This window comes from Dendronephthya gigantea, unplaced genomic scaffold (assembly GCF_004324835.1).
Source record: "Dendronephthya gigantea isolate DGI-Jeju-01 unplaced genomic scaffold, DenGig_1.0 000428F, whole genome shotgun sequence".
In the NCBI taxonomy this organism is placed as follows: Eukaryota; Metazoa; Cnidaria; class Anthozoa; order Malacalcyonacea; family Nephtheidae; genus Dendronephthya; species Dendronephthya gigantea.
The window spans coordinates 1-65,696 of NW_021163438.1; the positions used below are offsets into that span (position 1 = coordinate 1).

Here is a 65,696-nt window from a genome sequence, read left to right on the forward strand (position 1 = left end):
TCTGCTGGTCAATGTTAAAGAAACAAGATAATTTTCTGGGGTCGACTATGCTAACGGCTTATATTAGTTATGCTTGAACAAGATAATATTTCTTTACCTGGACAGGGTTCAGCCAAACAGGATCTGTATTCAACTGACTCTCCGATTTCACTGCAATATTTTCCGCCAAACTTTGGCTTAGGTTTGTCACAATCTCGTTGCCATGTTTCAAAACCTTCGCCGCAACTCACATTACACTTATCTTTTAATGACCAATTCCCATAATTACCGTCAACTAAACAACGTAATAAATGTACTGGTGCTGAATACGAACAGTTTTTGCCCTATATGAAATAAACTTAATAAAATCCATTGTTGGTTGCACTTTTCACCCCTCCCCCTTTTCTCAGTAATTCAAGCCGAAGCTGTAGTTTGAAATCGGCACCGCACGGTAGGCAAGCAGCCCTTCCTCCCGCCCACTAATTACTTTTCTAATATAACATTTATATATAGTGCGCACGTACTGATTGGTCGAGAAGCGTACTGTGTGCTTCTATTTAACAATTTGTCGACGAAGGGGAGGTGTTTACAAGCCTATATTCACTAGCCGAAGGTGAAGTGAATGAGTATTTTAACGTGCTTGTAAAAAGAATAAATAAAGCTTAATGCATATTAGGGCATGTGTGTAACAAAGTTATGAATACTAATTAAGATTGGTTGTATCAAAGTTAATATATTAATTAACAATTCATGAGACCTTTATGGAGAATTACAAATTATTAAACGACTTTTTCTTGGAACAAATGAATAGATCTCCTACCAGAGGCGAAAACATTCTCGATCTTGTTATTACCACTGATCCCGACCGTGTGAAGATAATCGAAGTCTTGAAACCAAGTGATTCAGACATTTCCACCGACCACAATGCTATCATTTTCGATCTCTTCCTCTCATACAATCCTTTCCCTAAGTTAAAACGAACGGTGTTTGATTACCGACGCAGTGACTTCGATGGTCTTCGAAGGCATCTTCAAACCCTCGATCTCAGTCATCACATATCAGAGAATGGCGATATCAACCAGGATTGGATGGCGTGGAAAAATGCGTTTTTGGAAGCGGTATCGAAATTTGTGCCAACAAAAACACTCCGAGATCGAAACCATCTCCCTTGGATGAACAGCACGATACTTCATTACATCAAAAGAAAAACTCCATTAGAAAAGGATTAAAAGATCCTGCCATCCAAGTGATCACCTCAAGAAAAGCTTTCGAGAGCTCCGCACGACAATCAAAAGAATGTTGCGTGATGGTCGCTTGGACTATATCAACTCCATATGTTCTTCTCGAGAGTACAATCCAAAACGTTTCTGGTCGTTTTTCAAGATTAAGTCGAAAGTTTCCAATATTCCATTAAAAGTCTCGGTCAAAACTAGCGAAAATCAAAGAATGTATTTCGATAATAACGCTGAGATTGCAAACACTTTTAACGAATACTTCGCATCGATCTTCACTAGCGACACCGCCAACGACTTCAATCCAGAACAGCATCCGGAACCGGACATTATTCTCGAAGACATTACTCTGACTAACGACGAGGTGTCAACGGTGTTAACTAAGTTGAATAACAATAAAGCTCAAGGTCCGGACGGAATCCGAGCACGATTGTTGACGGAAACCTCATTCCAAATCACTGCTTCACTATGCGCACTCTTCAACAAATCCCTACGTTGTGGTGTCCTTCCTGACGAGTGGAAGTTAGCAAATGTCGTGCCTGTATTTAAACGCGATGAAAAATCGTACTTAGAAAACTACCGTCCAATTTCGTTGCTTCCTCTTGTCTCCAAAGTCCTCGAACGTTGCGTGTTCCACAACATCGAACATCACGTTTTTCAACAAATCAACCCTTGTCAACACGGTTTTGTCCGACGAAAGTCATGCGTGACCCAACTAATTGAAGTATTCGAAGAGATAGGCCGTAAATTAGACCATGGTAAGCAAATAGACGTAATCTACTTGGACATGTCGAAGGCATTCGATAAAGTAAGTCACGATCAGCTCTTGCACCGATTGCGCGAGTTCGGGTTTCGAGGTAACATTCTAAACTGGTTTTCATCTTATCTCAACAATCGTTATCAACAGACAGCAATTGGTGGAGCAATATCAAGACCATTACCGGTGACATCTGGAGTCCCACAAGGCTCGATTCTCGGTCCACTACTGTTTCTCTTGTACGAAAACCACCTGTCGGAAAGCGTGGACAAATCTAGCATTGCAACCTTTGCAGACGACACAAAGATTTTCAGAACAGTCGACAATATGTGTGATGCATCCTCGCTTCAAGACGATCTAACAAATTTTAAAGAACTTTCTAGTAACGTTAACCTGATATTAACGCTAAAAAATGTAAAGTTTTGCGAATAACCCGAAAACATCAGAAAATAGAATATCCCTACAAACTACATGATACCGTCCTAGAAAGCACCGATCAAGAGCGTGATTTAGGAGTATGGACTTCTTCCAATTTGACTTGGTCCAAACATGTTGAATACCAATGTGCTCAATCAACGAGAATGCTCGGATACGTTAGGAGGTCTACACTGGATATAAAATCTATCTTGGTTCGTCGTACTCTATATTTGTCTCTTGTACGTTCAAAGCTATGCTATGCATCTCAAGTCTGGGCGCCACAAACTGTGGAACTGATTAAACGGACGGAGAGAATTCAGAGGCGCGCGAGCAAGTATATCTTGGATCTACCATTTATCTGCGACATTACCTACAGTAGGCGACTCGAAATGTTAGACCTTATTCCACTCTGCTATTGGCACGAATTTTTGGATCTAGTGTTCTACTTTAAATGCATCAATGGATGATAAAAGTTAAAGATAGTGTTCTACCATCAATTCAGAACCGGGAGAGATCAACACGATCAGCCAACCCCGCGTGCTTGACGTTCATCACACCAAAGTGCAAGACTGTAACATTCCAGAAGTCATTCTTTTCTAGGTGCGCAAGAGTATGGAATGTTCTCCAAAAGGGCTGACAACGAAGAACATAAGCCTTTGTCGATTCAAAAACGATCTTTATAACTATTACCATTCGGCCTTGAATATATATGACGCCGAAAATCCTAGAACTTGGAAGTCTGTTTGTTTGTCTTGTAACGCGTCCCGTAATTTGTCTAATTCTAACTCATGCTGCTATTAATTCAAATGTGTGTCCTTGTGTTCGTTATGTCCAGCATTGTTACACGTAAATTTCCTTAAAGGTGGATCTTCCTGTGGGATGTGAGCAGTCATTTTACTCTCGGAGTACAATTCTATACTGCTCCTATCACGAGGAAGATTTTCCTAAGTGTGAACTATATATTGTGTGGAGATTGTATGATGTCTGTTTTATTTGTTTTGAAAGGGCTGCTGTAATTGGCGTGAGCTGTAGCAATACCCTGCCTCGATTATTGTGAATATTCATGCATTTGTATTGATTTTGTGCTGTTCGTGTTTGTAATATTGTATGTTGTATTCAAATGGCAAAGCATAATAAATAAATAAATAAATAAATAAATAAATGTATACATGTGACCAAAATGCTGCGCAATGATTGCAAGATAGACTCATTAATTATTCATGAATTTCACAAGGCGACTAATTGTTTTAGTATAAATTTCCAGGTGTTTACAAATAACAACAACACAATTTCATAAAAAAATTATGATTATTTCAAATTGCTTATTTGAAAAACAACGAGTAGCCGACCAGTGACTATCATTTCAGAGACAGTGAATCTTAGTCAATCAGAACGGATGAAAATGAATAGTCACCTCGAAATTTATACTAAAGCTGTACAGAAACAAGGGACGTAGAAAAATTTTTTTGCGTTATAAAAGAAAGAAAGATTTTTTCTATATTTATACACAATTATAGAAACACTTGTAGAGTTTTGGAGAGCTCGACATAACGTAGAAAAACTCGCCCTACGGGCTGCCTCGTTTTCCCACTGATTATTATGTTTTCGTTTTCTTACGTGGCTTATAAGGCAACGCCCAAAATTACAAAGAATGTCTGTACCGAAAGTGCATAGAAAACGAAAAAGAAGTTCTTCAAACATCTGAAATAAACCTGCATCACCTGGTGTACATTTAGGAATCTCACAGTACTCCCATCTTTTGTTCCTATCTGTAGTAAAACACCAAGGCCGTTGTCCTGAGTTCTTGGGATTACGACAGTATTCTTGGCGTTATTTAATTCTGGATATGTGGTGTTCATGGTATGACGATGTGGACATTGTTCTGTCCATGATTGGCATGGAATACCCGAAGATGTCACTGATATGTTACCATTGTAGCTGCTTGTGACAATCTGTGTGGAAAAGCGATATAGCAGCTGTAGACAATAAACTTAAGTAACCGTGTTTACTGTGTGTCATTTTTTCCTCTTTAGAACGAAACGATATTCTTAAAACTATAGTCACTGAGGAGAACTGACACTAGCATACTGATCTATCATGTCATCATTAGCGCTATATTAAGCTAAGAAGATTTCAGTAACTATGCTATTTGGCATTTCCTATTTTTAGAAAATGCCGCATAATATAACAGGCATGGATGTTGTGTGGCTTCAGAGTACAAAAAGATTCATTTGTGAATGTTTCTAAATCCTATTTGCATCCAGTATATAATAAGATTGATAATTGAAATTAAAAATACATTCACGCAGAGTTTGTTACTTGATTGATTCGTGTAGCAGCTTGAACATAAATCAACACTTACCTATATTTGCACTTGTTCCTACTATTGTGAGTCTATCTGGAATATTACATTGAGAAAATGCTAGTAACTGCCTCACAGTACTGACAAAACATGTAATCACGCCGCACAAAAAGATATAGGTTCTGGGAGTGAAATTATCGTTAGGTTGCCCAAGCAATAAACGTCACAATGCGTCAAAAATCTTGAATTTTCTTAAAATGCACCTCAGTGGGTAATTTTTTTCAGGGGATAAAGCATTTTTGAGTCAGCTCATAGGACTTGCTTTCTATCATGCAGCATAGAATTAATTTAAACATAAGAAAATGATTTACAGATGTGTCAATTCTACCTGTTGTGTTTCTGAATTCAGTGTACCAGCATTCTGGCGAGTCACCCGCATTTCGGACTGGTTGTAGATCTCCAAGTATGAATTTTTTTCTTTCTGGTGTCGCACCCGACCACCGAATTGAAAAATACTTTTTAAAAGTCTCCCTGATGCTTACATAGTCACATAAGTGGTACACGTTAACGCGTGTTTCACGACAAGCTGCCTTCTCTTTATAAACACTTTGCGTTCTGTCACAACTCGGAAAAAATAAATGACAAAGGTATATATTTAGGATTGGAATGCATATTCGCACTTTGGTAACGCTAATCTTCGAATAAAGACTTATTTTTAACTCCCCAAGCCTCTCGAGAGTGTCTTGGACTCGGTTTAGTTCGTTGTTTTTCGTATTTTGTCGAGAAGGAGTTCGAAAAACGTAGTTTGATAAAATGATTCCGTGATTTTTACAAAAAGGCCGAGTGAAATTCACCAAAGGAAAACAGGAACTTGAGTTGAGTGTTGGCTCAGCTTCGGCAGGAATACAAGTTCTATAACAAAAGAGCAATAGCTGACAGCATCACATATTTCCCCTGTCGTCTGGCGAAATAAAATATTTCTTGATTGCCAGTCGTATTTTAAGACTACGCGAAATCTGCAATTCAATAAGACTTTGATATAAGAGAAGTTTGATAGAATTGATTTAATGAATTTACTCATGCTTGAAAAGTGTGTGTAAAAATAAGAATACGGCACTTCTGTTTCGTGATACGGCACTTCTGTTTCGGCGCATACTATAGAAGCTTCCTGTGCCATTCTTGAAACTCGGAAGTGGCAATTTACTTAACATTTGGGAATGAATCCCTCAAAATGAAAGAGCGTATCTGCAACTTTGCCCCCCCCCCTCATTGCCTGACCCCAGTTCCAGTTGATATTTCACCCGTTTCGTCTCTTTCCATACGGCTATTAGCCAGTAAAAAACACCCCAAACGGACGGGCTGTTTGCCGTGTAACGTACGTACGTTTGTACGCTGAGTTCTGCCAATAATTATAGTTTCTACAGAAATTCTTTACCTAAATCTGAAGTTAAACGAAAAATTAAGTTTATAACTTTAAAGAATGAAGAAGTAAGATACTGAACTTTAGAAGTACATGAGATTCTGCTGGAAAATGCGAATATTTTTATTTGTTATGAATTTAATTCTGGAATAAACGACGCCATCTTTTGCAACTACAAGATTCTAATAATGTTTCTTTGGGCTATGAGTCAGTCAATTGGAAAAAGTTTACTCTTATAACAGTTTTAACAGTTTTATTGTGGTATTTTTCTTTAATTTTTCAAAGGAAGGCAATTTTGTTAGGCATCTGGCTTGATGATATAACTAGTATGGGGTACATATTTATTTTGGTTTCTTTATATCAATGGTTTATATGAATTATGCAACTTTGCAATGATTTCTAGGTAAGGACTGCAGAAACTGTAGGTCATAATATTATGTCAAATATGTACCATTAATAGTAATATTTGCTGATATGTGTAAAAAAGTTGCCTTCTGTTCCTGTAGTCATTCATCATCATGATGGTCTCACAGAAATGGAGAAGGTTGCCCAGCCTACAAGGTTTTTACAAGAAGGTAATGATGATGAGATACATGAGCAAATTATATCTTGTGAAATAGAAGATGAAGGATTAGATGAGAGGATCAGTGAAGTTGATGGCACAACTCCTTATCAAAAAGCCCAGAGAAAACAAAAAGGCTTAGGATGATATGAGAACAGAAATGTTCACTATAGAACTGACCACGGAAGTAGAGACATTTGTAGCATACATACTTCGTCATGCAAGAACCATGCATATGCAAAATAAAAGGTATGGTACTTGCATGTATATATAAGTTCTTGACATATATATGTCAATAAATGTTGAGAAGTAATTTAATGATTTTGATTTTTATCCACAGGCATTCTTAGTGATTGTAGTGTAGAGTGTGCAGTCGTGCAATCTTCCTCAGATTGTTCAGCTATTGCAGTTTGAAGATACAAGCAAAGAGGAATTTTCAAATAATGTCATATTTCTTTAATCCTATCCTTTCTGTTATGAAAAATATACGTAATAAATAAACCATTGGGTGTGTAGTGGTGGTGTATTGTTGTCGATATTGTTCTTGACAAAGCCTTTATTGCAACCATAACACAAAACCATTAATATTATAACTATAACATTTAAAACACTGCATGAAGCTCTATAAGACTATAACATATACCTATATTGTATAGTACATGGTGTATGAATGCTGATAGACAGTTTGCACCATGAAATCATATTCACGGCTGGCAGCCATATAACGTACGTCCGCTGTATGGTATATAGTGTAAGAATGTTGATATTAAAGAGTTTGCAAAATGAAATCATATTCACGGCTGGTAGCCTTATAACGTACGTCCGCTGTATGATATATAGTTGTTGAATGGTGATATTAGAAAGTCTGCACCATGAAATCATATTCACAGCTGGCAGCCATATAACGTACGTCCGTTGTATGATACTGAATGATGTATGAATATTGATTTTAGAAAATTTGCACCATGAAATCATATTCACGGCTGGTAGCCGTATAACGTACGTCCTCTCTATGGTATATGGAGTATGAATGGTGATATTAGAGAGTTTGCACCATGAAATCATATTCACGGCTGGCAGCCGAATAACGTACGTCCGCTGTATAGTATATGGTGGTGGAATGATGATATTAGAGAGTTTGCACCATGAAATCATATTCACGGCCGGTGGCCTTATAACGTATGTCCATTGTATGGTATATGGAGTATGAATCGTGATATTAGAGAGTTTACACCATGAAATCATATTCACGGCTGGTAGCCTTATAACGTACGCCCGCTGTATGGTATATGGTGGTTGAATGATGATATTAGAGAGTTTGCACCGTGAAATCATATTCACGGCTGGTGGCCTCATAACGTACGTCCGTTGTATAGTAGTATATGGAGTATGAATGGTGATATTAGAGAGTTTGCACCATGAAATCATATTCACGGCTGGTAGCCGAATAACGTACGTCCGCTGTATGGTATATGGTGGTTGAATGGTGATATTAGAGAGTTTGCACCATGAAATCATATTAACGGCTGGTAGCCGTATGTGCTATATAGTGGTTGAATGGTGATATTAGAAAGTTTGCACCAGGAAATCATATTCACGGCTAGTCTTATAACGTACGCCCGCTGTATGGTATATGGTGGTTGAATGATGATATTAGAGAGTTTGCACCATGAAATCATATTAATGGCTAATGGCCTCATAACGTACGTCCGTTGTATGGTACATATTGTATGAATGCTGATAGACAGTTTGCATCATGAAATCATATTCACGGCTGGCAGCCATATAACGTACGTCCGCTGTATGGTATATAGTGTATGAATGTTGATATTAAAGAGTTTGCAAAATGAAATCATATTCACGGCTGGTAGCCGAATAACGTACGTCCGTTGTATGATAAATGATGTATGAATATTGATTTTAGAAAGTTTGCACCATGAAATCATATTCACGGCTGGTAGCCGTATAACGTACGTCCTCTCTATGGTATATGGAGTATGAATGGTGATATTAGAGAGTTTGCACCATGAAATCATATTCACAGCTGGTAGCCGTATAACGTACGTCCCCTCTATGGTATATGGAGTATGAATGGTGATATTAGAGAGTTTGCACCATGAAATCATATTCACGGCTGGCAGCCGAATAACGTACGTCTGCTGTAGTATATGGTGGTGGAATGATGATATTAGAGAGTTTGCACCATGAAATCATATTCACGGCCGGTGGCCTTATAACGTATGTCCATTGTATGGTATATGGAGTATGAATCGTGATATTAGAGTTTGCACCATGAAATCATATTCACGGCTGGTAGCCTTATAACGTGCGCCCGCTGTATGGTATAAGGTGGTTGAATGATGATATTAGAGAGTTTGCACCATGAAATCATATTCACGGCTGGTGGCCTCATAACGTACGTCCGTTGTATAGTAGTATATGGAGTATGAATGGTGATATTAGGGAGTTTGCACCATGAAATCATATTCACGGCTGGTAGCAGAATAACGTACGTCCGCTGTATGGTATATGGTTGTTGAATGGTGATATTAGAGAGTTTGCACCATGAAATCATATTAACGGCTGGTAGCCGTATGACGTACGTCCGCTGTATGGTATATAGTGGTTGAATGGTGATATTAGAAAGTTTGCACCAGGAAATCATATTTACGGCTGGTAGCCTTATAACGTACGCCCGCTGTATGGTATATGGTGGTTGATGATGATATTATAGAGTTTGCACCATGAAATCATATTCACGGCTGGTAGCTGTATGACGTACGTCCGCTGTATGGTATATGGTGGTTGAATGGTGATATTAGAGAGTTTGCACCATGAAATCATATTAACGGCTGGTAGCCGTATGACGTACGTCCGCTGTATGGTATATGGAGTATGAATGGTGATATTAGAGAGTTTGCACCATGAAATCATATTCACGGCTGGTAGCCGAATAACGTACGTCCGCTGTATGGTATATAGTGGTTGCATTTTGATATTAGAAAGTTTGCACCATGAAATCATATTAACGGCTGGTAGCCGTATGACGTACGTCCGCTTTATGGTATATGGTGGTTGAATGGTGATATTAGAAAGTTTGCACCATGAAATCATATTCACGGCTGGTAGCCTTATAACGTACGCCCGCTGTATGGTATATGGTGGTTGAATGATGATATTAGAGAGTTAGCACCATGAAATCATATTCACGGTTGGTGGCCTCATAATGTACGTCCGTTGTATAGTAGTATATGCAGTATGGAGTATGAATGGTGATATTAGAGAGTTTGCACCATGAAATCATATTCACGGCTGGTAGCCGAATAACGTACGTCCGCTGTATGGTATATGGTGGTTGAATTTTGATATTAGAGAGTTTGCACCATGAAATCATATTAACGGCTGGCAGCCGTATAACGTAAGTCTGGTGTATGGTATATGGAGTATGAATGGTGATATTAGAGAGTTTGCACCATGAAATGATATTCACGGCTGGTAGCTGTATAACCTACGTCCGCTGTGTGGTATATGGTATATGAATGGTGATATTAGAGAGTTTTCACCATGAAATCATATTAACGGCTGGTAGCCGTATAACGTGCGTACGCTGCATGGTATATGGAATATGAATGGTAAAATTTTTTCCCATCCACACCATGAGTGTTTACCACCATCACCTTTGGTTTAAATAAAATGAGGCACTATATACCATACAGCGGAGATACGTTGGTGCAAACTCTCTAATATCACCATTCATACTCCATATACCATACAGAGGACGTACGTTATACGGCTACCGGCCTTGAATATGATTTCATGTGAAAACTCTCTATCATCGACATTCAACCACCATATACGGTACAACGGACGTACGTTATAAGGCTACCAGCTGTGAATGTGATTTTCATGGTGCAAACTGTCTAATATTACCCTTCATATTACATATACCATACAGAGGACGTACGTTATACGACTACCGGCCTTGAATATGATTTCATGTTCAAACTCTCTAATATCAACATTCAACCACCATATACCATACAGCGGACGTACCTTATTCGACTGCCAGCCGTGAATATGATTTCAGGCTGCAAACTGTCTAATATTACCATTCATACTCCATATACCATAGAGAGGACGTATGTTATACGGCTAGCAGCTGTAAATATGATTTCATGGTGGAAACTCTCTAATATCACCATTCATACTCCATAGACACCGCGGAAATTGGTATAGGCTTAGCCGCAATTCTCGATACTTAGACTTTAAACTTGGTGAGAAAAAGATTTATAAATATTCAAGAAAATATGTCTTGCACAAAAGATTTGAAGCTTGCTCACGGTAAAAACGAATCGTCTGAATTAATAACCTTGTGTATACTTTAAGCCTCAAAATGGCCATTTCACAGCGGTCAGATGTGTATGATGAGCTGTCAAAAGATTGCAGAATGCGTATTCAGAAGAAAAATTGAACTTTTTTAAGATATTCAAAAGGTTTCTCTTTGATAGGGCGATACAGAAATGCACAATTGTGAACCAGCGATTAGATTTTCGGGTTGAAACGTCTTAAACACCAATTTCTGCGGTGTCTACTCCATATACTATAGAGAGGACGTACGTTATACGGCTACCAGCCGTGAAAATGATTTCATGGTGCAAACTCTCTAATATCACCATTCAACCACCATATACCATACAGCGGACGTACGTTATACGGCTGCCAGCCATGAATACGATTTCATAGTCCAAACTCTCTAATATCAACATTCAACCACCATATACCACACAGGGGACGTACGTTATACGGCTACCAGCCGTGAATATGGTTTTATGTGCAAACGCTCTAATATCACCATTCATACACCATATTAAACCATACAGTGGACGTATGTTATACGGCTACCAGCCGTGAATATGATTTCATGGTGCAAACTCTCTATCTTTCCAAAATAAATGCGATATCTGAGTTTTTCACCGGACGATTGTGCTATGTTGAGTGAAGCTCGTTGATACTTTGTCCCTTTGTCCCTGGTGGTAAAAGGCTGCACGCAAAACAGGGTCTATTCTATACATGGGCGTAGGAGGTATCCAGAGTTTGGGGGGCCATGGGGGGACCAGCTTCCGGGGGCCGTTTTGGTTAATAAAAGGGCCTTTAGGGATGGATTGCCTGCCAAAGCTGTAAGGACACCACTAGCTAGTGTGGTTTATATTTGTTCTCTATATTCTTATATTTTTGGGGGGAGAGGGGGATGTCTCCATCCGGTTCCTAGGTACATCTTTATAGCACGCGTATCATGTGAACAGTCTCAGTATCTCGGGGAAAAGCCCGCATATTTTCGTATGTTGTGGCGCAATGTTATTTCAATAACAAAATGTATTTATCGATTTTTAGATGCAAATATTTCGCAAATGAGCTCTTTTTCTGCAAAAAAATTCCCTCCAGATATTTCACCTGGATATCAGTGAAAATTTCCTTACAGCAAGCCAGACAACAGAGGCCAGACAAGGAGAAATGCCGGAGACAACAGCGCACAATTACAGATCAATTTATTATTATTGATAGCTAGTTTACTGTAGCTAGGGAAGGTGCGTCATTTCCGATATCCCCAGATCTTGCAGCCTATTCCCAGGCCTTGTAAACGCGCGCTGCAGATCTTGAGCACATCATGAAGTCTGGGGCGACCGTACAAGCGTACGTACGTTTTACGGCTGCCAGCCCGTACGTATTAGCCTTACGGCTATCAGCCGTATGGCTTAGATGAACCGGATGGATATTTATATGGGGACTTAAGGTCTGTTCTCACGAATCACGATCCGTAATATACGCTAGATTATGTTGGTTTGTTGCCCATAGGCTTTCAAGTCAATCCATCATGAGTGAATTGGATCAAACAAAATTGGTTCGTATAAATAGACCTTTATAGTTTATACAATTCTGGCCTTGAACGCTCGAATTGACCTTTAAGCAACTTTGGCCTTGAACGCTCAGTGGGAGGGGTGTATATTCACACGTTTATGATTGCATATCGTAGGAACAAACACTTTGAAAAGAAATCAGTCGGCCATAAGACGAATTACGAATATATACATCCCTAAATTAGCTATGGCCTTGTTTAAACTTTCATATATCATCGAATTTCCAGTAGAAATTCTGGTAACGTTTACAGAGTTCAGGATAATATTCGCATCTTTCAAACCCCGCGTGGTATACACGTGCGTGCGGTTGGGAAAGACAGCTGGTTCATTTGACGTAATCAGGATATCGATGTTACTGCAGAACGACTAACAACATTATATCAAAATAATTTTACCTGTTTTTTCTTCGATGCTGGTAATCAGCTGTAAGAAAAAAGTGGAAAATAGCTTATGACTTAATCTACAGCGATGTGAAATGTTATAGAATTTCAAAAGACTTTACCAGCAATACTTGAACAACAACAAATCATTAGTAGAATCAAACCATGTCCAACAGTGTTGATAATTTCGCCAACATTCATAGTTGATGCGGCGTGGAATATTTCCTACATAGTGTGGATATGGATCCAAAGCCCGACTGAAAACGTCGCCAGAACTTATTTCTGTAGTCGTGGTTTGGTAGTTTGTGAAGGTAGAACCACTGGGTAGAACTAAATAACTATTTATGCAAAGGCAATGCTTACTGCCTAGCTTTTATCTTGTAATTCTTACGTTTCAATAGCTGATTGGCTCAACTGATTACAACCTACAATTATGCTAAGACTTTCGAACTTACAATGCCAAAAATATGGCATGCATGTATGCTATCGCGCTCAGCATGAATATTCGTAGTTATAAGTCATAATGCTTATACACAAAATTTCAACAAAATTTATTAATAGAAAATAAGATATTAGGTAGTGTCTGTTGTGGCTCCTTTGCACTGCAATCGTGCTATTAATTGGTGATTATTAATTAACGGATTATAGCATATCGGCGCGTTGACGTCGATTTCTCAATATTCCCGTGCGTTTTTCTTTTCCAAAATACTGTGCAGCAGCGTATAAAACGAGAATTTCACAGAACCGGGAAGAGATGGCGCAGGCAAAACATTGACACATGAATGATATTATGAGAAATACATACAGTGGCTTTCCACAAGTTTAATACAATTTCGCTCTTTTAAAAAAACAAGAATGTTATATGCATGCATGGTCATATGCATGTCTGATGTTTTTTATGCTCCCTATTTCGGACGCTCCTTGCTCGAAATGTACTAGAATAGTTGTTGTAGACTATTGGGAGGATGTAAATCTCTGTATACGCATTTGAACCATGTGAGAGTTTATAATTTGCTATATGACAAAACAAAATATCTTAATGACATATGGGAGCTAGTGTATTTAACGTTTTGGAAGCCACAGTACATAGATAAAAGGGGCATAATCTTAATTGATGTTTGTTGTTAAACAAATGGATCCAGGCACGTCATCCCGCTCGGTTTTCGAAGCTCGACTATACCTATGCTGTATTGCTGTTGAAAACATTGCCATTCATGCATGAAAACTATAAATTGGCAAGGATTTAGAGCAAAATGATTCCGAGATTTTACTACAACTGAAACATACGAATTTTTATATAATTATATTCAGGCTAATTAAAAGACGAGATCTCTTGCCTATTGTTCTCGTCAAAATGAGAGATGTGCTGCGATAAGGTAAATAATCCACTGTTTATGTTTATGTAAAGCTTCATATCTCAGCAAAACATTGACGCTGACTTTTAGTAGCACATATTTGCGTTTCCCATATCCGTTTGGTGAAAAAGTATTTTTGAGCCGTTTATGATGTTTATAGTACATAATTACTGTCACTGGGCCGTAGCCAAACCGCTTCATTTGGGGGGGGAGGGGGCGTTATTCAAATACTCATGTTTACCTACAGCAGGCCCGGAACAATAGCTTACAAAAGAAATCAGTCGGAAATGATGAAAATATGAATAAACACCCCCCAATTAATTAAGCTTCTAGCTATGGCCCTGATTACTGGCATCGTGAGAACAGTGCACTGGGGGCAAAAAAGAGCATTTGAGGGGCTAATAATAATAAGACTAGGGTTTCTATTATATATTAAAAGTATTCTAATAGCATTCACAATCAGACGCAATCACATCGATCATTAAAAGTATGAAAGTATCTAAATTGATACGGTAAATACACGATTTAAAATAACAATCAGATAATGTAAGTCTAAAATAAGTGTTTACTACAATTCTAACCCCACACAAAACCCGCCTGGGGCATCTAAAGTTGTCAAATACGATCTGCTATCGTTTCTTTTGAATTTCGAACGCCCTTTACAAATTACTGGAAATTGTTGTAACGAAGTGAATTCTTCGAAGTTTAATCGGCCACATTTAAAATAAGACACGCAGGAAAGAGAGTCATGTATGTCCTGTGATACATGATCAAGCAATCTCAGTTGTGGGAATACTAGCAATTTCCATTGGCAAAATGACAGCTGAGGGTCTTTCCGGAGTGTCGTAAAGCTCTGTCGCATTTTCTCCTTGTGCCCTATTTGTTTCGAAGCACAAATCGTCGTATGGAACGAAGACATTTCTGACATGACGTCCCAGGACGTCATAAACATGGTGGCCAGACTCATCAACATTTCCCCACGCGTTTCGAAGCCAATCAACAGCCAATGGTGGAAATAGCTGGAGCCTGTCATACCAAGAGCTCTGCGAAGAATGCGTGTTGATATAATCTCTTCTCCACAGCACAACACCACGCGAATGTTGTGGAATCGGATTTCCACCAGGTGTTAGATTACCGTACTCTGGAGGACGGTTTTCCGGAGTTGCTGAATGTGAAGACTCTTATAAGGAATATAAAATGCTAATATCATCATACAAATATTATTAATTCTCTGTTTGTCATTATGTTTGGTGATTAGAGTGGCGTCGCCAGACCAGGAACGCGGAATATTATGAGGATAATACGAACCACTGCAGAAATTAAGAATTGAATGAAAACCAAGGAGTAAATAATCCCCTGACTCAATGTTAGCTTATAGTCTGTAAGAGTAACCAACTTATTAGTTAAACACAATATATGTATTCATAGTTTTTCAGTTGGGGTTAGCTCTTACTGCTGTTGTAAATATGTTTTTTAGTAGCACTTTCTGCTCTGTAATAATTTCATGTCCAGAATCCACGAATATATCGCTTCATTCTAATCGTTCTGTATAAGTAGTTGGGTAAGGGTTATGGCCAGATTTAGGATTAAAAATTACGTTGATAAGTGGATTCTGGACATTAAATTACAATTACATGTACCTTGTATCCGAGAAAAAGTACACGAGTTCAGTTTTGTTTTGGCCCAGGATTCCGGAACGATTACCCCGTTTCCACATCCCCCTCTCCCCAACGTTACTTACTATTCGGCACAATAATCTTTTCGCACTTTTCAAAGTTATTTATTGAAGATAATTTCAGTTTATTAATCGCCAGTTTCCCATTTAATTTAACCCCTATACGGATGAAGGGGATAACGCCAATGACGTCACAGTAGGTTGCCACGTGAACATCATGTGGGAATACGCGATAGTTTCATGTGAACTAGTGTACGTGATGTATTAGCGTATAATGACGTGACACTAAATGTACCACTGAGCTATATAATAATTCCTGGAGGACCGGCTCCTCCCATTTCAGTAACTTTGTCCGCCATCTTTTTGAAGCAAAAAACATGGCGGACTTCACCCTTCTGCGCAACCGCAGAAGCTCTGCTGACGCCACTTGGTTCCTTTTCGCCATGGTATTTACCACTGACCAGGCTCAATTCTGAGCCCCCTACAGCAGCATTCTCCATCCTGGATTTTCTAAATAACATTTCTCCCCCCTGGTTTATATGAATTTTTTGCCGAATTTTGTTTTTGAAATAGTTTTTGTTTTTTTGATATATTTTTCACCCTGGCCTCCAATAAAGTTTTTATTTTAAAATGAATACAAGTCATAGACGCTGTTTTTTGCCAATGCGAGGACAAATATAGATTAAAATGTCGAAAAAATGTGGACAAACTAAAGATTTTAATACTGACACGAACTGAAAGGTTTTATATATAAACGTTTATTCTCGGGTTTATTGCTTTATTTTATTTATATATTTGTTATTTATGCATTCCAATATCACAATGAAGTTTTTAAATTTTTGAACTTTGAATTCAGTTTTGGCGCTATCATAAGATATTTTGAGGACAACTGGGAATTTATGGGCATCAATTTGATTTTCTAAACCAATAAAACCATGAACTGAAGAATTTAATACAGAAAGAATGCAATTAGTATGTGATGATGTCTTCAGGACTTTATACCTGTGCATAAATCATAAGCCAAAGAAACAGAAGGCAAAGCTCAGGCAAAATGCAAAATCATTAGCTTGTACCTCAAAGGGCTATAAAAGTTTTTAGTATTTTTAATTGCATCCATGGACCCCTGGTCATTGTAATGAGTAATATTTATCCCTCCGTACGCTCCATTATTCCTGATTAGCCTAACAAATAAACATGGCCCTCTTGGAGGTTGATACCATAAACAGAAAACTATTAAAGTGGCTGGAGCTTGAAGACACCCTGCTCAGTCAATGCATGTTTATATTTATTTCTTCGATAAATATAACAATTGGTATAAAAACACAATTAAGCGAACAAGAAAATCAGTTAACATGGCAATTAAGAATAACAATGCACATTCATCACAACATGTATAATGTGCTGTATTCATCTCAGTTCAATGTTCCAGCAATTTGCATGACAAGTCATCTCTTGCTTTATTATTCATGGCATGCTCATCCTGAAAAATGAAAATAGAGATCTCATCGAGATATATTCACAAGGTGCAAGAGGCTAAGAAATTAATTGTAAGCCATGATAATTGCATGATAAATTGGCAGAAAAGATAATATATTAACTAAGCTTTAACAGCCACTATCAGAAGTTGCAATTTTACACTGTTTGCCACAAAATTGTATTACTTTGTATCAGCACCCAATGAGCACCTTTGTCAGTCATATCATGTTAATTGTTATGATGTTATCATCACATCATCATGTTAATGATGATGGGAGGGGATCAATAGACTAATACATTCACTGGGGGAATGGTTTACCTATTGGCATATTAAATGTAAGTAAGTTACTGCTTGCACAAAAACACTCCACAAATCCTATTTCATAGATGCTTGCTATATCATAAAAACAACATAGATGAAACTCAAAAGATTTACACTGCCAAGAATTTAATTCCCACAATTTTTTGCCCACTCAAGTCAAGAGAAAGTAGTCACTCTTCTCAAATGACTGAAATGAGGTGTCATGAATCCACTCCAATGCCTGAATGCCATAAAATGAAATGTGGACCTGAACAAGAAGTTGCATAACTTACATTGCACTGTAATTAGCTCGTGTACCAAAGGTCGAAAATACGATAGTATATTTGCTGTTTATACGATACGTTTTGATGGATTTAGATCATTGTAATAATGGCTCAGAAGCTTTGGTAGTCAGACTAGTGATAAATATGTAATCCAAAGACAAAAAATCCCGAAATTATTATAAAAATGGCTTACCTGAATGCTAAATGAGAAAAAATTACCCTCCCCACATCGTTTGAGCAAGAAGCCACTTCTTCGTTCAATTTTTTTGAACCGAAGAAAAAAAAAACAAAAATGAAATACGAAAAATATATACGGAAAGCTGAAAATATTTTCATAAAATCCAGGAGGGAGACGGACACAGATTTTCACCTTGTATCGCGGTATGTCAGCTCCGTTACGTTCCCTCGAGCAAGAAATATTCTAAAAGTATGTCCTTGATTTTTTTCGTCCCATTCTGTATTTACGCGTGGTCCCTACTCGACCAGATTAAAAGAAAATTAGCCGAAATCTCCAAAATTCTAATTGTACTTTTGAATTCCCTGGAGGTGTAGAAAGAAAAATTTCAAAATCGTTTTTAATTATAAATTGCCCCCATAAGCGTAATTTCGCATATAATCTCTGTGTCAGTACATCGTCGTCAAGCGAAGACCAAAGCAACTCTCCAAAAATGTGCTTTGCGGAAGGCTACTTCTTGCAGGATTTAATTTTTTTTTGCAGCATTTGCAACACACGGCACAAAATTTATTCCTTTTTATTCCTTTTTATTTTTGATGGCATTAAAAACAAGCAAAATACCAAAAAAAAGTTTGGCTACCATGTTTTTGTTTATATATTTAAAGGTCCGCCGTGTAGTGCGCGAAATATATTCGTGGGGTACACGCAAGCCGAACTAGCGCATGCGCAACAAATTTCCCAGCTGTTAGTGGCGTCAGCAAACGCCGAAATCCGCCATGTTTTTTGCTTCACTTTCTGGCCAAGAGCCGGTCCTCCAGGAATTATTATATAGCTCAGTGAAATGTACACGATAGTTTCACGTGATGTGAACACAGCATAATATTGTGTATAACTTTTAGGTGAATCCGTGCGAGGGATTGTAAATGTAGTGTTGTTTGCTATGATTGGGAGATTTTATATGTTTATCTCGATTTTATTCATATTATTTTTAGATTTGGTGGTTCTTAAAAGAACTGGGGTTTTTTAGGTCTTTATCGTTGATCTTCTAACAGCGCCCCAATGCCTCAACTTAAACTTTTGCGCAATGCCGATGAGCATTTACCTCGGTTATGTGATTTCCACATGTCCGATTGAGTCGAGCATATAGAAAAGAGATCGATCTCCTCTAACATCCAAGATTTCGTTTATATTTGGTATTTGGAGTCCCTTGAGAAGTTCTATATTGCCTACGATATTTTGTAAAGTCGCTAGCGGTACAGCGTCTCAGCTCCGGAACTCCGAATGGGAGTTTATGAATCTTTCGCCGAACATGTCTTGCGACCTTTGGTAGACAAGTTTGACTAATTTAGACCAATGTCGAAGAACCATGATGACGCTTTAACATCTCCCCGTCTCATTTACAATCCCTCGCACCGATTCACCCAAAGGTTATATACACAATAATGACAATATTATGCAGTGTTCATATCACGTGTCCACACGTGAAACTATCGTGTAGTTATTATGTAGTTACTATAGTTACTATATGTAGTTATCATTTAGTGTGACGTCATTATCCGCTAATACATAACACATGCTCACGTGGAACTATCGTGAATTCCCACATTATGTTCTCGTGGCAACTTACTGTGACGTCATTAGCGGCATCCGTATATGGAGGGGGGGTTCTACATTCCTTTCCTGGCGATGCTTTTAGCTAAAAAATAGAAGAGGTATGATCAAACTACATTTAGTCACTGAGTAGAAATTAGATGTTTTACCTTCTTTGGGTTTTCGTTTTCGAATGATCAAAACCAAAACTACGACGACAAACACAAAAGCAACAATAGCAATGATGATAGAAATCGTCTCTTTGTCGAAAACATCTGTAAATACACCAAAGAAGTTGTTTAAAAAAAGAATGCAGAAAATAGAGTTGTATAACAAACAAGCAAAATCTATTTGGAAACATTTTGAAAATTTTGCGCGATCCACCCTGATGTAACAAGACCGAGTCAAGGTTACCTGAGCAATGTTTCATCTCACATACTTGAACCCGATAAGCTGCTCCCTGCTTACTACAATTCTCACTAAACTCTTCAGAGGGTATATCACACAGTCGCATCCATATTTCAACACCTTGACCACACGTGACACTGCACGGGGAGGACTTTGTCCAGTTGCCATGAATACCAGCAACTGCAAAGTGAAAATTGGAAAAAAACACAAACAGCCGCGAGTTCTAATTCAGCTAAATGTCTCATTAAAAATTGCATGTGTGTATGTATGTGTGTATGTATGTATGTATGTATGTTATTCCTGATGAAATCCCGATTCTGTAAGCACTGGGTCAATAATAAGTAGATTTCTGCACTGAAAGTTAGAACTGAAAGAGATGACTATATAGTGAGGTAGAAATAGGTTGAAGAAGCCCGAAGGGCAAAAGAATATCATGAGATTACTTTTTAGCAGTATTTAGCAGTTAGTTTGAGCCTTACTGAGACAACGTTTTCTTCTACATTTCCTTAACTCAGCCGAGTTTCCTAGCCCACTGCAGTTACGGCCTCCGTATTTTGGTTCTGGATTATCACAACTACGGTGCCATTTTTCTACTCCTTCACCGCAAGAAACATTGCAAGGAATACTCAAACTCCAGTTGCCATACCCGCCACTCACTAGTAATAACAACATTAAAATGTTATAATATTCTTGTATGTTTGCATGGTGACATCAATAAGTAAATTAGCTTGTAGGTATTATAAAGTTAGTAAACAACTTGAACGTGGGATGGGACGTGTAAGTAATTTCTACCCGAAAGTGAAAAAACTTGAGGCGTAATGCCAGCAAATACAGCCTGAGAAATTGAAAACTATTCTGGGACTTGAACTATTGCTATTCGTAATTTCCTCGCGTACATGTTGATTACAAGTACATTTTTTCACTTTGGAAGCTTGTATAAAAACTATATTGGTTTGCGAACGTAACTAAAACCGACTAAATTCTGTTTACGCTTATGTTGGTTCTTACAGCACCTTTGCGACTATATGTCATCGGCTAATTTCGGCATGCTTTGACAAAATAATTCCCTTACCTGGGCAGGGTTTAGCTAAACAAGGTCTGTATACGACTGATTCTCCGATGTTACTACAGTTTTTTCCATGAAACTTTGGCTCAGGATTGTTGCAAACTCGTTGCCATGTTTCAAAACCTTCACCGCAACTTACATTACAACTATTTATTAATGAGAGGTTGCCATAATTACCGTCAACTAAACAAAATAATTTAACATATTGGTTTTGAATACAAACAAATTTTTATACCCCAACAAAACAAACGTGACACATAGTTATACCGCTACTTCTTTCGGAAGTTTAATGCGTTGAAAAAAAAGTGTATTGAAAACAACACATCTATATTTTCACCTTTCACATGTGCATGGGAAACGAAGATGAACTTCTTCACACACGTGAAATAAACCCCACGATACCTGGTGTACACTTAGGGATATCACAGTACTCCCATCTCTTGCTCCTCTCGGCAGTAAAACACCAAGGTCGCTGCCCTGAGTTCTTGGGATTACGACAGTAATTCTTAGCGTTATTTAATTCGGGATATGTGGTGTTCATGGTATGACGATGTGGACATTGTTCCGTCCATGACTGACACGGAACACCGGAGGCTGTCACTGATATATTGCCATGGTAATTGCTTCCGTTTAAGTAAAGGCAATCTGGGTAAAAGGATACACATATGAAAAAATGTTCAGGTTCAATTGGGCACAAGCCGCTTGAACGGTACAGATCAACAAGAAGTATACTAACACCACTGTATAAGCCGGAATAGATGACATCAAATTGGAATCAGTTATTTTATGTTAACAATGAGTTTATTATCATTTTCAGTGAATTATTTCAACTGCTGCCCGTGTGTTTAATTACGCCTTCTGTAATTATACCTATGATGGCTTAGGACTGTTAAATTTGATTTTTGAATGTAGAAAGTTGTTTAACTATCCGCCATGTTGTTTATTTTTGCAGAAAATATTTAACTGTATCACTCTTAACCAATCAGCAACCAGCAATTTTGTCATGCTAATAATGAGGTTTCTTAACAAGCAAACAATAAACACCAAAAATCTCTATCATTTTAAGCAATGATGAAAGTATAAACGCCTCCTTGGTTCTGCCTGTCAATCAATCTCGATTAAGGCAATATTAGTTATTAGGTTTAGATGTGTTCAAATGTTAAAATGTGTTCAAATTGAAATTTTTGAGATCGAGTAACTGAGCTGGCAAACTATCACGTTCAAAAGCTAAAGCAACTGGCATCTTTGAACAAAGTGAAATTTACTAATGATTCAGCGTAGAAGATAATATACCCGAAGTGCTCTTGGAACAACATTCCGCTAATATTGTGTTGTATTGTGCTTATAGTATACTTCTATAAAGAAGTCAGAAATTTCCACGTTTGTGATACCAAGTATTAAATTATATCTGTTCCATTTGGTAAAGTAAAATGAAAATAATTGCATACATTTTTTTCACACTTACCCAAATTGCCTGTCGATTCAACTTCTTTGGGTGTATCTATACAATGTGGAATTTAGGAAAATTGGGAATACATGTCGAGGTCTTTGAGTAAGCAAAACTTTGCTCTGGGCTGAAAATGTTTAAATTTTAAAGGCCCTGTTACACGGTGCAATTCTTCTTACAATTCAATGCAATTCTACTTTTGAATGATGTAAATTTGGAAATTACCAAATTTTAATTTTGATTACACTCTATAAACGTTCTTACCATAACAAATTGACACTTCACTAATTTACATCCCACTAAATTGAATTGCATTGCAAGTTGCAAGAAAAATTGAACCGTATAACAGGGCCAAAAGTGAAAAATCTTTCAAAATTGAAAATCGGGTTTTAAGCTTTGCATATGAGAAAGGAATTATCCACAGCCTTTTTTCATTTTTAAAACACGGTTTGTAACATTTAGGCTTTTATTAGCTTCTGATTAGAGCAAAATCTTCCGGAAAAATATTTTGGTTCAATTGAACAAAAGAAAGAAAAAGGAGAAAGATAAAAGTTTTAAAGGAAAAATTCATTTTTTTCTTACTTTACTCCTCCATAAAACTTCGTAGTACGTTTTACAATTTACGTAAATAATCAAATCACTTTATAACCACGTGCAATGCATAACATAAATTACCTGTTAAGTTTTCAAAATCTTCGTACCAGCATTCTGGAGATTCACCAGCATTCCTGTATGGTTGTAGCTCCCCCCGGGCCAGTTTCTTCCTTTCCGGAAAGCGAATTATCGCAAATGTTACAGTTACTTCCACTATTTCATGGCATAAGTGTTTAGCATTATGGTACGATTCGCGGCAAACTTTTTGCTCTTGATAGTCGCTTTGCGTTCGGTCACAAATCGGAAAATGAAAATGACAGCTAATTGTACTAAGGACGTAAATACATTTGCGTATTTCGTTGATATTCATATTAAAATAAAGCATTATTTTTGAGTTGCCCAGCCTTTTTAAATCATCTTCAAACGTATTCATATGGTCGTTTTCACGAGCTTGATAATACGGAGCTCTATAGACGTACTTTGGTAACAAGATACCATGATTTTCACAATAAGACCGAGTAAAATTTACCAAAGGGTAACACGAACTTGAATTGAGTATCGGCTCAGCTTCGACAGGAATACATGTTCTAAACAACAAACGATCTTTAAATATTTTTCATGGGACATGATAGCTCTGACTTAATTTTAACATTGTTTGCACATGATCGCAGAAGGTTATAGAGTATGTAATTGTCAACAAGTATAAACTAGCTCTCTTTCTATAAAACTGGCCGTTTCGTTTACGTTAATGCAACAGCATGCATCTACAGTAAATTTTAAGTAGGAAAAAAAACTACTTTTACCTGTTGCTAACGCTGTCTTGAAAACGATGTTGAACTACAAGTTAAGTAAATATAGAAACATGACTGTATTGCATGATTTCCCTGCAATTCTAGACAGGTAAAAGTACTAATAAGTACTTAAATAGAAAAAAAATTTTTGGCAAAATCATGCGTATGAAGAATCTTTAAAAAAGGAATGAGAAAAGCCGGAATCTTTAAAACAAGGAACAAGAAAACCCGGATTCTTTAAAACAAGGAACGAGAAAAGTCGGAATCTTTAAAAAAAAGAATGAGAAAAGCCGGAGTCTTTAAAACAAGGAACAAGAAAAGCCAGAATATTTAAAACCAGGAACGAGAAAACCCGAAATCTTTAAAACAAGGAACGAGAAAAGCCGGAGTCTTTAAAACAAGGAACGAAAAAAGTCGGAATCTTTAAAACAAGGAACGAGAAAAGCCGGAATCTTTGAAACAAGGAATGAGAAGTTGTTGATTTTTGTATGCGTTTGTATTACGGCCGGAAGTTTGTAACTAATGTAACACGGTTTGTAACACGGTTTGCATATGATAGCAGCTGGTTAGAGTGTATACGTAATTGTCGACAAGTATGAACTGGCTCTCTTTCGATAAAATTGGCTGTTATATGGAACATAAACTGAATTATTTTGTGGGGGAAGGAATATATAATACATGGAATATACTAATACGTATGTAATTATGCAAACGCTGAAACGAACACAAGGTTCATAGCTACATCCGGTCCGGTGATGTGTAAACGCAACTCCGTTTTGATACTTTTTTGCACCGTTTTCAGACCGATACGGAGTAGTGTAAACGTAGCCTAAAGGCTGTTTTCCACTTACGCGTTTTTTATAAGCACTTACACGTACAGAAAATTTAAATGCTTTTAAATTTTATTATTTAACATCTATGGCAACTAATGCACACTAAAATATGCGGAAAGCTAAGTCCCTTCGATTTATTCACTCAGTTTTTTCAAAAGTAACATGTATAAGGATTTGGACTTTTACGTGCGTGTACGTGCGTATCAAAACGCGTAAGTGGAAAACAACTCTAATTTAGATACAAACTTCCGGCCGTAATACAAAAGTGTACAAAAATCGACAACAAAATACTTGCTCCAAAAATGCTTCAAAATCGTAGACCATCCATTTGAATCAAAGTTTTTCTTTTCCGAAGGCAGCAGCTTTTACGACCTGAGATTTTAATTACGCCCGATACGAAATCAAAGTTTTCCGTGATTATGTCATGAAGGTTTTGCGTTTTTGCAAGTTATGCGCATAGTGAGTTTAAGACGAGTTAAAACTGGTAACTAGGAAACGTTTGCAAGCGTGCGATTTGCTAATGTAAAATTTTTGCTTGCGTCAGCATAACTGATATTTCTGAACTATAAAATGGGCGTGATCAATGTATGTGGTTTTTCTAAATTGACTACATCGTCATATTTACTTTACGTGTATATTGATGAAAACGCCGGGATTTAATAATAAATGTTGGGTCTAAACTAGTTACAATGTCAACAATTTATGCATATAGACTAAATTTAAAAGTATAAAACACATGCAATTAAATTTAAATCCTAGTATACTTTATACATATCGTAGCTAACTACCGCATGGAAAAACTAAACAGTAACAAATTGTCCTGCGAGGGTGTAGCGAACTGGGCTACATTGACGAATTCGTACGAGGATTTAACAAACTTTGACATTTCAGAACAACAGGAGCGAGATTTGACGGCGAAGTAATAGTATGTAAAATAATTTGTATTTTATTAGTAAAATTCTTTATATTTCTTTAATTATTTCTGATTTGCCGTGAATAAATCCTGGAAGGCAGAAGCTCCATATTAAAGACGCGCCGGAGTTAACGCCAGAACTGGCATCTTGTTTTTTTTTATTTTTCATCGTCGCAAGTCTGTAATGGCGCGAAATAAACTAGTATTTGAAACGTGTATGTGACCGTATTTATCTACGTCCCAGTCTTTTCTCCTAAGAGTTGTGGTGCACAGCTTTGGCTAATTTTCCGATGCGCGATTCGATTTCGCTAGCATGATACAGCAATTCCTCGAAGAGGAACTAATAAACCGTTCTTTTCATGTTGTGCGATTAAGTTTAGATTGAATTGGGGTAAGAATATATTTAATACATGTAGATTCTGGTCCTATTTTAATAATATCGCTGCTATTTCGCCGTTTAACAAGATGATGTGGGCCATGATGTGGTCGTGTATGGGCGCGTTGACACGTCGTAGTTTGCACAGGATTGAAGATTTAATATAACTATATATATAAACGCAAATTCCAAAGGAAAAATGTAAGACAAAGCGAATGTATCATGCAGTTTATTTACATCTTTGAACAATTGAATTTCTAAACTAATTTAGTAACCAGCTTCCGGCCGTATGATACAAAAGTATACAAAATTCGTAAACATCGCATAACTATATTTTCCGTGATTTCCAGAAATTCTCAGCCAACTTTGCATTTACTAATTTTAGTAACCTCTTTCAGAAAATTTCCTTTTTTATTACCGGGGTAAAAAATAAGTCTTAAGCACCAGTCGTCTATTGTAGGGTCAAATTTTAGGGTACGAACGCCGAGCATGCAACGATACCTTCAAAGCCAGAAACAGGAAGCGTACTTTTTATACTGTTCTTGCGTGCATAAAGCTTTCAGAAAACACAGTATACAAGAAAAACTACGTGGTGTTACCTGCAATCCTTGAATTGAAGATCGTTGCAAGAATCAGTACAGTACAACTGCCATCAATACAACGGCGCATGGCGTACATCAAAACCATTTAGTTCCCGTTTATCAGTTAATATCTTCACCGATATAGCCAGGCTAATAAACTTCACAACAACTCCGCAAGTACAACCCTTTTCAGCCAAGTTGAGTCTACGTATACAATATGTTGTAGACTTACTTTTCAACCGTTGTAAGCGTCTACCGCAATAGTTCTCTCTCTATAACTGGGCATGATTTCCGGGTGGGGATTTTTTATTTACACTTGAATGACGTATATATGTGATAAAATTATTATAATTGAGACAAGTCGGCGAGGCTACTTCCGTGTACAAATATTAAATCTCTTCAAACAACAGGGGCGAAGACTGTAATCTTCAAAGTTTTTATGGCAAATTCTCAAGTGAAATGTCATATAGGCTCGTAAATAACCTAAATTTAGACTGCGATCAATTTTTAACGCTTTGTTTGCTGATGCGGTTCTATTTGGAAGTGTAGTGTTACTCCATGATAACATATCATATGTCACGTGCTGTCAAATTTGCTTTAAGACGACAGGATCTTATTGTTTTCACGCACCTTGGGCCGGTTGTATGAAAGCCGGATAGCGCACCAACGGATTGTGTTTTTTTAAAATAAAAATTTTATACGCAAATTGTAAAATTAATATGTTCTAGAAGGTCCTATTTCACCCTACATATGGACCGTCTCTGGTCTAGCTGTAGTTATCGCATGCACTAATTTTAGCTTGGGCAAAGGTCAAGGCCTCAATAGAACAAGGCTGTTTTTACCAGCGATGTCAATAGTTATAAAGTCCAAAATCTGACAGAACTCTGGCATCTTAGCATGCGAACAACGTATGCAAACTTGTGTTACGGCCAATTGAATCTCCCTTGACGGTCTTCCCTTCACGTGGACAAGAACAATATATAGCCCTCTTTTCTGCTAGGATTTTGGCTGCTCCCCATGCAGGCGTGCATTGGTCATTCTCAAGACCTCAGCCAATGCAACCACAACGCCGGTCAAATATTTAAAGGTCTTTTTTCGAAAGGCAGCAATATACGTATATCTGCATTTAAAATAATTTTAATAACAAAAACTACAAAAATAAACTCCATCCACCTCCCTAAACGAAGGACTGGCCGCTGTGGCATCCGCATGTAAATATACTGATACGTTATGTTCATTCATATGTTATCTCTAGATAGTCTATCGATATTCTTCTTGTGACTTTGAATGAATTGCAATGATTAAACAATGGCAGGAAGTGCTGTATTTCTGGACAACACCTCACCACGTGAAGTGCATTTGTCTCAGTATAGCTAATGGGGTCCCTAGATTATCAGGTCTCAACTAACTGAGCAACATGCACAGGAAACACTTAGGTTAATTAGAGCCTCTAGACCTTTTATTCGAGCGCTTCCTGCCCAATTTATGTGCCACAAAATGCCTCATGCATGCATGGTGTTGTCTTTGCTAAGTTGCCAGACGTACCGAAAATCCTTAAAAGAATTTCAACATATAACTACATTAAAAGCTCTGAAATCGCCCGTTGTCGGTATAACTTTGGTTAAATCCTATATTTTCCTAAATCGAGGATCCTCTTCAACAATTGTTGCTTCAAGGCTTAAATTTTATTGCTCTTCAAGCTTTTTTAGAACGGCTGAAAAATCACTACCCGGCTTTTATACATCCGGCCCAGTAAAGTTTTTAGCTCATTTCAGCATCGATTTAAGTGTGGTTTATAAAACCAAATTATAATTATTAAATAATAAAATATTGTTGCGGGAGTATGATTGATTTTACCTATAGTTAATAAAAATTGATTCTGGATTATCACACTTACGGCGCCACGAAACATTGCAAGGCATTCTGACATTCCAGTTGCCATAACAACCGTTTACTAGTAAGACAACCTGCAAATTAAAAGAAGTTAGAAAACAATTTGATCGTGGTGTGGCCAGTGTTGGTCATTTCTATGCGAGGGTGGAAAAGGTGGTAGCGTGAAAAAGCCATAAGCACACACGTAAATCGACACCGTGATTTCGGTCGGTTTATCCAGGTTTTGAGTGGAGGTTTTATCAACAATTGTCACTGACTGTATGCTTAGGTTTATGCAGATCTCAAAATTTTGATAAATCGACTAAAATCGCTGCTTGCGCCCGATTTTGGAATTATTCTAGCAAGATATATTACATATGTAACGAGCACTTGAACATTTTTTAATTCTTAATTCTCACGCGTATGCGTTGATTACAGAGGTCTTACAGCAACGTGGCGACTGTGCTAACCGCTTATTTTAGGCAGGCTTCAACAAAATAATTTATTTACCTCGACAGAGATCTGACAAGATCTGCATTCAACTGATCCCCCAATTTCAATGCAATTTTTCCCGCCAAAGTTTGGCTCAGGGTTGTTACAATCTGGTTGCCATGTTTCAAAACCTTCGCCGCAACTCATATTCCACTTTTTTAAGGGCAAATTGCCATTATTACAGTCAACCAAGCAAAATGTAGTAAATGTACTGGTGCTGAAAACGAAAAGTTTTTAACCTAAATGAAATAAACATAGTAAAAGACAAAGCTGGGCGTTTTTTTTACCCCCCCCCAAATCTCAGGAGTTTAAGCCTAAGCTGGATGTACGAAGGATGGATAGCGCTATCAACCAGTGTTTCACTATCCGGTGCATAGCGCTATCCAGCTTTCGTACAACCGCTCCCTGGCTTTTAAAATCAACACACTATGCTTGGCAAGCGTACGTCTCCATGCATGCGTCCCTTGATTCCTCTTGCCCAAAGATAAGGCTAAGTGTACAGAAAACGAAAAAGAAGTTCTTCAAACGCGTGAAACAAACTCGCGTTACCTGTTATATAAACATTTAGCGATATCACAGTATTGGCCCATCTCTGGGTCCTTTCTTTGGTAAAACACCAATTAAGGTCGTTGTCCTGAGTTCTTGCGATTACGACAGTTATTCTCGGCCATATTTAATTCTGGATATGTGGTGTTCATGGTATGACGATGTCGACATCGTTCTGTCCATGACTGACACGGAGTACCCGAGGCAGTCACTGATATGCTCCCATGGTATAAATAAACTGCCTCCGTTTAAGTATAGGCAATCTACAGTGTGTATGAAAAAAATTCGAATCCAACTTTGACAGGCTGCTGCGTATAAAATACTAAAGTAAACGATATAATTTTTATATGACAACCAGTGGCGTAGCCAGCCTGACGATTTTGTCCCGCTATGTAAATTTTGAGTTATTATAATTATTCATGTCTTCAGAAATCTATTGTTTTCACAGTCAGTGAACACGAAAATATTAGCATAGCGGGACAAATCGACAGGCTGGCTACGCTACTGATGACAACAAAGATTAGCTTATTTAGTTTGCGATTATACCGTTCTTATATCGACACGACCAAAACTGGCCGAGTTATCTTCTTTTAAAAATTGTTGCTCGAAATCAAATTTTTCCGCCGATGGGAATTCGAAGTGAGACCTCCAGACAAAAGAAAATGCAAACTTGATCAATAAATGTTCGTTGTTCCATGCTTAATTGAAGAATTGTGTTCTTCAAAGCTAAATTTGCATTTTAGTTTTCAGTAATAATTAGATTTTCAAGCCCTTTTGGACTAATTTTCAATAAAACAAACGTCCAATTCCCATCGGCAGAAAATTATGATTTTTTGAACTTTTTGAACCAGTACTCCTTCACTTTTCAACTAAATGACACGTACAACGTGTCATTTGAAAGAGAAAAAAAAGAACTTCGCAATGGTGTAAAAATCAACCAAATTTCTCAAATATATTTTGCATTATTACACGCAAAATTTAGATTCGAATTTTTTTTATACACCCTGTATATGAAATCGATTAATCAATTGTTTGTAGCATCTGTATGCACAGTGCGTCATTCTTTCCTTTTTAGAACGATACGATATTCTGAAAATCATAATCACTGCGGTGAACTCACACTGGTATTGATCTACAGGGTGTCCCAAAAAAACGAAAACTATTGAAATCACTCATTGTTAAAATTTGAATGCCGTGTGCACGAATTTTAACCCGTGGGGATTTAATGCAACTCAGTGAAATGCTAGATGCTTTGTGTTGCTAGAGAAAGGGGACATGTCAAAGGTCATGATGATTGAGATGCACATTTAAATATTGTTAGTAAATATCATTTTCGCGTACGAGCAAATTTTACTACATCATATGCATGCATAAAAATGCTTATGGCAAACATTTACACACTTGTGGGTCCCAACAGAGTGCTTAGGCATTAAACTCTAACAATTACATTGTTATGGGTGATTTCAATAGTTTTCGTTTTTTTTGGGACACCCTGTATAATGTCATCATTATCGTTATAATCGCCGAGTCGGAGGTACCCATTCCGCTCGGATATTTACACCCACGATGTGCAAATGCGAAATCAAAGCAGTGAATCAAAGTCGTTCGTCACGTCACGCCATGGACCGTCTTCTACGTTATACGCATTCGCCAGTGTGAACTACTAAGTTCTTGATTGATCGAGACAAAAATTTGTAGTTTGAAACGTGCAAAACTGTCATTTCGCGAATTATGATGAAATTTATAAATAACATTTTCATCAATATGGAATATATACATATTCTCAAATGTATTTGAACATAAATTTGAATGTTTTATTTTTACTCTTGAATGTTTTATTTTAAAAATTTACTCTTGTACCTCTTGTACCTAGGCAAATTCAATCACAATATCGGCATGTACACACAAAAACAATCCGAATATACGTCAATTTATACCTAATGTTACGCAAGGCTTTATTGAGTTCAGAGATATGCATGTAAAAATAGGAATATCAATAGCATAACAGGGATTAGTGAATGATTTTTGCCACAAGACGCCTAGTAAATATAATTTTCGGCCATTAGCAAACATTAATCGCCTTTCCTTTTATGACATATCGTGGGATTAAATAAGTAATAAGGTGAAAATATTTATTATCCTCCCAGAACTAGTACTAATACCTGGATAAACAGCTCTTAAGTCGTCACTAATCTCAATTGTGGCATTTTAAAAAAAAATGTGCGTGCTGTAGGCCACTCAAGTTCTTATGTCAATCAATTGTGTTAAAAATGTTGCGCGGTCAAGCATGTAATAGATTACGTCATCAAAAGTTCAATTCGATAAAATAAGAGTGAACATAGTTTAAGTTGAAAGACATTGTTCACAGACGTATTGTTTGTAAATTTTACTAGTTGTTGATGATAAATATTTTAAGTTGTGAACATTTTTAACTATTGATTGATTGAGCAGACCAACTCGACTAGTGCGACAACGCCTTAAACGAACAAGATATGATAGCTGGAACGAGCTTCTAAGACCAATCCACATTTCTAACTTACAACGCTGATTGGTTAGATAGGGATCAGCCTGCTCTGGTTGATGATGTCTGCAAGTTTCCCTTCACCGTTACTATAAAAGGGCGTGCACAACACCCCAACCTTCAGTGGACTAGCGGTGTAAAAAGCATATGAAACGTTAGAGAAGCTCAACTATTACAGAACCAACGACCAAAGACAAGAACAGCAACGACGAATATTTGAAGAGAAGAACGAAACCAGAAACTAACATCAATGAACATTAATTAACCCATTGTAAAAGATCTCCTACCTCGCGTAAATAGAAAATAAAAAACATATAACACTAAAATTATTCTAAAACAAGACGCCTGTTCTGGCGTTAACTCCGGCGCACGAGGCAGTCTTTAATATAGAGCTTCTGAACATAAGCAATACAGTTCATATTCGCATTTAGATGCCTTGCAGACCTAAATGTTTGATCGCGAAATTCGGAAGCACATCGTACTTTAAAAAGTATAGAAGTTCAATTGTTCAAAAATGTAAATAAACCGCATGATACATTCGCTTTGTCTTACACTTTGCCTTTGGAATTCGCGCTTATATATTAAATTTTCAATTCTGTGCAAACTACGACGTGTCAACGCGCCCATACACGACCACATCATCTTGGTAAACGGCGAAATAGCAGCGATATTATTAAAATAGGACCAGAATCTATATGTATTAAATATTTTCTTACCCCAATTCAATCTAAACTTAATCAAAAAGCATGAAAACAACGGTTTATTTGTTCCTCTTGGAGGAATTGCCGTATCATGCGAGCGAAATTGAATTGCGCATCGGAAAATTAGCCAAAGCTGTGCACCACAACTCTTGGGAGATAAGACTGGGACGTTGATAAATACGGTCACTACACATTTTAAATATTAGAATGTTTTGCACCATTTCAGACTTGCGACGACAAAAAATAAAAAAAAACAAAAAACAAAACCAAACCGGGGCGAATTTTCGTTGCTGGCGCTGGAGTAATAACAAGAGAAATGAAATCTACACTATTTTTACTGTATACTGCCTATGTTTTAACTTTAAAAAGAAGTTATAGAAGCGAGAAAAATGCGAAAAGTTTTTGATATTTTACTCATTTTTTTAATGGGCCGATTCTGGACCCGAACCACTTTAAAATTGTTATAATGAATTGAATCGTTCGATCGGCCACATTTAAATAAATTATAATGTTTGACTTAAGATATAATTTTAGTGAAATTTAAAACGCAGTGACGAGAGTCTTATGTCCTGTAGTGATCAAGCAATCTCAGTTGTGGGAATGCTAGCAATTTCCGTTGGCAAAATCACAGCTGAGGGTCTTTCCAGAGTGTCGTAAAGCTCTGTCGCATTCTCCTCTCGTTCCCGTAACGCATTTGTTTCGAAACACAAATCGTCGTACGGAACGAAGACATTTTTGACATGACGTCCCAGGACGTCATAAACATGGTTGCCAGACACATCAACATTTCCCCACGCGTTTCGAAGCCAATCAACAGCCAATGGTGGAAAAAGCTGGAGTCTGTCATACCAAGAGCTCTGCGAAGGATGTGTGTTGACATAATCTCTTCTCCACAGAACAACACCACGCGAATATTGCGGAATCGGATTTCCATCAGGTGTTAGATTACCGTACTCTGGAGGACGGTTTTCCGGAGTTGCTGAATGTGAAGAGTCTTATAAGGAATAAAAATGCTCATATCTGTAGACTCTCTGGGCAGATTGTTGAAATGCGCAAGGTCCAAGAGTCAATTCAAGTATGATGCGCAGCAATAAACGAACTCCACACGCACAGATCACACATAAACAATAACTTTAATACCAGTTATAATTATACAATGTTCTGTTGTTGATTCTCGATAGAGATTGAGGTTGAGGTTTGGTAGATAGATTGGTATGATTGCGGATATGGATATAGATATGTTTGCGGGTTCGAACTACACAATTTAGAAAAGATTTACATAGATTATGGCATGCGCGCAAACTAACATAAGCATAATATATACATGAATACGATTTGACACTCTACGCGATTGAGAATAGAGAATAACGAACTGACTACTACAAGATAAATGTAACTTACTTTGGTTGGCGCACACCAAACTTGAATAGATATTGATGATAATTCGTTCGTATAGATTTATAGATGTTTACCGTTCTCGCTCTGTTTGAGTTGACAATATACTGACACCTGATACTTTAAAACTAAAGACTAATAATACATGCGTTCCGTTGCCATGGAAATGGCAACATATCAACATTCCAGACTACGTGTACGTTTCAAACCTACAATATCATCATACAAATATTATTAACTTTCTGTTTGTCGGTGCGTTTGGTGATTTTAGTGGCATCCGGGAATGAGGATAATACGAACCACTGCAGAAATAAGAATTGAATGAAAACCAAGGAGTAAACACACTGTAAAAAATGAATGGTTGAAACAACCAAAAAAAAAAGGTTCTCCTGGATGCAACCAGGACAATCAATTAAAATTTGGTTATTTTTTTACCAAATTCATTTTGGTTAAAATTACCAATATTAATATTGGTTGAATCTACCAATATTTAATAGGTTGATGTAACCTATATTGAATTTGGTTAATGTAACCAATGTGCAATGGTTTTTTTGACCAATTATTTCAACCAATTAAAGATTGGTTAAATTATCCTGAAATTCAGAGCACTTCAAATCAAATTTTGTCAAAACACACAAATATATTATAAAAGATCTAATATAATAAATAAATTATCCTAATGGTTATTTGCATACATATATACAAATTACTACATTCAAACACTTATCTTACTAGGATTCATCTATCTATACTTAAGTCATTTCCAGGTTCTCAAAGCTGCGGTAAAAAGTTTTTAACTCCAATTGGAATGTTCGTTTTTCCGTCTGTTTGTAGTAATATCTGGTCCAGAAGAAGGAACACATTCTTTGTCTACCCACCTCCATCTTTAGGGTTCTCTGTGTTGGATACATACAATGCAGTCAGCAAACACACAACAGCATTTAAGATGGAAAACTGCTTAAACTTTATTGCTACCATGCCTTCAGCCAAAAGGTCTAGTGAATGGATGTCACCAAGAGATCCAGTTAATAGCAACTTCGGGAATGTTCTTTTTTTTACAATGGTCTAAATTTCAACACCACTGTCATCCTAAAATAAAATTTAAAAATTATAAAACTTTATATTCCTAAGCTTGGAAATAAAACATTTACATATGGGAAAAATCCTGGGACACAAAAGAGCAAGACCCTACACTTGACAAGCAGCCACTTGAGCATATTTTTAGTTCTTATGGAGTAACTCTTGAACTATAGTTTAATATTTACAGGAACAATTTCCCAAAATAATTGTCCAGGTCTTTCTCTGCCTCAACTGATGCAGCGGGGCAGTGTAGATGCAATGGTTTTCAATTTCTATTAAATAAGTTTGATTACAAGATTCAGCAGGCAACATAATAAATGTGATTTGCATAGTTCAACATTGTATATTATATACATATATATCTGTAGATACCTTTTTCTAGTTCGGGTGACAATCCTCTAATAGACCAATAATGTGTTGGACATCTTTGTTCTTGTTCTTTTCCAGAGCAGCCAGCATTGATGGCTTTTTTGAATCAATGTTTCGGCATCTTAAACATGTGCATCGAAATGATGCTCTACACACAGAAAAAGTAAAAGTCAACAATTAGCTAAACCAAGATATGTATATAAGATATATTAACTTCCACAAATAGTTACTAACAATTACTACTTACCACATATACTCTTAATTTTCTCTGGGTCGAGTTGGGGTTTTGCATCCTTTTCTTTAAAGACATTTGAAAGTTTCCCAGGGATGGAATGAGAGCAAAGTTGTTCTTGCATCCTCGACATGCCCATAATTGCATAAACCAAATTTTGACCTTTGGTTAATATGTTTGGATATAAGAAAATCTGTAAATTTTAACAGTAAATATGAAATTTAAACATTTGACACCTTATTCATTCTTAGCATGATGCGATGATATAGCTATAGAATTTATAAATGTACTGCAAAGCATTGACAGAAATAGTTGTAATAGCCCTATTTATAATGATATAAATAAAAGGTATATTATACTATCTATATGATTCACCAGAAGTAGGATTTGCAGTTGTTGAGTTTTGACAGCATAAATACAATAATACTTGCCATTTCTGATTCAGCATCAGAATTTGAGGATTTCTGATTCAGCATCAGAATTTGAGGATTTCTGATTCAGCATCAGTCACAAGAATCTTGCACTCAAAGGTGATCTTGAAGCCTTGATGGAGTGAATAAAGTAATCTTTTAAATGACTCAGTGCATGGTTATATATAGAGGGCATTTCATATTTAATTAATACTAGTAGGCATGTGACAGCTAGACAAAGTTTTGAAAAAGTGTCCAGCAGCCATACAAAGTCTGATCTGAAAAAATAGTCAATATTAAACATATACTATATACAAACACACTCACCACTGAATTATAATACTTTAGCTGTACACATGTTGTTGTTGAAATTGTAGATAGTTGAATGGAACCTTTGATTATTTTCTTATCAACTTTAGAAATTCCACATGGCCATGACACAATTACTTCTTCCTCGCGATCACAGTCACTATTCACAAATAATCCGGATCTCCTCGCATATTAATCCAGCGTGTTTCACCAATTTCGCATGACTACTCATTGACAAATTCAAATAACGCGTATTTTATGTTAAAATACGAAAGAAAAACTCACTAAATTCTACTATAAAACCTTGAACCGATGACAAAGAGTCAAAGACGCGCTCAAAATTTGAAAATAAAGCGTGTCGGTTATTATACAAGTCCCACATAACCTTGCGGTCCTTTTTGGGCAAAACGCCCGCCACATAACCTGCGAACAGGTATATTATGAAAACAGTTTACAGATAAGTGCGAAATATGTGTGATTTGTCCTTACAAAACGAGTGATTTTTGCTGAGAATTTTAACTTTAAGATTTAATATTCTATAGGATTTGTAAATTCTATAGAATACGGCAATGGAATTCTATATAGCATAAGATCATAAGAAGTCCTATAGAATATTCTATAGCCATAGGATTTAGAATGTGCTATAGCATTCTAGCATATTCTATTGGATTCAATAGAACATAGAACCAGAGGTCTACAAATATACCCCATTGACCACAAAAATTAATTGGTCAATTTAACCAAATTTTATTTGTTGCTACTAAATATATTTGGTTGTTTTTACCAATATGAGCTTTCATATCCATTTTACCAATTTTTTATTGGTTATTTCTACCATTTTAATTTGGTTTTAACCAATTTAATTGGTTGAAACAACCATTTTATATGGTTGCAACCTTTTTTTTTGGTCATTTCAACCATTCAGTTTTTACAGTGCAATGCCCTGACTCAATGTTAGCTTATAGTTTGTAAGAGTGACTTATTAGTTATTACAATATATGTATTCATAGTTTCTCAGTTGGGGTTAGCTCTTACTGCTGTTGTAAATATGTTTTTAGTAGTACTTTGTCCTCGATTTAATTTCATGTCCACAATTCACGAATATATCCCTTTATTCTAATAATTTTTTTAAGTGGTTGGGTAAGGATTAGGGTCAGGTTTTGGATTAAAAGTTGTGCTTGGGAAAAAGTACATGAGTTTAGTTTTGTTCTCGCACAGCCTTCCCTTCCTGGTGATGCTTTTGGGTAAATAAATAGACAGAGAGTTGTAATCAAACTACTTTTAGTTAGTAGCAATTAGATATTTTACCTTCTTTGCGTTTTCGCTTTCTAATGATCAAAAGCAAAACTATGACGAGAAACACAAAGGCAACAGTAGCAATGACGATAGAAATCGTCTTTTTGTTGAAAATATCTATAAATGCACCAAAGAAGTTGTTTGAAAAAAGAATGCAGAAAATAGAGTTGTATAACAAACAAACAATATCTATTTGGAAAAATTTTGAAAATTTTCAACGGTAAACAAGCTGGTTTCGGGGTGTTTGATCTATGATTGGTCGAGCGACCTCGGATTCTTACGCCATACACACCTAAGCGGATCTTTCAAGTGGCGGCGAGTAACTACAACAAATTTGTTTTCTCAAAAATTCACCGTTGTATTCATACCAGAGCAATTATTCGCCCCATGCTCAGTAAACATCGTTAATTAAGAACTTCGAATTCGTCTTGGTTACTATTTAATTATATACATCTCGCCTTCGGGAATAATTGTTAGTTAATACACTTTCTAACATTATATCAAATATAGTACAGTCCAGAAATAACCTAACAAAAACCGCGGTTAACCTACGTCGAACCGCGGTGAGACGGAGGTTAAACCTCCGCTTTAAGCCCGTTCTCCACTGGGCTAATTTGTTGGCGCGAACAGATAAAAAGTAAGAAGCAATCATACTTCTTTGCGGCGAAATTTTTCGCAAGCCAATCACAACACTGGATTTCAGATATCGCTTCGCGTTGCGCGAATAAATTCGCCTAGTCGAAAACGTCTTTACTCGGTCTGTATGGTCTGACAGACGTTTCTTAAGAATTTTTTGATTTGGTTAATGTGATGTCGTTCTCAGCTGTTCATAACATTTCGTACGGAAGCGAACGACCTGTGTGAAGGTGTTTTTTCAGTGGCGGTCGTCTGCGGTTTCTATCGGTTGCCCGCAACCGAACCGTGATCGCACTGCAACGGAACCGCAACGGAACTGCAACCGCAGTGTTAGGTTATTTCTGGACAGTACTGTAAATCTTGTGCGACCATCCTGCTGTAACAAGACCGAGTCAATTGTTACCTGAGCAATGTTTCATCTGACATACTTGAACCCGATAAGCTGCTCCCTGCTTACTACAATTTTCACTAAACTCTCCAGGCGGTATTTCACACAGTCGCATCCATATTTCAACACCTTGACCACACGTGACACTGCATGGAGATGACTTTGTCCAGTTGGCAGAAGTACCAGCAACTGCAAAGTGAAAATTAGAATGAGACACACACAGCCCCGAGTTCTAATTCGGCCAAATGTATTATTTAAAAAAATGTATATGCACTGTAATAAGTAGAGTTCTGCACTGAAAGTTAGAACTGAAAGGGCTGACTATATAGTGAGGAAGAATTAGGTAGAAGAAGCCCGGAGAACAAAAGAATATCATAAAGTTACTCTTCAGCAGTCTTTAGCAGTTTGTTTGAGTCTTACTAAGACAACGTTTTCTTCTACATTTCCTTAACTCAGCCGAGTTTCCCAGCCAATTGCAGTTACGGCCTCCGTATTTTGGTTCTGGATTATCACAATTACGGTGCCATTTTTCCACTCCTTCACCGCACGAAACATTGCAAGGAATACTCAAACTCCAGTTGCCAACTAGTATCACTAGTAATAACAACATTAAAATATTATAATATTCTTGTATGTTTGCATGGTGACATCAATAAGTAAATTAGCTTGTAGGTATTATAAAGTTAGTAAACAACTTGAACGTGGGATCGGACGTGTAAGTAATTTCTACCCGGAGGTGAAAAAACTTGAGGCGTAATGCCAGCAAATGTAGCCTGAGAAGTTGAAAACTATTCTGGGAAGATATATTTTTAACGAGGACTTGAACTATTGCTATTCGTAATTTCCTCGTGTACATGTTGATTACAAGTACATTTTTTCACTTTGGAAGCTTGTATAATAACTATATTGGTGTGCGGACGTAACTAAAACCGACTAAATTCTGCTTACGCTTATGTTGGTTCTTACAGCACCTTTGCGACTATATGTCATCGGCTAATTTCAGTATGCTTTAACAAAATAATTCCCTTACCTGGGCAGGGTTTAGCTAAACAAGGTCTGTATACGACTGATTCTCCGATGTTACTACAGTTTTTTCCATGAAACTTTGGCTCAGGATTGTTGCAAACTCGTTGCCATGTTTCAAAACCTTCACCGCAACTTACATTACAACTATTTATTAATGACAGGTTGCCAAAATTACCGTCAACTAAACAAAATAATATAACGTATTGGTTTTGAATACAAACAACTTTTTATACCCTAATAAAACAAACGTGACACATTGTTATACCGCTACTTTTTTCGGAAGTTTAATCCGTTGAAAAAAAGTGTATTGAAAACAACACATCTATATTTCCACCCTTCACATGTGCATGGGAAACGAAGATGAACTTCTTCAAACACGTGAGACAAACCCACGATACCTGGTGTACACTTAGGGATATCACAGTACTCCCATCTCTTGTTTCTATCTGAAGTAAAACACCAAGGTCTTTGTCCTGAGTTTTTGGGATTACGACAGTAATTCTTGGCGTTATTTAAATCTGGATATGTGGTGTTCATGGTATGACGATGTGGACATTGTTCCGTCCATGACTGACACGGAATACCGGAGGCTGTGACTGATATATTGCCATGGTAATTGCTTCCGTTTAAGTAAAGGCAATCTGGGTAAAAGGATACACATATGAAAAAATGTTCAGGTTCAATTGGGCCTAAGCCGCTAGAACAGTACAGACCAACAAGAAGTATACTAACACCACTAAATAAGAATGGATGGCATCAAATTGGAATCAGGTATTTTATGTTAACAATGAGTTTATAATCATTTTCAGTAACTGTTTCAACTGCTGCTAGTTTGTTTAATTCCGCACTTGCCCTTCTGTAATTACACCTAATTAATTTGACGTCTTACGACTGTTTAGTTTGAATGTAGAAAGTTGTTAAACTCTCATTCAATCAGCATCGAGCAATTTTGTCATGCTAATAATAAGGCTTGTTAAGGTGGCTCGATACAGTTTTAAAAGATTCCATGGTTCATCATTTTGATACGTTCAAACAGCCCTTTTTTACAATTTATTCTAGAGATATTGGGGGTTTCATATATTTTGATATTTCTATTTTTGAATCGTTTTAGTTTTAGAAACAATTTGGTTTCTATTGGTAGCCCGCAACCGAACCGTGATCGCAATGCAACCGAGCGGCAAAGGAACCGCAACCGCAGTGTTAGGTTATTGCTGGATAGTACTGTAAATCTTGCGCGACCACCCTGATGCAGTAAACTCTATATACACTGGCGGTCAAAAAGAACTGCTCAAAACAAGTTAAAATGCTCTCAAATGAACGTAACTGTCCCTCTAACAATATATACTGTCAAATATAGAATAGATTACATGCTAAACTATATGAAATATTAATATTTTGTTGACCCTCCTTTGGCTTTATAATTGATGACGGCCTTACACCGGCGTGGCATACTTTCTGTTAAGGTGGTAATCTTCACGGTCATCCTAAGAAATTCATCCTATGGACAGTCTTTACAGCAACGAATAAATCATGGACGCTTTATGAATGAATTCCTTTCTTGCACTATCTCCTTGACATTGTCCCACAGATTTTCAATAGAATTAAGGTCTTTTGATTGTGCAGGCCAATCTATTTCTGTCACTCCCTCTTTCTGAAACCATTGTTTGACAATATCTTGGAAGTATGGCAGGTTGCATTACATTATTAAAATATTGTTTGGAATAAGAGAGTTATGCAAAATGCCTATGAAGCTCTCTCCTATATTCGCTTCTTTTTTATGAATTTTTATCTAAACAGTTCTTTTTGAGCGCTAGTGTACCAAAAAAATAGATTGTCACGATTCTTGTAACATACGATAATAGCAACATTTGAGCAGTTCTTTTTGACCGCCAGTGTATATCTGTTCCATTTGGTGAAGTAAAATTAAAATAATTATTGCATACATTTTTCCACACTTACCCAAATTTCCTGTCGGTTCAACTTCTCTGGGTGTATCTACAGAATGCGGAATTTAGTCATTGAGTAAGTAAAATTTTGCTCTACATATAAGAAAAGATTCGTTCGCATGCAGCCTTTTTCATTTTCAAAACACCATTTGTAACATTTAATAGGTTTTTATAAGCTTCCGACTAGAGGAAAATCACCCAGAAAAATATTTTCGTTGAATTGAACAAAAAAAAGAAGAAAGGAAAAAGAGAAAAGTTTTAAAGCATAAAATTAATTTTTTCCCTTACTTTACGCGCCTATGTAACTTCGTATTTGAAAGATCGAACATTTTATATTCATGCACGTGCACTGTACAATATAAATTACCTGTTAAGTTTTCAAAATCTTCGTACCAGCATTCTGGGGAGTCACCAGCATTCCTGTATGGTTGTAGCTCCCCCCGGAGCAGTTTCTTCTTTTTCGGTGAGCGAATTATCTCATATGTTACAATTATTTCCATTATTTCATGACATAAATGCTTAGCAGCATTATACGATTCGCGGCAAACTTTCTGCTCTTGATATTCGCTTTGCGTTCGGTCACAAATCGGAAAATGGAAATGACAATAGAATATACTAAGGACGTAAAAACATTTCCGTATTTCGTTGATATTCATATTAAAAAAAAGTACTGTATTTGAGTCGCCCAGCCTTTTAATATTATCTTCAAGCCTATTAATACCGTCGTTTTTGCGAATTTGATAAAACGGATCACTATAGACGTACTTTGGTAACAAGATACCATGATTTTCACAATAAGGCCGAGAAAAATTTACCAAAGGGTAACACGAACTTGAATTGATTATTGGCTCAGCTTCGGCAGGAATACATGTTCTAAACAACAAACGATCGATCTCTAAATATTTTTCATGGGACATGACAGCTCTGACTTATAACACGGTTTGCACATGATAACAGCAGGTTATAGAGTACATGTAATAGCCTTCTGAAGTGCTTACGTCACACAGTTTTCTATCTATACATTTTGTCCCACTTGTTTCCCAGATTGCATTGCGATTCATTGTTCGAGACCGACATGACGTAAGCACCTCAAAGGTCTATTGTGAACAAAACTAGTGTAAACTGGCTCTATTTCGATAAAACTGGCCTTTACGTTTATGAGTAAGTTGTGAAAACCAAATTACTTTTACCTGTTGCTAACGCTGTCTTGAAAACGATGTTGAACTACAAGTTAGGTAAAAATATATTGAAACATGACCTTGTTACATGATTTCCCTCCTGCAATTCTAGCCGGGTAAAAGTACTAATAAATATTTTCTGAGAAAAAAATTTTTGGCAAAATCATTGGTATGAAGATCGATGTAATCTATAGTAACGGTTATGGAACCATTTTAGATATGCTAGTAATACAAAAGCATACAAAATAGTTACACAATTTCCGCGCGTAATACAAAATATGCCAATTTAGCTTGGCTATATTTTCCGTATTTTACCCAATTTTGCAGTCAAACTTAGCATTTGCACTAATTTAAGTACGCCCAATTCTTTCATCTGTTATATGGAACCTAAACTTATTTTGTGGGGGAAGGAATACATAATATATATATAATTATGGAAACGATGAAACGAACACAAGGTTCATAAATCCGCTCCGGTGCTGTGTAAACGTTACTCCGTTTTGATACTTTTTTGCACCGTTTTCAGACCGATACGGAGTAGTGTAAACGTAGCCTAAAGGCTGTTTTCCACTTACGCGTTTTTTATACGCACTTACACGTACAGAAAAGTTTAAATGCTTTTAAATGTCATTATTTAACATCTATCGCAACTAATGCATACTAAAATATGCAGAAAACTAAGTTATTTGTGATTTGCCATGAATAAATCCTGGAAGGCGGGAATTCAGGACACCTGGTGCCTCAGACGGGACTAATGGAGATTTATGTCACGAATACAACAAGGATATAAAGCAACATGTCAGAAGGATCAAACGACTCGAAATCAAACATTGAATTGGCAACGAAACTTATACAGCTCAGATAAGCTCGGGACAAAACATGCAGAAACAATATTAATAGTGAAGAGAGTGCGATGAAGAGAATTGTCGAGACATTGAGAGAGATAGTAAACGAAACCAACAACAAGCTAGTACGAACAATCGAAGCAGAGAAAATTGCAGCAAAAAAAGGGAGCGACGAGATTGATGCATGCATGGATCGAGGAAATTGAAAGAGAGCTTAACGACGGCGATGAGAAAATAAGTATTTTGGAACAGTGGTTGAATGAAACGATCACAAAAAAAATGGATTTTGAAATGGAACTTCACGATGGCAAGATGAAATTACAAGCTCAGCAGATTGACCAAGCGTCAAAACAACAGATGTCAGATGAGATTTCTACCCCAAAAATGCAAAACTGCCGAAACTAATAATCACAGTATTTAATTGATCGTATGGAGACTAGCAGAGATTGAGGCGAAGTTTTCGGATACAATTGACAAAACAAACATAAAACCCTGTTACAAAATTTTCTTATTTAAGGAGTTGTTATGCGACAAATTTAAACGTGCGATCGAGGCTCTTGCATTTAATGGCGAGAGCTACAACAAAGCGGTTTCAATTCTCAAGGATGACTTGCGAGATAGCAAAAACGTATGTAAAAGAGGACCTTGAGCTTCCATATACAGCAACATCAAATCCTAAAAGGATATATGAATTCTATATGAGAAGTTATCATATTGTTTACATTCACTTGAGACATTGAAAAAGTTGGATGCCGTGAATGGAACTGTTGCCATGACATTGGATAAACTACCAAACATATGGGGTGACCTAGTACGAGGTGACTCTGGTTGGGAAAACTGGACCTATTTTAAACTCACCGAAGCATTGCGACTTTGGACTCGAAGGAATCCAGTTGAAGCACAGAAACCAGATGATTGGAAGAAGAATGTGATGCACCCAAATCAGATGGTCATGAGATAATGAAGACAGCTTATGCTGGGGGGAGGATAATGAAATTATATATCCAATAGTGCTTGTGGACGTGAATGGGATTAGGACACACGCGCTGCTCGATACTGCAGCTGGAAGCAGTTATGCCTCCAACAGTCTAACTAATGCACTAATAACCGAATTGAAATTATCTACCACTAGAGTAGAAGCTTATGCAGCCTGCATAAAATCATAAGATCAGAAATTTGAGCTTAATTTTGATTGAGTTTCATTAGTTCAGGCTTACTGACTTTCAACATTTCAATCTAAAGCCCGCTTGATAGAGAGATACAAACATTTAAATGGTACAAAATTTGAAGGTCCTGACACTCGTACACAAATACATTTACATCTTGTGCTTGCGGCTAATGATTATGCCAAAATAAAAACCACTACAGCCCAAAGGGTGGGAAAGCGAGGAGAGCCAGTTGCAGAAAGAACACTACTCGGGTGGACGGTGATGGCCCCAGGGAAAGAGGCCCCCATCATGTTGAACCAATCAACCACTGCTGATTACGAACAATTATGTGCATTAGACATCTTCGGACTTGCGAACAGAAACCAAAATAAACTTTTAGAGGTAAAAACTTAAAGGTAAACTTTTTTCTGATACATCCTGTATGTGAAGGAGACAAAGTTTATCTATCATTATCTCCATTACGACGTTCAAACGTAAAAACCTATATACTGGGTAAATCAGCCCAGTCCATAGTCTTTTGAAATCAAGCTAACAAATTATAACGTTGTGCGTTACGGAATACCGATCGATTGATCGAATTGACGAATTGCGCTTTAGACAATAAATTTCGAGTGAAGTAACAAGAAGAAAATAAACGAAGCACCTAGAAAGAGCATACTAAAATTAGAACAAATGGGAAATTTGGTTTTAAAATGTTCTAAAAAACGGAAAATATAGCCCTGTGATGTTGGCACATTTCGTATACTTTTGTTGTATTGCGTGCGGAAATGTATAACTAATTTAGTAACAAACTTCCGGCCGTAGTACAAAAGTATACAAAATTCGTAAACATCGCATGCCTATATTTCCCGTAATTTACAGAAATTCTGAGCTAAACTTGGCAATTTTACTAATTTTAGTAAGCTCTTTCAGACAATTTTCTTTTTTTACCACCGGGTAAGAAATTAGTCCAAAGCAGCAGTCGTCCATTCTAGGTCAAATTTTAGGCTAGGAACGCCGATTAAGGATACCTTTAAAACCCCAGTAGGAAGCGTACTTTTTATGCTGTTCTTGCGTGCAAAAAGCTTTCAGAAAACACAGTATACAAGAAAAACTACGTGGTGTTACCTGCAATCCTTGAATTGAAGATCGTTGCAAGAATCAGTACAGTACAACTGCCATCAATACAACGGCGCATGGCGTATATCAAAACCATTTAGTTCCCGTTTATCAGTTAATATCTTCTCCGATATAGCCAGGCAAATAAACTTCACAACAACTACGCAAGTACAACCCTTTTCAGCCAAGTTGGGTCTACCTATACAATATGTTGTAGGCTTACTTTTCAACCGTTGTAAGAGCCTTCTGCAATAGTTTGCTCTGTAAAACTGGGCATGATTTCCGGGTGGAGATTTATTACTTTCACTTGAATGACGTATATGTGATAAAATTATTATAATTGACACAAGCCGGCGAGGCTACTTCCGTGTACAAATATTAAATCTTTTCAAACAACAGGGGCTAAGACTGTAATCTGCAAAGTTTTTATGGCAAATTCTCAAGTGAAATGTCAGATAGATTCGTAAATAACCTAAATTTAGCCTGCAATGAGTTTTTAACGACTGGTTTGCTGATGCGGTTCTAGTTGGCAAGTGTAGTGTTACTCCATGATAACATATCATATGTCACGTCCTGTCAAATCTGCTTTAAGACGACAGGATCTTTTCGTTTTCACGCACCTTGGGCCGGTTGTATGAAAGAAAGCCGGATAGCGCACCACCGGATAGTGTTTTTTTGAATAAAAATTCTATACGCAAGTTGTAAATTTGCGGTTATTGGAGTAATATGTTTTAGAAGGTCCTATTTCTACCTACATATGGACCATCTCTTGTGTAGCTGTCGTAGTTATCGCATGCACTAATTTTAGCTCGGGCAAGGTCAAGGCCTCAATAGAAGAAGGCAGTCTTTTGTTTGTTAATAGTTATAATTAAAGTCCAAAATCTGACAGATCTCTTGCATCTTAGCATGTGAACAACGAATGCAAACTTGTGTTACGGCCAATTGAATTTCCCTTGACGGTCTTTCCCTTCACGTGGACAAGAACAATGGTCCCCTTTTTCTGCTAGGATTTTGCTTGCTCCCCAGGTATGTATTGGTCATTCGCAAGACCTCAGCCAATGCAACCACAACGCCGGTCAAATATTTAAAGGTTATTTTTCGAAAGGCAGCAATATACGTATATCTGCGTTTCAAAATAATTTTAATAACAAAAACTACAAAAATAAACCCCATCCACCTCCCCGCAGCAAAGGACTGGCCGCTGTGCATGCACAAAGTGAATGGTTAAAACAACAAAAAGAAAAGTTCTCCTGGATGCAACCAGGACAACCAATTAAAATTTGGTGTTTTTTTACTAAATTTATTATAGTTAAAATTACCAATATTAATATTGGTAGAATCTACCAATATTTAATAGGTTAATGCAACCTGTATTCAATTTGGTTAATGTAATGGGTGTATATATATATATATACATATATATATATATATATATATATATATATATATATATATATATATATATATATATATATATATATATATATATATATATATATGTATATATGCACCTATTTGCAAAAACATTGGCAGCAGATAGATAGATAGATAGATAGATACTCGAAGTCCAATTAGAATTGCATATGATTACATTTGCATGGGATTTCTATCATATTACACAAAATATGCAATTCTAATTATATTTTGAGTATCTATCTTCTATCTATATATCTATCTATATCCATATATATCTATCTATCTATATATATTTATTTGTTAATATCAAAACGTTTCGCCGGTCAAGGCTTCTTCAGTGGAATGGTTAGTAGCAATATTAAGATCCTAGTGATACATATATATATATATATATATGTATATATATATATATATATATATATATATATATATATATAATTATATATATATATATATCTGTATATACCTTTTTCTTGTTCTTGTTCTGGGTGACAAGCCTCTGACAGATAAATAATGTGTTGGACATCTTTGTTCCAGCATTGATAGCTTCTTTGGATCAATGTATATGTATTGGCATCTTAACCTTGTGCATCAAAATGATGCTCTACACACAGAAAAAGTAAAACTCAACAATAGCTAAACCAAGATATGTATATAAGATATATTAACTTCCACACATAGTTACTAACAATTACTACTCACCATGCACATATACTCTTAACTTTCTCTGGGTCGAGTTGGGGTTTTGCATCCATTTCTTTGAAGGCATTTGAAGGTTTTCCAGTGATGGAATGAAAGCAAAGTTGTTCTTGCATCCTTGGCATGCCCATAATTGCATAAACCAAATCTTTTCACATTTAATTTTGCTTTTATAGCTCTATTTTGACCTTTGGCTAGTATGATGTTTGGATATAAGGAAATCTGTAATTTTTAAGAGTAAATATGAAAATAAAACATTTGACACCTTATTCACTCTTAGCATGATATACCTATAGAATTTATAAAGGAATTTGCAAAAGCATTGACAGAAATAATTTCTAGTTTTAATGTCCCTATTTATAAATAAAAAGTATATTATATTATCTATATATATGATTCACCAGAAGTAGGATTTGCAGTTGTTGACTTAATTTGACAGCCTTGAAGCCTTGATGGAGTGAATAAAGTAAATGACTCAGTGCATCGTTATACATAACGGGCATTTCATATTTACTTAATACTAGTAGGTATGTGACAGCTGGACAAGGTTTTGAAAAGTGTCCAGCAGCCATACAAAGTCTGATCTGAAAAAATAGTCAATATTTTAAATATAAACATATAACATATACAAACACACTCACCACTGAATTATAATACTTTAGCTCTGCACATGTTGTTGTTGAAATTGTAGATGGTTGAATGGAACCTTTTCTTATCAACTTTAGAAATTCCACATGGCCATGACACATTGAATTACTTCTTTCTCGCGATCACAGTCACCATTCACAAAATAATCCGGATCTCCTCGCATATTAATCCAGCGCGTTTCACCAATTTCACATGACTACTCATTGACAAATTCAAAAAACGCGTATTTTATGTTAAAATACGAAAGAAAAACTCACTAAATTGTACTATAAAACCTTGAACCAGGGCGTCTATAAGATAGGGCGGCGAAAGGCACGGATGGCGTGTTGAAACATGTGTGATGTGCGGACCCCCCATGAAGATTCGAAAAACTGTTTTCAAAATGGCGGTGGGTTACTTAGATGACGAAGAACTTGAGATGTTTATTAGTTTGGATGACACTGATCTGGCAACAGATGACACAAATTCGTCATTTCCAGTTGGAAATACTGTTAATTTCAACGTAAAGGAGTTAATTGCTGTTCTTTAAAGGGTTTCTTCGTGTTTTTTATACCCGTCCCAGTCTGCTGGTTACCAAGACAAGTTTGTAAACATGGTTCCGTTTTATGGTTGTCGTTTTCCAGAGAAAATTGTGAAAAAGGTTCAAAACATGATTATGCAACCATTTGCACGTGGAATCGATGTTAATGAACAAGGGAGTTATTTTCTAAATTTTCCAGCTTTAGGAGCTATGGCAAGGTTTTCAATTTTTTAATGGAAATTTTGTATATTGAAAATTCGAAAACGTTGTTGCGACGCGGTCAAATGCTCTTGCAAGTAAGTTAGCATTTTCTTGTTTTGTTTTTAGCTTGGCCAGGTCGACATTGCCATGACGAAAGAAAAACATATCATATTTTCAATTCGGAACGTTATCTAAGTATATAATATAATTTAACGGGATTTTGTGTTGATATTTTCCGACCTCGCAGCCGTGAAAACAATTTTGTTGTAGAAAGTTTGAATACGTTCACTTCTACAAATGATTACAAAAAAGGTTCAAAACGTTGTGTAGTGAAATTTGCTACAAATGTTCGTCAATATTCTGTACACCAAATCTTGAAGTATAATGCTTTTGGGGATTTTCCTCACTGAGAAAAAATCAAAATATGTATGATACATCTAAAAACAGACCAAGTAGCCGTGCGTATCCGTAGTTTTAATTTGACAAATTCGGTCAGTTAATTTTTGAAGAAACAATTTTAAGACACAATATTAATAGAAAGAGTTATAAATTACACAGGAGAAATCTTATTTTAGATATCGCGTTAATAGTTTCAGAGATTGAGTGGTTTTAATCGAGGTTGTTAAAAACCAAAGACGCGCCCAAAATTTGAAAAAAACGCGTCTCGGTTATACAAGTCCCACATAACCTTGCGGTCTTGTTTGGGCAAAGCGCCCGCCACCTAGCCTGCGAACAGGTATATTCTGAAAACAGTTTAGTTTAGTATATGTGCACAGGCAGTGATATGTGTGAAATATTTGTGATTTGTCCTTACAAAACGAGCGATTTCTGCTGAGAATTTTAACTTTAAGATTTAAAAATTATGTCGAGAGGCCTAGAAGCTTACAAAAAATACGAATATAAATGTGATACTATTCAACTTTTGTGTTTCTAGGCAGATCAAAACACGCTTTTCGACTAGTACTAATATAGCACCAGAGGTGTACAAATATACCCCATTGACCGCAAAGAGTACTTGGTCAATTTAACCAAATTTTATTTGTTGGTACTAAATATATTTGGTTGTTTTGACCAATATGAGCTTTCATATCCAATTCACGAATTTCTTATTGGTTAGTTCTACCATTTAAACTTGGTTATAACCAATTTATTTGGTTGAAGCAACCATTTCAAATGGTTGCAACTTTTTTTTTCGAAAATTGAATTTTGTAACACAGCCTTGATGGACTCCAGCAACAACGAATACACGAGCTTTGTCTTTAAGGGGTGGGAACACAACGGAAAGAGTAGGTTACACCACGAAAGGACAAGATTTACAAGAAAACTCGATGTTTATCAAGAATACACTTTTGAAAAGACAATGCTGAACCACTTTTAAATTGTTATAACGAATTGAATTCTTCGATCGGCCACAATAAATTGTTTGACTTGAGATATAATTTTAGTGAAACTTAAAACGAAGTGACGAGAGTCATATGTCCTGTAATGATCAAACAATCTCAGTTGTTGGAATGCTAGCAATTTCCGTTGGCAAAATGACAGCTGAGGGTCTTTCCGGAGTGTCATAAAGTTCTGTCTCATTCTCTTTCCGTAACGCATTTGTTTCGAAACACAAATCGTCGTACGGAACGAAGACATTTCTGACATGACGTCCCAGGACGTCGTAAACATGATTGCCAGACACATCAACATTTCCCCACGCGTTTCGAAGCCAATCAACAGCCAATGGTGGAAATAGCTGGAGTCTGTCATACGAAAAGCGCTGCGAAGAATGTGTGTTGATATAATCTCTTCTCCACAGAACAACACCACGCGAATATTGCGGAATCGGATTTCCACCAGGTGTAAGATTACCGTACTCTGGTACCGTACGGTTTTCCGGAGTTGCTGAATGTGAAGAGTCTTATAAGGAATATAAAATGCTAATATCATCATACAAATATTATTAACTCTCTGTTTGATGGTATGTTTGGTGATTAGAGTGGCAAGTGGGATGAGGATAATACGAACCACTGCAGAAATAAGAATTGAATGAAAACCAAGGAGTAAACAATGCCCTGATTCAATGTTATAATGTATGTTATATTTATGTAATTCCATAGTTTCTCAGTTGGGGTTATAACTCTTCAGTACTGCTGTTGTAAATATGTTTTCAGTAGCACTTTGTGCCCGGTAATAATTTCATGTCCAGAATCCTCGAATATATCCCTTTATTCTAATCCTTTTATGTAAGTGGCTGGGTAAGGGTTAGGGTCAAGCTTAGGATTAAAAGTTAGGATTATACGTAGATTCTGGAAATGAAATTACAATTATACCTTGTGCTCAGGAAAAAGTACACGAGTTCTTTGTTTTAGCCCAGTGTCCCGGACCAATTACCCCGTTTCCACACCCCCCACCCCAACGTTACTTACTGTTCGGCACAATAATCATTTCGCACTTTTCAAAGATATTTATTGAAGATAATTTCAGTTTATTATTAAATCGCCAGCGCCCTTCCTAGCGATGCTTTTGGGTAAAAAAATAGAACAATTATAATCAAACTACGTTTAGTCAGTAGCTATTAGATATTTTACCTTCTTTGGGTTTTCGTTTTCGAATTATCAAAACCAAAACTGCGACGACAAACACAAAAGCAACAGTAGCAATGATGATAGAAATCGTCCATTTGTCGAAAACATCTGTAAATGTACCAAAGAAGTTGTTTAAAAAAAGAATGCAGAAAATAGAGTTATATAGCAAACAAGCAAGATCTATTTGGAGACATTTTGAAAATTTTCAACGGTAAACGAGCGTGTTTTGGCGTGTTTGATCTATGATTGGTCGAGCGACATCGGATTCTTACGCCATAAACACCTAAGCGGATCTCTCAAGTGGCGGCGAGTAACTGCAACAAATTTGTTTTCTCAACAATTCACCGTTGTGTTGATACCAGAGCAATTATTCGCCCCAGAGTCAGTAAATATCGTTAATTAAGAACCTCGAATTCGTCTTGGTTTTTAATTTATCGATATACACCTCGCCTTCGGGAATGATTGTTAGTTAATACACTTTCTAACATTATATCAGATACAGTACTGTCCAGAAATAACCTAATAAAAACCGGGGTTAACCTATGTCGAACTGCGGTGAGACGGAGGTTAAACCTCCGCTTTAAGCCCGTTCTCCACTGGGCTAATTTGTTGGCGCGAACAGATAAAAAGTAAGAAGCAATCATACTTCTTTTGCGGCGAATTTTTCGCAAGCCAATCACAACACTGGATTTCAGATATCGCTTCGCGTTGCGCGAATAAATTCGCCTAGTGGAAAACGGTTTTACTCGGTCTGACAGACGTTTCTTAAGAATTTTTCGATTTGGTTATTGTGATGTCGTTCTCGGCTGTTCATAACATTTCGTACGGAAGTGAATGACCACTGTGAAGGGGTTTTCTCCCTGGCGGTCGTCTGCGGTTTCTATCGGTCGCCCGCAACCGAACCGTCATCACACTGCAATGGAACCGCAACGGAACCGCAACCGCAGTGCATGTTAGGTTATTTCTGGACAGTACTGTAAATCTTGTGCGACCACCCTGATGTAACAAGACCGAGTCAATTGTTACCTGAGCAATGTTTCATCTGACATACTTGAACCCGATAAGCTACTCCCTGCTTACTACAATTTTCACTAAACTCTCCCAGCGGTTTACCACACAGTCGCATCCATATTTCAACACCTTGACCACACGTGACACTACAAGGAGACGACTTTGTCCAGTTGGCAGAAGTACCAGCAACTGCAAAGTGAAAATTGGAATGAGACACACACAGCCCCGAGTTCTAATTCTGCTAAATGTGTCATTTAAAAAAAATGTATGTATGCATGTATGTAGTGTTCTGCACTGTAATACGTTGAGTTCTGCACTGAAAGTTAAAACTGAAACAGATGACTATATAGTGAGGAAGAATAAGGTAGAAGCCCGGAGAGCAAAAGAATATCATAAAGTTACTCTTTAGCAATCTTTAGCAGTTGGTTTGATCCTTACTGAGACAACGTTTTCTTCTACATTTCCTTAACTCAGCAGAGTTTCCCAGCCCACTGCAGTTACGGCCTCCGTTTTTTGGTTCTGGATTATCACAATTACGGTGCCATTTTTCTACTCCTTCACCGCACGAAACATTGCAAGGAATACTTAAACTCCAGTTGCCATACCCGCCACTCACTAGTATAATAACAACATTAAAATGTTATATTTCTTGTATGTTTGCATGGCGACATCAATAAGTAAATTAGCTTGTAGGTATTATAAAGTTAGTAAACAACTTGAACGTGGAATGGGACGTGTAAGTAATATCTATCCGGAGGTGAAAAACTTGAGGCGTAATGCCAGCAAATGAAAATTTTTCTAGGAAGATATATTTTTAACGAGGACTTGAACTATTGCTATTCGTAATTTCCTCGCTTGTATAAAAACTATATTGGTTTGCGGACGTAACTAAAACCAACTAAATTCTGCTTACGCTTATGTTGGTTCTTACAGCACCTTTGCGACTCTATGTCATCGGTGCGGCTAATTTAAGCATGCTCACTGCAAAAAATCCTGAGTAAATTGCACTCAAATTATTAAGTAGAATGATGCTTCCACAGTGACACATTATGCTGAGTAAAACATACTCAAAATATTTGAGTAAAAATTACTCGCTTGTTTTGAGTAAATATTACTCAAATAAAAGAGTACACAGTACTGAAAAGCTATGTACCCTTATTTACTCATTGAATGAGTAAACCCAGCTAAATACTCGCAATTTTGAGTAATTTGCTCGTTTACTCAAAATAAGGAGTCACTGTGGAAGCAATTTTTTTGAGTAACTAGAACTCATTTTTTGAGTAGAAACTACTCATTATTTCGGTAAATTTACCCGAGTATATTACTCGGACAAATTGCTTCCACAGTGACTCTTTATTTTGAGTAAACGTGGGAATTACTCAAAAGACGAGTAAAGCTACTCGAACGTTTGTGTAATTTGACTTCCAATTGGATTTCCAATTGCTCAGCTACTGTGACGACAGCTACTCGCAATCAGTCTGAGTAAAAAAAAAATGTGAAAACTTGAAACAAAGAGAATAACAAGAATACACCACACTACATATGTAGATCGAGACAAAAGATGCGGGCAAACAACTTGTTCAATGAAATCGTCTATTTTAAAAATTAATTTACAACAGGCTTGTTATTTTGCAGCACACGAATCGCAGTTATACAATCAGAATATACAATCAATCACAGCCTCAAGTTTTGTTAAAGTGGTATATACATTGTCAATAATATAGTAAAATGACATGCAGTCATCAATGCAAAACTCATGATGTCACAGTTGGCATCTGGAGGACAAATTTTGTTTTGCAAATGACGTACATTTTGGTAAAAATGAAGAAAGATAACCTAGAGACTTTGCTATGTATAATGGATAATTGTTTTTGTTTGCCGAAAGAACCTTTACCGCTTGCATAACATTCTTTTGTTGCATTCTCGAAACTTCCGTCCTATAGAAAAGACAGATAAAATATCGTTCAGATAGACAGAAGACTTGAGCGTTAAGCAACTTTTCACCCAACGCCCTGGTGTTTGTCACAAATGGGTACTGTACTCGGTAAGGCAAATAAAGACCTCGTAATTGCTTTGTTACTTAGCAGCCAGGATCAAGCTTGGCCTATAATGTTAATGACACAAGTAAAAAGAAACTCGCCTCAATAAACAATACCAATTAAGTCACTTTTTTCCTCGTTCTTTTTCTTGTTTTCTTTGTCTTCTTCCTGTCTTTTTTCTCTTCTTCGATTCGGAGAAGACATGTATTTGATCTTACTTAGTGAACTCTCCATTTCTTTATCATTCATCGCCGATGTCTCTGTCCAACTTATATTGAGTAACACAACTTTCAGTTAAATCATTTAGCATGGTACGTGTTGTGCGTTCTTGTACAAATGCAAAGCCAGAACTCTTGAAGTAAAGACAACTTTTAATCTATATGTGACACTAAACTTTATACAGAAGCTGCCATATTTATACCCTCGACTTGATGTTAATTACCATACTAAAATATGCAGTACTTCCACTACATCCTCCTTTCTATACATTTTTTTAAACATTTACAAGACAGGCAGCAATTATTAAATTCGTATATTTTTGTGGTTTGTTTTTTTCATAAAAGTTTTTTTAAAAAACTCTAACTGTCCAAATTAACCAACAACGTTAGTGTCTATTAGTCTATTAGTCCAAGACAAAATCTTTATACTTAGGGTTAGGTTTTCGTACGCGTCCGGATCTTCTTAAGGTTGTGGAAGAGGTCTGTGGGTCTGGAACGTTTAACGGTTCATGGGTACTATTGAGTGGCTTCGTTGGTGACTTGGATTGTTTGTCACATGACGGTGAAATCTCGATATCTTCTGGCTCAACACGCTGAGGCGAGGTTAGGACCTTTCTTGATGGTATAACCTGACGAGGAAGGATATCATAACCTGCAGAATGGGTAGGGCTATTTGACCTCGGGATCACAAGCTCACAACCTTTCCGAATGTGGAGCCGATCTCTTCTATACTGTTTTCCGTTAGCTTCAACTATATAAGATCTGTCATTGTGTTTACCCACGACAGTTCCGTTAGACCAAGGATGAGAACTAGGCTTAAACTAGGCTTAATTTTAGTTCTAATGTTCTCTCCTACAACCAAGGGAGGTAAGGGTTTGGAAACTTTGTCATAGTATCGTTTGTTTTGCTGTTTCTTCTTCACTGTCGCTTTCCTGATAATTTTCCACTTGGTGAGTTTTTCTCTCCAAATGTTGCACTTTCTCTTCATGTCATAGATGTTTCAAAATATAAAGTGATTTTTTTATAGAGATAAATGAAAGAGTGCAATGGAATAATGGTTTTCAGTCGAGGCCTAAAGAGAAGTCTTTCAGCACTTTTTGTAAATAGTATAGCTAGTAATTTTCAATAAGTGACCGTAAGTAAGAACGGGTTCAAACGGCTCACTCCTTTCACTTACTTGCGAATGCCACTACAGAGAGAAAGATACATAAATATATGCGAGTGAATAATACTGATTATTACTGAAAATGTAAAAAAAGGAGGAATGATCTAGCAACGGCTTCAGCCAGTGCTTCTTCTCTCAGCAATAAAAAACTCCATAATTCGAAACTCGCTAAAGTGCAAAATTAATGTTTCGAAGTTTTCTGAGCGTCATTTAGTAATACCAGCAAAGTGGTGTTGAAGGTTTTGAGGTATACGATACTTCATCAAATTTAGATTAAAATTTAAATTACAATTAATGTATCCTACCTTTCATTTGTGCTATCGGAAACTGCAGTAGAACGAGATTGAAGCTATAAACACAAATTGAAAATACCAGTTACGGATTTTTGTTAAGCGTTGCAAAGTATTCTACAAACATCGTGCTTATAAAATGTCTCAATATTTTGAACCATGTTTCATGGTATTTGTTTTCAAGAAATAATAGATGGACAGAAGAAACAAAAATGAGGCTCACATCAAATCTCATAGTTGGAGAAAGAATAAAATTAGACCTCTAGATGTCACCCAACCAGGTTGATCTTTTTTGTTATTTTCGGAATAATTTTATTCATAAAAATTTTATCATGTTCGCTCTCTGTTGTCATTTCCTACCATCTGTTGAGACCTCTGTGCCGCTAGGCAAGCTAGAGCGAAAGAGCACTGGCTTCCACTGTGATATCTTATCTGTGAAGTCTTATCAGTGCCCGTTTCGTTGAAGAAACGATGAACCAAGATTCAACTTCGCGTCATAAAATCTTTGAAACATCAGCCCGACTTTCTTCATATTTCAACTGAAGGCATTTCCGTGAAGTACTTTAGATAAAAAAGTCATTTATATCCGGATTGGTTCCTCCTCCAGGGCAAGAGTCGTGCATTGACCACGTGATAACGAAACATTCTGAGCTCATCAGTGAAGGATGAACAGTTGTAAAGGTTTTATTGCAACTCATAAGAATTACCAAAGGATATATTTTGTAAAATCTATTATATTACGAGCGTCTTTCCTTAAGTCTAGCGACCTACATTGTTCCGGTACCGCATGAGAAACTCTAGCTCGAATCCTCTTGATCTGACGTATTCTTTGTAACCAATTACAGCCTAGGTATCTGTAGTTTTCTTCTGATTTTGGTGAATAACTGACGCAATCTTAAAAAGAAAAACATTCGTATACCGTCAATATCACATCCGGACATTTAAATTACCCTAAGTTACTGACCAAATTTATTTAACATGCATTGCAATATGACGAACCAACTTCGACAGGTTTTTATCGGAAATAACTCTAGGGCCATAATTTGTATTGTTTAGAATATCCCTGAGTTTAGCTTTAACGTTCAAACACACGATATTACGGTCGTTATCAATGGAAATGTCAAATACGTTCCTAAGAGCTTTCACTAGAAGAATATTAAAACTTGGTCGCTCTTGCAAATATATTTTGTTGTTTAAGCATGAATACGCTGGGCAGACATGTATGCCAATTTAAACAATGATACTGAAAGAATTTTCCTTACCTGACTAATTGAGGCCTCGTTTTTGTTTCTCTTAAGCTCAACTTTTAAAACCTCAGGCTCCGTGCCCTTCTGCAGTGAATCATCTCACACAAACACTTTTCCTGCCGAACAATATGCGCATGACATGTTCGAAGTTGCCCGCTTGTTGACTGTAACCGTGATCAACACATTGCCAAGCAACCAACTTCTTGACGCTCCATTGCGCAGGAGTCATTCAACAACTGCAGTTCTATAAAAACAACAAAATAGTCATCTTCCCTGAAACACAGTGCAGAAAAATACGAAACCAACATACAGACCTTTTTGGTTGGGTCAAATAAGAAGAAAATGTATATTTGACCATCATATCACCCACGATTTCCATCATCTCTGAACTAAGTGTGTTGCTTGAGTCTTCCTTTGATTTCTCAAGGGAGTTTGGGAGTGAATGGAATTTGGTGGGGGATTAGTGACTAAGGGTATGGGTTTGCAGCATCTGAAGATATATCTGCGTTGTTAAGACTCTAAAGGAATACAAGGACAAATGATTGAAAAACGAGCTTGCATATAAGCAAAATTATGTAACATGAAATGGACAAGTTTATGTAACAACACTGCCTAAGCTGTATAAAGTTTAAACACCACTTCTTATTATCTATTGAAAATTTAGCAAGCAATCTCCGTGGCCATAGAATGACATGTGGACTTACTTTTGTAATCAATGGCACGAATTGTTTTCTTAACAACAGTGGACAGTTGACAAACCAGGATGAAATGACATTATCAGCAAGAGTTACCGTGTATTGAGAGTATCTAAGGTGAAACATATCAGTTCGTTTATATTTTATTCAATTTCACAAAATCAATAATAAAAAGTTTGAGATGTTATCGCGTTAAAAAAACCTCGATGATGCTGTGTGAGGCAAACATATTCCAATGACTTGTTTCAAATGGATCGCTGTGAAGTTTTTGTACTAATCACGAAGCTTTGACAATGCTATTTAAACGTTTTAAAAGAATGTTAGCAACTTTTCGTCGAATACGATTGAGTGTTTATACAACCTAGCTCTCTTTAGGGGGTACATTGATATTTCATAAAAGATTTCTTAATTTACGTAACTTCAAGAAACATACCAGAGGGAAATTCTAACAGTGGTATGACAACTTGAGGCGTTGGCGAAAGTTTAGTAAACTTTTCCAGATATGTTGGGAGCAGCCTAAGGACAGAAAATTTAGAAATTATTACCAAATAATCTTGTGAAGGAGTATCTCGCATAACAAGAGACGTTACATTTAGGCTGGAGTTTATTGAAAAACATTTCTGTAAATTCACTGAGCACATTATCAAGGCACGATTTCAAATATCTCCAAAGTAATAAACTTCTAAAACGCTGCAATTACTTAAATCAACTTCATTCTTTACAAAGTGCTAATGGACATAAAAAAAGTCTCAAATTCCAGACAATCTTAAGTAGCCATACCTTGCCATAACTGAAGGCATTTCTAACATACATATGGTGAGACAATATACGCTTAACGTCGTGGAATGAGCAACCAAACCAATCTGCACATGTTACAATAAAATATCCAATTAAATCATTAGTATAGTATGATATAATTATGGTATAAATTGGTTATGGTATGATATGGTATGATATAATTATGGTATGATATGGTTATCGTATGGTATGATTTGGTCATGGTATGGTATGGTGTGATATAATTTTGGGATTATATGGTTATCGTACCGTATGGTATGATATGGTTATCGTATGGTATGATTTGGTTATGGTTAGTTATGGTATGATATGATTATATGATATGATTATATGATATGATGTGGTATGGTTATGGTTATGGTTATGGTATGGTATGGTTTTGGTATAGTTATGGTAAGATATTATGATAGATGCAAAAAACTGAATGATAAGAACCGTACTGGAAAAATTCTAGCGTACAAATGAGGTCGGCGCATATCATGAGGAACACGAAATAATCCAGGAAGAAAATCATAATTTCAAACCTGAATGCAAAGTAAAATTTTTAGTTCATGATTTTGGTGTGAAAAGTGCACAACTTTACATCCCTTACCATTTTAGATAACACTGTACATATTGAACGTAAGTAGTGCTTCGAGAATGTATCAAGTTTTTATCTTGCAGTGCCTCCGGAAAGTTTCTCAGAACAACATCCAACACCTCCCATTCCAATTTCTAGAAAATGAAGAAAGTTGAACTTCATTCAAAACTTAATGCCAGATGATATATTATGATAGAAAAGTTTACCTGTTGTAAGCACACAGGAATAACATTCATCGCCTCGCTGTAAGGCAGTGAAATAATCCCGGTTGTCTTATCTTCTGCAGAACTAAAACAAAAATGAGAATGTATTACACTAACAAGAAAAGGAATTTTGGAAGCAGAATAGCTGACATGCCTTGCACTATCATCATTAACCAACGTTTTCCTTTCAGAACAATTAACATGCGAAGTGAATTTGACTTTTCCACTTTTGTCTTGCACAAGGCCTTGACGTTGTCAGGTCGCAGACTGAGAAAACATTGAAGAATCTTTACAAAAAAACAATGTAAGACATCATAGAAAAATCGCAAGAAATAACATTGAATTTGGCTTACCACAAGTCGTATCTCCGATGCAATAGACGTCCGATAGCCATTGTAATAATGAGTTTTTATGTGGTACACTAATATATTGAATATTTGTTCTGCAATTACATAATAGGAAAAGGAGAATAAAAAAAAAATTTTATATAACATCAGTGTAAAATGAATGATGGAACTGTACAGCAAAATATGGTGTAGGCATAACACGTGGCCCTGCGAAGTAGTTGGCACTAAGAACCATGCTGTCATGCCTGCCATCACCAGATATCATCAGATAATCTTGGTTTTTTAATGTTGAAAATAATCCGTTTTGATACTTTTTCCTATGAAGATATATCACAGGGAATATTTTTTTCCTACAATTATTATATACAAGTACTATAATATCTAATTCCCGTCTGGTCCCTATTAGGCTATTACTCCTGACAATATTGTCGCACAGAAGAAAAACATTAAATATCTCAGCAAGTATTTGGGCTAAAGACCCCGGAATACCAGTAAACGATAGCGGTTAAAACGATTCTTTGAATAGTATATTCCAACCAGCATAGTTATAACCTGCATTTGTATTATACGTGAAAATAAGAATTAAAATAATAGCTTGCTTTGTTATCTGAAATTACTCACCCATTGCAAGATATATTTTGGAAATTCCATTTTTTTCGCTTTTTTGGTCTCTGTTGTCTTCAAAATGTCTAGAATTTGACATGTTATCATTCTGTTTTAATTCTGAGTAATTCTTGGTGTAGTATGTGCAAAATAATCAAAGAAAGAGCATTTTATAAGTTCTAAGCGATAATCATTGCTAATCACGTGCTTAAGGTAAGCTCGAATCGGACCTAGGTCAGATTTTCGGCTTTTGGCCTGAAATTTTTATTATTGTGAAATATTATTGCCGGTGATGCGATAATTCATATCATCAGGTATGTTTATATAAAAAATGGGCAAAAATCTTCTAAAGGCTTGATTTTGACGCTAAAGATATCAAAATAATCCTGAATATGTGAGCTAAACCACTGCAACCGGCTTTCGTTTGCATTTGGGCAATATCCGAAGAATTAGGCCGCTTTGATGTGTAATATTGAATATATACAACACGTGAATATCGTAGCTGTGAATAGCTATGTATGCATGGCGGTAAAACGCCGTATTTCCACTGGAATTTGCAATATTTAGCCTTGAAATTTACTACATTTGCGAATTTGTCAGTTTGCTATATTTACTATTATTCCATGCCATGCCCAATTCTACAATATTCTGAAAGGTTCAGTAGTTAAATGTGCCACAGAATTCAAGTGCTACAACAGTTTGAAAGATTTACTTGCCTTTTAAATTCTGACTTTCCTGTTCGATGGGGTTCTAAAGCTGGTAGGGGAATAAAGCCTTTTAATAATGATTGAACTGTAATTTCTTGTGAACTTCATGAGAGAAATAATCAAACAAATACACTCATACTGTGATACATTGGCTTGGAATATGCTCCAAAACGTGTGAAATCGAACATTTGTTGTGCAATCACCTTGCAAATATCAAAGAAACGGTATCAAATTTTGAATATAGATTAACCAATCTGATTGGTTTTTATTGAACCAATCGTGGAGTAAAAAAATTGACCAATGACAAATTGACCTGTGTACAGAAATAACCAATCAAGTTGTCTTAATTTTGCTGAATTATGCAAGAGCCTACAGGCTAAAACAGAGCCGTCTGCGACCGTTTTTCTCAGGTAAGTGAGTTCTTTCTTTAGGTAGGATCAAGGTATGTATAATTAATTTTTTAAATAGAAGTAGACCCCGTGGCCTCGCTGTTAGCTAAGAATCTCTGTCCCCGTATCTGGAAACACGGCTCACTGCTTGTCTAACTGTGTTTTGCTTTTCGTTTTCTAGGGAGCTACTAATAATTTTTTTTTGTGTTTTTCAGACAAAGACGATCGTAGTTTAGTTTCAGTATCCAACCCTAAGAAGCCACCCCATATCCATGCCGTCAGTTAAACCCCAGCCATCAATTGCCTTCGTGCTAATTGTGATGCTTCATTTTCTAGGAACAACTCACCTTATTTTTTGTCGTTTCTGCTACAGAGTTAGTGGGTTGTGGGTTGTTGGATGTTGTGTCGTCGGTTGTGTGTTTTGTGTTGTGTTGTGTTGTACTGTCTTGTCCTCTACGTTTCGTATTGTCTGCCAGTCGGTTTGGGAGAAGCCCTGTAGCTCTCTCTTTTTCCTGGCCACACAAAGAACACATTTTGCGGATACTCCTTTTTAGGAGTTCATGGGTTCGAATCCCATGAATGTGTCAATTTCGCGCTGATATCTAATGTGGTCCGTCTCAAATAACACAGACATCCCAACGGACATACTGCATCCTTTCATCACCCTACAAGTGTTGTCCTCATACAACAGAATGGAACTTCCAACGGAGCAAAGAGTAACCAATACCCAAGATGAAGTTCTTGTACCTTCTCAAACAGGACAGAATGCGGCACTTGTTAATGAAGTATTCTCGATGTTTAAGGATCCTCTCAGTTAGACGTCCGATCAGAGGATATTTCAAAGTGGTAAGCTCATTTAAACTTGTGATTACTCTGCGAATACTTCACCCATTTTAATAAATATGAGACCACTAAACTCATTGCTGTCCGGTCGTAAACGGCGCACACAGATAATTTCGGTTTTATCTGGAAGTGTTTTATCAATTCAACTAGAAATTGTATTATCTTAAAGAAAAAACATTTACCTATTTGTATAACTTTAGTTCATTTCAAAAGCTTTCCTATAAGCCAAGATATTTATTGCAGAACTTGTACTTTTTAAATTGAATGTTAGAGAAGCAAAAATACGCAAAGCCTTCCAAAAATCTCGCCTAAAAACCTCCAAATATTTGTAGCTTACATTGGGATCAATATTTTCATATATTTTACTCGAAATACAGTTGCTTTGGCGATTTGTAGTGATATTTCCAACAAATGTGTTTACAAACGGAAACTCGAAAATGTGCATATAATTATCACCATATTAGCGAAATTTGACAATCATGACCTCTAGGGACAATTTTACCCAGAAATCGATTTCTGGGCTTATTTTACCCCCACGGGGTAGGCAACATTACGTTTTTGACACCTCTAACCTCACGCGACAACCACTTGTGCATGCGGCTGAGCAACGCCTCGCTATACACAATAACAAATAAAAAAATCTATATTTTTCGAGTTTTTCTGCCCATCCTGACTTAAATCCTATCAGAAAAGATAACTAATGCCTTTACAGTTTATATGTAACGGTTAAAAGACGACAGGATAAAAAATAACGAAGAAAATAAAGAAATTCCAAAGGCGAGTTATATTTCCATTTTGTAATCCTGTGTAATTTGATATGATTTTTAGAGCTGCACTGCAGTGTCAGGTTAACAGCAATATTGATTAATTTCTTGATTAGAAATTTTCGAGCTATATTTTGGTGGTATTTTTGTGCTTTTTAAATTAAACGGATTAATTTCAACATTAAAAAACCAAGATGATTTCATGATATCTGGTGATGGAAGCATGACAGCATGGGTCATAGCGCTAAGTATTATGCGTACACAATATTTCACTGGTGTTATAAAAAATAGATTTTTTTTCTCCCTTTCCTATTATGTAATTGCATTTACCAATATATATGTAACTGTCAGGGGTTGGGGGTATTATGTGAATATGAAAGAAAACAACCTGCATTTTGTTCTGTATATTCTTGTGTTATAGAAGTCAAAAATACATGCTGTTACTATACTGTATAGGCCCTTGTGATTCATATACAATTATAGTTTCAATTGTGTGATAGTTATGTTCTTGTAATCTCAATTGTAGATTCTATGGCATATAGAGTCGAATTGGTACGGCAAAATATCTTTGAGAATTGAAGTTTATGGCGGTTCTTCAGGTATGTTCTGGCAATTCACTGAAATACTATTTGTTCGCTAAGGAATGTTGTCCCATGGTAGCGGTACGCATGAACCTGGGATATCACAATGCTGATAGCCTCACAACCCTGGACAATAATATAATAATTTACTTGTTCCTTGTGTTTCAATTTTAGATCAAATAAAGTATGGCAACCCAGGAGTTGCTAACAATTATTACCTTTCTCTTATCACTGACTACACCTCCATCCATCGCTGTGCCATACATGGATTTGATGGACTGACATACCAAGCAAGGTAAATATTGCAGGCTACATGGTATATGTTCAGTTTATTATTATGTCATATTAGGACTGTTGGACATTATTTTTTATTCAGTAATTCCCCTATATGGGAATGTGATAAAATTCGATGTTAACCCCCAAGTAAAGATTTCACAAAATCAATGGAAATAACGCTGTACCTCGACTGGTTTCAATTCTGGAGGAGCCGTGTATGGCAAAATTATATGCATTATCATTTCATTTTTGTTGATGATTGTTCGATGGTGTTTTGGTGCCAGAAGATAATTGATACTAATTATTGGCCCACGTACTGAAGACACATAACATCCCAGATAATAGCAACAAGTGTTGGGAATGCGGATAAGTCGACAGGACATGGTCGCTTAAATGAGGCAGCTTCCTGGTCTGCACGGAAAAATAACCAGGACCAAATGCATTCGGCAAGAAAGATGTTTGTCGGAGCGATTTCACTCAAAGTCGTCGTGATTATAATTAGTGGGTGAAGACCTATTCTGTGTCCTGTAGTTCCGACGGGCAAAAAT

General features: G+C 36.7%; 2 protein-coding genes and 1 long non-coding RNA gene across 3 annotated transcripts; all 3 read right to left on the bottom strand.

The window, feature by feature from the left end:
- Nucleotides 1–97: 97 nt before the first annotated feature.
- On the bottom strand, nucleotides 98–13,286 carry LOC114543261 (the record flags this gene model as incomplete). Its single annotated transcript, XM_028562324.1, has 5 exons — nucleotides 13,087–13,286; nucleotides 12,980–13,007; nucleotides 5,076–5,599; nucleotides 4,748–4,783; nucleotides 98–274 (listed from the first exon to the last, which is right to left on the bottom strand). Coding segments are annotated over exons 1-5 (844 nt in total), but the record flags the coding sequence as incomplete, so codon positions are not given.
- A 1,694-nt stretch (nucleotides 13,287–14,980) lies between these two features.
- On the bottom strand, nucleotides 14,981–23,839 carry LOC114543258. The gene is made up of 8 exons (XM_028562323.1): nucleotides 23,417–23,839; nucleotides 22,760–22,795; nucleotides 21,697–21,939; nucleotides 21,301–21,477; nucleotides 20,708–20,884; nucleotides 20,289–20,408; nucleotides 19,991–20,095; nucleotides 14,981–15,499 (listed from the first exon to the last, which is right to left on the bottom strand). The coding sequence occupies exons 1-8, from the start codon at nucleotides 23,766–23,768 to the stop codon at nucleotides 15,090–15,092; spliced, it is 1,620 nt and encodes a 539-aa protein (XP_028418124.1). The 5' UTR covers nucleotides 23,769–23,839; the 3' UTR covers nucleotides 14,981–15,089.
- A 10,947-nt stretch (nucleotides 23,840–34,786) lies between these two features.
- LOC114543260 lies at nucleotides 34,787–36,301 on the bottom strand. Its single transcript, XR_003689948.1, has 3 exons — nucleotides 36,053–36,301; nucleotides 35,809–35,953; nucleotides 34,787–35,445 (listed from the first exon to the last, which is right to left on the bottom strand). It is a non-coding gene; the product is annotated as an uncharacterized LOC114543260 (long non-coding RNA).
- Nucleotides 36,302–65,696: the final 29,395 nt, after the last annotated feature.

Excerpts from the sequence above, each read along its gene's own strand:
- LOC114543258 (XM_028562323.1), bottom strand. The coding sequence starts at position 23,768 with ATGAATACGTTTGAAGATGATTTAAAAAGGCTGGGCAACTCAAAAATA. Across the intron at positions 20,096-20,288 it reads AGAGTTTAGTGAGAATTGTA|ATGTTTTCGACAAAGAGACG; the intron begins GTAAGCAGGGAG and ends GTGTATTTACAG. Across the intron at positions 15,500-19,990 it reads AAAACGAAAACCCAAAGAAG|AGTCTTCACATTCAGCAACT; the intron begins GTAAAACATCTA and ends ATTCCTTATAAG.